This window comes from Oryza sativa, chromosome 6, assembly GCF_034140825.1.
Source record: "Oryza sativa Japonica Group chromosome 6, ASM3414082v1".
NCBI classification, from domain to species: domain Eukaryota; kingdom Viridiplantae; phylum Streptophyta; class Magnoliopsida; order Poales; family Poaceae; genus Oryza; species Oryza sativa.
Genome location: NC_089040.1, coordinates 4,855,494 through 4,926,566, shown reverse-complemented (window position 1 = coordinate 4,926,566; position 71,073 = coordinate 4,855,494). Strand labels below are relative to the sequence as shown.

The 71,073-nt window shown below is 41.6% G+C and overlaps 5 protein-coding genes across 7 annotated transcripts; 3 read left to right on the top strand and 2 right to left on the bottom strand.

Moving 5' to 3' along the window:
- Positions 1–27,937: 27,937 nt before the first annotated feature.
- Positions 27,938–30,339, bottom strand: LOC4340383 (ethylene-responsive transcription factor 1-like). Its single transcript, XM_015788266.3, has 3 exons — positions 29,955–30,339; positions 28,303–29,173; positions 27,938–28,217 (listed from the first exon to the last, which is right to left on the bottom strand). Exons 1-2 carry the CDS (start codon positions 30,217–30,219, stop codon positions 28,350–28,352), a joined length of 1,089 nt encoding a protein of 362 aa, XP_015643752.1. The 5' UTR covers positions 30,220–30,339; the 3' UTR covers positions 27,938–28,217; positions 28,303–28,349.
- Positions 30,340–46,252: 15,913 nt separating this feature from the next.
- LOC4340382 (transcription factor LRL3) lies at positions 46,253–51,926 on the top strand. Of its 3 annotated transcripts, XM_015788549.3 has the most exons (10): positions 46,253–46,401; positions 48,067–48,462; positions 48,694–48,860; positions 48,945–49,037; positions 49,139–49,231; positions 49,324–49,485; positions 49,607–49,672; positions 50,362–50,427; positions 50,520–50,588; positions 51,334–51,926. In XM_015788549.3, the coding sequence occupies exons 2-10, from the start codon at positions 48,213–48,215 to the stop codon at positions 51,571–51,573; spliced, it is 1,206 nt and encodes a 401-aa protein (XP_015644035.1). In that variant the 5' UTR covers positions 46,253–46,401; positions 48,067–48,212; the 3' UTR covers positions 51,574–51,926. The 3 variants fall into 3 exon arrangements, with proteins under 3 accessions (XP_015644035.1, XP_015644031.1, XP_066167640.1); XM_015788545.3 differs by having other exon boundaries at positions 48,067–48,860; XM_066311543.1 differs by lacking the exon at positions 46,253–46,401 and adding an exon at positions 46,462–46,639 and having other exon boundaries at positions 48,067–48,860.
- A 4,814-nt stretch (positions 51,927–56,740) lies between these two features.
- On the top strand, positions 56,741–57,806 carry LOC4340381 (uncharacterized). The gene is made up of 3 exons (XM_015786528.3): positions 56,741–56,962; positions 57,084–57,208; positions 57,364–57,806. The coding sequence occupies exons 1-3, from the start codon at positions 56,810–56,812 to the stop codon at positions 57,467–57,469; spliced, it is 384 nt and encodes a 127-aa protein (XP_015642014.1). The 5' UTR covers positions 56,741–56,809; the 3' UTR covers positions 57,470–57,806.
- Positions 57,807–58,597: 791 nt separating this feature from the next.
- Positions 58,598–61,339, bottom strand: LOC4340380 (pectinesterase). The gene is made up of 2 exons (XM_015786978.3): positions 60,055–61,339; positions 58,598–59,417 (listed from the first exon to the last, which is right to left on the bottom strand). Exons 1-2 carry the CDS (start codon positions 61,115–61,117, stop codon positions 58,723–58,725), a joined length of 1,758 nt encoding a protein of 585 aa, XP_015642464.1. The 5' UTR covers positions 61,118–61,339; the 3' UTR covers positions 58,598–58,722.
- A 5,201-nt stretch (positions 61,340–66,540) lies between these two features.
- Positions 66,541–70,838, top strand: LOC4340379 (ubiquitin-conjugating enzyme E2 34). Its single transcript, XM_015788829.3, has 9 exons — positions 66,541–66,869; positions 66,974–67,028; positions 68,518–68,556; positions 68,672–68,735; positions 68,927–68,988; positions 69,120–69,159; positions 69,550–69,577; positions 69,995–70,086; positions 70,375–70,838. The coding sequence occupies exons 1-9, from the start codon at positions 66,813–66,815 to the stop codon at positions 70,658–70,660; spliced, it is 723 nt and encodes a 240-aa protein (XP_015644315.1). The 5' UTR covers positions 66,541–66,812; the 3' UTR covers positions 70,661–70,838.
- The last annotated feature ends 235 nt before the right edge of the window (positions 70,839–71,073 follow it).

The window sequence follows — 71,073 nt, the reverse complement described above, 5'->3', positions numbered from 1 at the left end:
CTCTGTAAGAATCTTTTTTAGGCCCAACCCATTCGAAACATGTGTTCGGGAGATTTTGGGTCTGTTTAGAGGAGGTTCTAGCAACGCTTCTCACAAAATCTCCAGCTCCCCCTAAACAGATTATATTGTTACCCAGATTTTGAGAATATATAGTTGTAGAATCCAAAAAATAATCTAGAAGCTAGAAGCTGGAAAACCCAACTTCTTCAAATTCTCAGAACCTGGCTTTCAACTAGTAGATTTTTAGAATCTTAAGTTCACTCAAACAGGTCATTTACATCGGCTTGGTTATCTAACCAAGATAACTAACACTAGTGGAGAAACTATCTTTACTCCCGGTTTATAACCCCCTGTAGTCCCGGTTTTCTAACCGGGACTAAAGATCGATCTTTAGTCACTAAAGAGAGGGAGATCGATCTTTAGTCCCGGTTAATGCTACCAACTGGCACTAAAGAGAGGATAGGGGCAGTCCCGGTTGGTCCATTTCCTTTTTATTTTCTCCCAAATTAAGTGGGATATATATACCCAGATCAACCAACAAATCCCCAAATTGAGTGTCATGCATATACCTAAATCAAACCCCAAATCCTCAAATTCAAAGTAACACCACAAATCATTCACATCACAAATACAAATCCTAAGTTACTTACACTCAAATCAAATACATCACAAATCTTAAAAAAAAATACACACAAATCAAATGCATCACAGATCGATTATACATTTCAGATCCATGCAATGAATCACAAATTCTAAAAAAGAAACTATACATCTCTCAATCACAAATTATAAAAAAAAAAGAAAGGAGAGCCGGCGTGGTGCCGCTCCGTGCGCGGCCCCGCAGTCCGCGCCGCGCGCTGCCCCACCGCCGCCGCGCGCTGTGCCTCGCCGCCCGGCCACCGCGTGAGGGCGCGCGAGGCCACCTCCGTCGCCGCCCGGCCGCCGCGTGAGGGCGCCTCCGCGCTTCCCGGCCGCGCGAGGCCGCCTCCGTGGCCGCCCGGCCGCCGCCGCCTGAGAAGTAGGGAGGAGACAGGAGGGGGCAGATCCAAAGGAGATTGAGAAGTGAAGAGGAGAGGGGAGGAGGCGGATCCAGAGGAGATAGAGGAAGAGATGGGAGGAGGAAGAGGAAGAGGAAGAGATGGGGTGAGTGAGGAGAGGATGAGATAAAGGTCAGAACTTATTAACTGATCCTCCCTTGTGCTTCGGTCCTCTCGATCTCGCATGGCGCATGTCGATCTTTTTTCCCGGTTGGTAACACCAACCAGGACTTAAAAATAGATCTTTAGTCCCGGTTGGTGTCACCAACAGTGCCTAAAGATAAAGGAGGGGTCTGACACCACCTGCCGTCTTTTAAACCGGGACTAAAAATGATCTTTAGTCCCGGTTGATGTTACCAACCAGGACTAAAGATCAAAAAATAGCTCTAACCTTTTGAACTGGGACTAAAGATCATCTTTAGTCCCGGTTTTTAGTGGAACCGGGAGTATTGTGGATTTCGGCCGACCGACCAAAGATGGTTTCTCCACCAGTGTAACAAGCCTGAACTAGTTTACTACACTGAGTAATGGAAGCCGGCATGTTATTTGCTGGTATAATGATTTCTAGAATGAGGTTGGTCCAAAGTTAGGAACCATGAATAAGCGTGTGTTTGTTCAACAAAAGTTGCAAATTTCACGTTTAAGCTAGAAGCTCAACAGTCGAGGTGGTGCCCACTAATATCATGTATATACAAGTGAGCTTTTAACAGGATTTTAGTAAGATCAGAGATATGCCGCTGGTTTCCATCTCTTAGACATGTGTTAGCGTGGAGGTGTGAGTGTGGTGTTTCGAGTGTAGTGGTGTCTGTACGTATGCGTCTACCGTGTAATTAAAAAAATGATGAAGTAAAAAAAACTGAGTATGAAAAGGACTTTCATATCGATGGTATTAAGGAGGGGTGGGTGAGTCTTGTGCCTGGACCGGCTAGCGTACTTACTTTTGATGCTAGCTGGTAAGATTAGTAGCAACTTACCATAACCCTGTTTAGATTTTAACTTTTTTTATTTAAACTTCCAACTTTTCCGTCACATCGAACTTTCCTACAAATATATAAACTTTCAACTTTTTCGTCACATTGTTCCAATTTCTTCAAATTTCGAATTTTGGTGTGGAACTAAACACAACCCATGTTACAAACTTGCCATTGCCAGCCATGTGCTTGCAGTTACAATTTTAGTCTTGCAAGCATCCATTTTCATGTTTGTTTTAAGAGTAGGAAGATAAAAAACAGACTCTAAGTTATTATATGGATAATTTTACCATCCTTAAAAAGGAACCGGTAGGTATCACATTTTATAGTGTAAAATTTGGTACTCTCAGATAGTAGGTATCACGAGGTACCAAAATTTTTAGTGTAAAATTTTGGTACATACATGTATTTTCTCAAGTACCGTAAAATTTCCCTTATTATATAAGAGCTCATGTGAAGCCAGGGAAGTGGACTAAAGAGAGGAAAATGTACGCACCAGTCCAACATTCATCCACACAAATGTGTGTGCGTAACTTAGCTTCTTGGGAGATAAACCCGGTAGACAATCCAGTTATTCAATAGGAATAGGATGCAGCAGGAAATGATACAGTAACAGGAGAAATCCAGGTAGATGATAGGGGAGCACTCCTTCAAGTACCAACCGAGAACCAGGAGACATTGTCGCTATCAACCTATAGTGGCTTAAGTGGCCCAAGAGGATAGTTGGATGAATTTTTGAAGTCCAGATTAAGGTAACTGAGGGGGGATAAGTTGAATGCAATGGCGAGTGTGGGCGAAAAGGTATGCTGGTATGCCCAAGCGGGATCAATCTTGGGTCATCTCGAACTTGATATCGTGATCGAGCCTGGCTTGCTGTATGTGGCAGCTCATATAGCTTTTGTGTAATTGTATCGCAAGGTTACGCCAACACTGTGGTTAATTTAGTGGTGATTTCTCACTAACTTGCACACGGATGTAGAAATTGGTGATTTTACAGAGGCGTTAGCTCAAGAATTATAGTATGCATTCGACACTCTGAATATGATCTGAATTTTGTTACATCCCTGAAACAAGAAATGGCTAAAACGGTTCAAAAGTTTGATGATAGCATCGGATTTTCAAATCTTGGAAACAAGCAATAATTATGAAGTTGAAGAATACTGAAACTGCAAGAAGATAAACGTGTATCCCAAATTGGCAAGGTGCTGTAATTTAGCGTTATGAAAATATATGCACAAAAACTCGGATCACATATTTAACATTTAGTTCGATCAAAAGAATGGACAAAGATTGCAAATTCAAGCTAGTTCAGCGCTCATATGCATGTTTCCTCCTCGTCGCTGCCTCCGAATCGAATGGGTTCCCTCTGTCGCTTCGCTTGCAAGTTGCAAACTTGCAATGCTCTGCCGCTGCCGGCGGTTCTTAATTCCTACTAATTCTGAACGTATGGCGATGCAGAAGTGTTAATTAGTTCGAGGATCAGTTGTACGTAGATATGGAGCTTACTTGAAGAAGATCTGGAATTTCTAGATGTTAATTCTGAAGATTTGATGGATATATAGCCTCGGATCTTATAAACAAGCAGGAATTCTTAAAAGTTATAATGCCATTCTGATTTCTGAAAAGATAAAAAGATGCTCTCAGAATAGCGGAAAGATCGAACTTATTTTTGCCACTAACTTGAAGCAGTTTCATAGATCAACCAGTTCGAGTATCTAGAAAAAGAACACAGACGCTTCGAGTATCTAGACTATTATATAAGCAACAACCAACAGACTCGAACTGATCAGGTGAATGAAAAAAAAATGGAGTGAGAGGAAGATATACACATGTATGCAACTTTTTATTCTGAACCTACATTGGAGGCAAACTTGATTATAGTCTATTCGCACGATTCACATTGTGTAGGAACAGGAGGCACTAGGAAATGTGACAGCAACTGGATGAAGACAATCTGAAATGTGACTGCAACTGGATGAATACCGTTTGAGGATAGTGCTGCTCACCTTCAACGGATTGGCAATCTGGTATGATTCCTGAGCTGGCCGTTGAGACCTAGGAGGGATCACCCTTAGTGATGAATCCTGTATTTCTGTATTTAGAGCACACTACTATAGAGGTGATTTTTATGGACGCTGGCCCATTTTGGTTACAGGCGGGTCAAAAAAGTGGCTCCGCCTGGAACTAGACAAATGCCGGTACCGGGCTGTGGGCCGCACGGGATAATCGATTATCCCGTGCGGTCCACTTAAGACAACGGCACGGGATAATTTCTATTATCCCATGCGGTTGTGTTATGCGGACCGCACGAGATAATCGATTATCTCGTACAGGTTTTTTAAGTGGACTGTACAGGAAAATACCTCATTCATTTCCCTCCTACCCATTTCAAATTTTTCACACTCTCTTTCCCCTTTTTTCCTCCCGTCCACTTTAAATTTTTCACACCCTCTCTCTCTTCCTTTTTCCTTTTTATTCTCACTGCCACACGCCTCTTTCCTCTCTCTTTGTAAACATCTGCCTCTTTCCTCTTTCCTCCCCTCCCCTTCCCTTCTCGGCGACGCCTTCGAGAGGATGGACGGCGAGACGCTCTCCTGGGCGGTGCCGGAGTGCGGCGACGAGTTCGCGCTCTGCTTCCTTGACGAGGCCGCCTGCGCCGCCGTCTCCGGCGCCATCTCCACGGTGACGGCCTCGCGGACAGGCTCGCCGAGCTGCGCGTGGCGAGGCAGGAGGGTGCCCCCGCCGGAGGTGACATCGCCGGCCGGCTTGCTGCGCTCAGCAGGCTCGCCGGAGCTATGCTTGCTGCGCTCAGCATAGGCCGGAGGCGACGATGAGCAGCGGCTGCGCGACGACGGGAGCGGCGGCGCGACGACGGCAACGACGACGGGAGCGGCGGCGTGACGACGACGAATGCTGGCGGAGGCGGAGCGGCGGCTGCGGCGACGCGGCTGCTGGCGACGGCGACGACGAGCGGCGGCTGCGCGTCGACGGCGACGACGACGGGAGCAGCGGCGCGACGACGGCGACTGCGCAACCACGGCGACGATGACCATGGATAGTGTCAGTGAGAGCTTCAATGGCATGAACAAGGCCAGTGCCATCGCCCACTGTCCAATGATCAGTGAACCACGTGATTTCTATCTATAATTTCAGTTTTTTTAGAATTTTCCGTTGTAATTTGCGAAAACGAAGGGACCATTAATTATGCCGATTTGCTGCTGCATCCGCTGACCCATCCATCATCGTTCTTGTGTTAAGCCTGTTGCTGTTCCACACATGGCACTGCCAGGGTTGGTCTCGATTACCACAGCGACGACGACGGGATTGTTTCGATTTCATTTTTTTTTTGCTTTTTTCCCGTGCGGGTGGTGTAACTGAACCGCACAGGATAACCTATTATCATGTGCGGTCGACTTAATACGATCGCACGGGATAATCGATTTTTTCGTGCGGTTACGTTAAGTCGACCGCATGGAATAATCGATTATCCCGTGCGGTCAGCCCGCCCGCACGTGAAAATACCGATTTTCCCATATGAGGAGCTGCAGGCGGGCCGAGTGACCGCACGGGATAATAAATACGACCGACCGGAAAAATAGGGTATTGTAGTAGTGGCAGCTTGGAACGTTGTTGGCTGTTGTCATTTAGCTTAATATGAATATCCGTAAAATTTTCATGTAACTTTATTCTTTTACAATTATGTAAAATTTAGTCTTTTTCCTTACTTCAGACTCTAAAGAGATATTAATAGCAAATTTTACGCTAATAAATGTTATAGCTCTTAATATATCCTCATTCCTCAACGACCCTAAAATCGCCCTTAAAATTTTCAGGATGGTCTAAGTCCTAAGCATAGGCATTGGGAAATATAGTGAAATGAGAGTTTTGCCACATCTACTTGAGGCTAGGCACATGTCTCAAATGCCGCTTTTGTCGATCAAACAAACTGTTCAAATGTGATTCCATGAACACACGTGTTTGTTTATAAATGTGTTAGTTTGATCAAATAAGTTGGCATTGACTTCAAATTGCACCAAAGTAGTTCAATGATCATCTTGTTTGTGTTATGAATGCTCTAGAAATTCAAGCTGTATATCGGGCAGTCAAAGAGAACAAAGGGTGGAGCTGGGTTTTTTTTTCTGCTCCATAGCTCCACTCCAACCTAAAAGACCCACCACCCTTTAATTTTTTTAACATATTTAAAAAAAAGCCAAACTCACCTCAAACTCATTTTTTTAACATATTTACACATATTTTTTTAACATATTTATACATATTTTTTTAACTACCCCAAACTCACCTCCTCACATCTCTCTCCCTCCCTTCCGTAACCCTCAGCTCGCCCATAGGCAGGTGCACATGTGGTGGGGCCGATGGCGGCACTCTGACGGGGACGAGCGGCGCTTGCAGGGATGAACAACCTGCCTAGGGCTTCACGAGAGATTGGGGATTGCATTTTTTTCCATTTTTTTTTAATTTCAGACCTAGAGCTTAAATCTAGCCAAACACTTTTCAGTTGGTCTCTAACTTCCACAGGAGCCAGCTCCCAACGAAGTGGTAGTTTGGAGCCCTATCAAATGGGGCCAGAATATAGCAGTTCACCATAATAGCGTACCACCATCAAAATACACTGGACTTCTGCAACATGTTACAATAGTTGTCCCTGTTGCAGATTTGCAGCATATTGATGGTTATCATGAAAGACAGATGCTTCAAGATCATTATATAGCAACAGACTCATCTGAGATGAACGAAGGAAGTGAAGAGAGCAAGAGATACACATCTGAAACTTCTTTGGTGGCATGCCTGATGGACAGTCCATTAGCACGGACGCATGGTGTAGAAAGAATAGGAATAGGAAGCACTAGAAAATCTGTCAGCAGAATTAGGACATCAACTGGAGGAGAGGGTTGTGCACCTTCAACGAAACTTAGAAGTCAATCTGGACCTACAGTATGAGGTGGCCCGTGAGGCAAGCTAAAGGGCGTTCAAAGTGCATCTATGTGTCATTCAGCCTAGGCCTTCCACATCAAGCACTTGGGAAGCCTTCACAGGGAAGATTGAAATACTCAGAATTGGTCATGAACCACGGAGAAGACTGCAACTTGACCGTGAAGGTCTCAGGGGCTATTACGAAGAATATGAGTACCGGGGACCCACACAGCCTAAATATCCAACTAGAGATAGGAAGTGGATCGAATCCATCTGTAATGTAATAGAGTAGGACTTTTTCGCAATGTTGCCTTATGTTCTATGGCAGGACCTAGAGTCCCGATTGAGTACTACCATGTAATAGATTAGGAAACTAATACCATGTCTGGCTAGGTTTTCCTCTTTGTAACCTTGCTCCCCTCCAACCTATATAAGGTGGGCAGGGAGCCCTCCAAGGATATAGCACTGTCAGATAATCAGATCAATATACATCCGGCGGATACAATCCCCAAACAGAAGTAGGGTATTACCTCTTATCGAGAGGGTCTGAACCTATTTAAATCTTTGTCCATCCACTTTTAGGTCTCATGCGCTAACCCTTTTTCTAATCGACAGATAGGCTGGTACTTAGGATGCAATCTTGCCAATGAATGCTGGCTTAATCAAGGAGGAGGACATGGGCAAGTGCTGTTGCCATTTTTAAAGAGCTATTGGGGCAGTGTGGTTCTTTTGGAAACTTGTTTTTCTTTCTGCATTTTTATTGTTTTTCTATATTTTTATGTTTATACCCATAAAACATTTTTTCATAGATGTGTACTGAATTAATGCCTTTCATTATTCATAACATTGTCAATGCAATTGCACAGTTGAAAGAAAAACTCACCACAAGCCTTATCAATTTTAGCCACCGGCTAGTTGTCAATACCTTTTCATGAAACGAGAGAAAATCAAAGCTTGCAGATACTTTGATCCATGCTGTGCTAAGTGCTTGCATGCGATAAGACAGAGCTGTCACTAAGTGACCAGAACATCTTAATCAGCCACATGGATGATGTTTACCGGAAGAAGAATCAGTCTTCATCGGACCAGGATTGAAACTGTACCAAGCTTTGCTGGCAGGTTTTGCTCTGTTGTATTTCCTGATGCTTCCTAGCCCTACCATGTCTACATGGTTTCACAAGAAAAAAATGATGGGAGGATTTCATCAGTATCGTGCAAGTATGAGGTCTCCTCTTTTCACCCTTCAGTTAGGCTGTTTTTCCTTCTGTGAATTGTGATTCTGCTCAACCATTTCCTCTCACACTTAAGTATATATACTAGTAATCGTGCACGTGCAATGCACGTTTTTCATAAAATATATCATAGGAGTACATTGAATGTTTGGAAACTATATCTACCAAAAACAATTTATTCAACCAAAATTTATAAAATATATCTCCTATGTAACTGTAAAAAAATATAGTAACCAACATTATCGGTACTTGTAAACATGGGCATGACTGCCTATTTTGTGCATATTTTGATAGGAGCGAACAAAATAGAACCGAAGCCAGAGGCTATACAAACTAACAAAAAACGGCTCTCTCTCTTCGAGAGAACTGTACCAGCCTTTTTGCTCTGCAGCTGCTTCACTGATTGATCTCGTAAAAAAAGAATTTGTCGACAATGTGCTGAATTGACCATCCCTCTTTCTTGAAGTTTCTATTGTTTCGCTCCATCCAAATTCCCGGCAGTGGCCAGCAGACCACAGCAAGAAGAGGGTCCTGAGCCCTTTGCGTTGCATCTTTTCTGATGAAATCTTGTGGCACCACCATTCCAATACTGAACAGGCCGAAGGAGGGCTTGCTGAAGAAACTTCAGTCAAGCACAGGCTTATTCCTGCCCGGATGGCTTTAACTAATCTACTCTTCATGAACAAGTGATGAGATGTCTCGAGGTTCGATGCATAGGGGACAAAACTAATTGTTTGGCCAACCTCTAAGTTATAAACAACAACAATCCATAGGCGATTCTAAGCTAGGAGACAAGCAAAAGATTAATTTGCACCTCAAAGTCGAAGGGGCCTGACTTCCAAACAGGTTGCATCAAATCTAATCTGATCAATACCTTAAAATCAAATTGCCATGTATGCTGGCTTTGCCATGTAGATGCCTAATTCTGACCTTCGCCATGAGTTCCTTTGGTGAGTGACAGTGTCACCCCTTCCAGCAAGCAGCGTCAAATCCCAAAATATTCCGTTAAGAACCCCATTGATAGGTCATGCCAAACATCATCTATCCAATGATTGTCAACCGGCACGACCTGTACTGCCATGTTGTTTCAGAAATGCATGAATAATGATTGCTCTGTTGTTTTTAAACTGCACGAAAAGTGTAGCATTATATGCAGTTAGAACAATGTTGAGTGTTTCTAAAAACATGGTTTAGTCCTCATCTAAGAACCTAGCAAAGGGTTCGGAATTGGCAAAATCCTGACATGTAAACAAAATACAGAGGACACAAAATTACCAGTGATTTCACCAATTATTAAATTCCTTATGTTAAACACCCAATCTTTTTTATAAGTTAATATGCATGTTGAAATCACTAAAATGTAGATCCAAACCACAAATTTACTATAGTGTTGACAGGCAACACCACATCACCATAATAAAGCTTCAATTAGCAATCAACAGATCAAGAAAGCCTGAGAAAAGAGTCAATATGTATCAAAGATATAGTAGGAGCAGTACAGTACCTTGTCTTGGCACATATGGAGAGTTAGATCCCCATGCCAATGGTGTGTGTAAACTACGGGAAATGGAATAGATGGCATAGCATACTATGCATCAGATGACATTCACCATAATGATGGCAATGGTAAGTTTCCTTTTATAAGGCACTGCTCAGTCCAACTTAGGCAGATGTACCCAGATCAATGAACCCAACTTAAGCAGATGTACCTGGGTCTCTTCAGCAATGTTATTACCACTTAAAAGAAAGGGTGTCAGAAATCGAAGTCATTCTTTAGATAACCCAGGATGCTAATTAATGTAGTCTAATACAGGGTTCAATATTTCTTTTTCGGCGTTTATATCGGAGGGTGTCGATATACCGAAAATTCGGAAATTTTGAACAAGATTTGGACAAATTTGAACAAAATATTGCCAAATTCACAAAAAGAATGAAAAAAAATTAAAATTTTGGCCGAAATAATATCATATCGAGGAGGGGGGGGTGTTGCGATAGGACCAAAACTTCCAAAATTTTGGAAATTTTGTTCCGGAATTTTGAACCCTGGTCTAATATTGATTATCTTAACAATGTTACTTCAGCATTGCAGAAATACTTCACATATATATATGTATATCAATAATAAAGTAATCATTACAAGACCGAATCATAGGTGCCACTGTTCAAATATAGAGATGGCGTACATAGAGTTTATACACTACAAAGTGATTGCAAGTTGATCAAAATCCAGAAAACCTGATTGAAAATTTATATTAGTATGTAGATGAGTACTCTTGGCAGATTTTATTTATTTTATCAAACTTCTATTGATCTGATCGAACAATGAAATATGAAATCCCAAGAACACTTATACTTGAATGCCAGGTATAACCTATGTAATGGGTGGTCCCTAGCCACATCAGGTCTGGCTAGCGCTTGCGTCGTCCGCAATGGCTGGTGCAGAGGGGTTCGGCTAACCGGGGCGGCGGGGCGGCATAGTGGGAGATCCCGACAATGGCAGGGAGAGCCTGGCGTGGGTTCGGAGGGGATCGATGTACGACCGGTGGCTGAGCTACAGAGGGCGTGAGAGCAGGCAGAGGGGATGCGGCGGATGCATCAACTGTGGGCGGCGGTGGCGGTGGCGGCGGCACCCATGCCCTCCATTGCATCGGGGCATCACCAAGGGAGTCCCCTCGCGATGCGGCGGCAGCGGCGACCATGGAAGTGGAATAGCAACGGTGGCAACACGATGACCTGCAGCAAAGCCGACGACGGATGGGGATGCAGCGATTGGGTGGCGTCACGGTGGGGTCAACGCGTCCGCGGGCGCTACGCATAGCCAGTCCTGGGCGTTTTGAGCCGTTGGATGATAGCGATGGACGGTAGGGATTGATCCGGATGATTTGGCCTGTAGGATTGGAGGGGTACAACTCCTCCTTTTTATATGTGTGTATCTATATATATGAAAATGGTTCTATACTCCTAGGGAGTATGTACTCCCTCTCCCATCCACCGTTGATTAATCCATCCCAATCTCATGTGTGCTACCGGGTTTAGCAGGCAAACCCGTTTTAGTTTTTCGTGTTAAAAAAATTGCGATTAAAAACTGATCACGGTATATTCGGGCTAGTCAAACCGTTTAATCTGGGATTTAACACCGGGTATATGCATTCATCCAGGTGATGAGCCGGCGGTGGCAGTGGCGATCCCCGGACGACGATGTCGATCCAACATCGATGGCGGCTAGCACAACCCGTCTTTCTAAGCGATGCGCAGGCAGATCCAACCCCATCCATCGAAATAGCAGAGACGGCGCCGCCGCCAGCCCGGCTCTTCCTCCAGGTTTCACGGCATGCGTGCCCCTTCGTAATCACCGGCGTACTCCTGTGCAGTGGCTCATCCATAAAAACAGCGGCGCCGAACTCCTGATCTCAAATCCCTGATCATGGCTTCTGTGGTTAGTGTGTTTGATGTGTAGATCTGTATCCTAATGTCCGACGAATGAAATGATGCTAAAGTTCAGTAATCCATCTTCATCTTCCATTCTGTTTTCGCAGTCATGCCGATGCGAGCTAGAACCATGTACACGTACCATGGAGAGCTAGCAGTGCAGGGCTGCAGGCCGACGGAAGAACCCCATGGAGAACAGCGTGACGGCACGATGTACACCAGCACCAGGTGATTGATGTCGTCATGGTGTTCGTATTTTCCTTGCATTTTCGTTCATATCGAGGATCCCTTTCATTTTTCTGTTTTTGGAGGAGATTTCATTTTTCTGGATGCGTAGAATTTTTCCCCCGTGATTTTGGTGGTTTGGATTGCATTCTTTTCAATGTCAACCTAATTTATTCTTCTGTTCATTGAATGATTAAGGTCCTGATTTCTTTCTTGCAGACGGCAGCCACCCGGCGGCAGAACACATTAACGACCTTAACTCAACCCAGCGACACCAGCCCATATATGCATTGGGAAAAAGTTTTTGTTTAGAGATTGTGATTTGGCAGAATCGGGTATATATTACTAAAAAATCAGATCTGTGTTACAGTGGAGTATGGACTGTACTTTGTCTTTGTAATCAGCTTCACTTGTTCTTTTTAATTTGGAAATACATTTCGCTTTTTTGAATCTTTGAGAACAAATACTGATACTGACACTTTTGGATCATCATACATCCACGGAGCCCAGTATAGTTTGTGCTGGTGTGTACTGGAGTAAAAAAATAAATATACCGCTACTAACTTTAAAAATATAGTATGTACGGCTACTAACATTAAAAACAGTATGTACTTAAAAAAAAAGGTATATACTGCTACTGACTTAAAACACAGTATGTACTAATAAATAAAAAAAGTATATATAAATATAGTTGTGTTTGCAAAGTGAGCGTAGCTCAATTGGTTAAGTTCCTGATGGCGGAACCAGTCCACCCGGAATCAAGTCCTACACTTGACACGGGTATTATTTAATTTACAACTAACTATTCTTAAATAGGAAGAAAGATGTGGTTTGTTTGATGTGGTGTCAATGCTATTCAGGATCCATACCAGTCAACTTACAGCATTCAAATGAGCCCTCCAGCATATTCCCAAAGCACAATACAAGAAATGATGAAAACAAACGCAGCATATTCCCAATGCCGCACAATACAAGAAATGATGAAAAAATAGGAAATGGAATTACATTTGGACTTGGTTCGGTCGATAGATAGTGGCATACCTGAGTCCAGCCAGAAGTAGACGTTTGTTGTCAATATAGGAGATGGATTTGGAGATTTTTACTGTATATTAATTTGACCCTAAATGGCATATATATTGAGTATACATTCGTATCCATCGGAGGACATACTACTACACTTAACAGTCGCAACAAGTTCATTTTGCTACAATTCCCAATTCTTATTTTGCTATTAATCCAAAGAGATATTAATAGTAAATTTTACGCTAATAAATGTTGTAGCTCATAATATATCCTCAACGACCCTAAAATCACCCTTAAAATTTTCAGGATGGTCGAAGTCCTAAGCACAGGCATCGGGAAATGTACTGAAATGAGATTTTTGCCACATCTCACTACTAGAGACTGCGAAGCTACCGTGGTCTCAGATGCCGCTTCTGTCAATCAAACAAACGGTTCAAATGTGATTCCATGAGCACATATATGTTTGTTTTTAAGTGTATTAGTTTGATCAAATAAGTTGGCATTGATTTCAAATTGCAGCAGCAAAGTAGCTCAACAATCATCTTGTTTGTGTTATGAATGCTCTAGAAATTCAGGCCATATATCGGGCAGTCAAGGAGAACAGAATATAGCAGTTCACCAGAACAGCGCGCCACCATCAGAATACACTACTTGTGACTTCTGCAGCATGATACGCAATTATATTGTCCCTGTTGCAAACTTGCAGCCTCTTGATGGTTATCCTGACAAACTGATGCTTCAAGATCATTATATAGCAACAGACTCACCCGAGGTGAACGAAGGAAGTGAAGAGAGCAACACATCTGAAACTTCTTTAGAGGCATGCTGATGGACAGTCCATTAGCACGAACACACGGTGTAGGAAGAGTAGGAATAGGAAGCACTAGGAAATCTGTCAGCAGAATCAGGACATCAAATTGAGGAGAGGGCTTTGCACCTTCAACGAAACTTAGAACTCGTTCTGGACCTAGCCAAGTAGAACCTCACACTCAAGCCTAAGGGATCTGACATGGAGTGACTGTTCCGTCCAGCTCTCTTCGGGCACAGAGGACCGTCTTGTCCGGCATTCGACAGGCGACCAGCTCTACTCAGCTAGCTCAGCTTACCGGGCTTTCTTCCTAGGCTAGCACTCCTTTACTTGCGCCGATCTGCTATGGCAGGCTAAAGGCCCTGTCAAGTGCAATCTATTTCTCTGGCTTGTGTTCCAGCAGCGTTGTTAGACAACTGATCTACTGAAAAAGCGCGGCATCGACAGCCACTCGGTTTGTCCTTTTTGCGCCCAGGAGCTTGAAACGATGAACCATATCCTCCTCTACTGTGTGTTCGCACGCTAGGTCTAGCATCATATCATGTCCCCCTCTTATTGGCTAGGTCTCGCTCCTTCTCGTGGCTACTCTCTCCAAGACTAGTGGCTGTCTGGTAGGACCTGCCTGCGTGAGCATCTTCGTAGGGGTTTTGACTCTCTAGTTCTCTTGGTTTCCTGACAGCTGTGGAAAGAGCAGAACTCCAGGATTTTCAGCTCCTCTCTCTTACCAGTTTCGGTGGTTTTAGAGTTCATCGTTCAGGAGGGCCATCTCTGGTCTTTGGCTGGTGCCGCTTCTTTTGGAGGCCTATTGAGAGCATAGCGGGTTTCCTCCACCGCCCTTCTCCCGCTATATAGGAGTCGCAGCTTTAAGTTTCTTTCATAGTTTTTTAACCTTTCTCAGTTTTTTCCTTGTCCCCTGGCAATAATGGTCTTCTAGTCATTGCGTTATGTATCAAAAACTCTTTTCTTCTAATATATTAACGGGCCATTTTTTTACGCATTCGCGAAAAGAGACAGGGAGTGACCCAGCTTAGACCATGGGAGGTGGCTTAAGGGAGAAAAGAGAAGAGCTCATAGATCGACAATGCCGATGAAAACCTGTCATTATTTTTTTCGTTTTGATGAAACTATGTAGATAGAGATAGTGGGGATAGGAAGCATCAGAAAGTGCTACAGAGCAAAACCTTCCAACAAAGCTGGGTAACATATTTGTCATGGTCAGTTCAAGACTGATTCTTACTCCGGGAAAGTTCAGACGTGTGGCAGGCCAAGCTGTTCTGGTCACTTAGTGACAGCACTTGATCTCATGTTACATTCAAGCATTTAGCACAACTTGTGCTCGCATCCTTCAATTTTTTTTGTCTTGTTTTGTCAAAAGGTATTTAACGGCCAGACGATGGGCTAATTTTCAGTGAGCCGTGGTGTGGCAAGGTTGTCTTTCGATCGTTTGCATTGTGTATGTCACCACTCACCAACAATTAAAGAGCATTGCTTCAGTGGTCAGAAGTTTTCTTCGATTATAAAAAAAATTCTTGTATAAGTTATTTCTTTTTCTACCGTGTTACTACGAAAGGAAGAACTTCCAAAAAAGTTTTTTATTTTTTTAAAAAAAAACTCTTAAAGGTAAAGAAAACAAAACAAGGGAAAAACAACTTCCATGCTCTCATGAAGTTAAAAAACACAAATATATATTTATTGCTTTTGGTCACTAAATTGAATCAACTTGGTTATCTCTGTACCGTCAAGTGCTAACCAAGCTAATATACGCATGTTAATTAACAAGCCTGAACTAGTAAACTGCACTAAGTAATGGAAGCCTGCCTGTTATTTGTTTGTAATAGTTTCTGGGGTGGGGTTGGTCCAAAGACCAAAGTTATGGACCATGAATGCTCGTGTGTTTGATGCAAATTACAAATTGCACATTCAAGCTAGTAGTTTCACTGGTGGAGAAACGATTTTTACTCCCGGTTGGAAACCTTCCTATAGTCTTGGTTTTCCAACCGGGAGTAACAACCCGGGACTAAAGATCGCTATCTTTAGTCCCGGTTCAAATACCCGGGACTAAAGATGTGGTCCCGGTTGGATGGTTTTTTTCTTTTTTTTTTCTTTTCTCTTTTTTTTCACTGTTCTTTTGCTATTTGCCCAAATCATCTCAGATCAAATATTCATAGCAAATCATTCACAGCATTATCTCATATCAAACATTCACAGCACACAGCAATATAGTTCATCCAAATCATTCACAGCAATAGTTCATCCCAAATCATTCACACAATAGTTCATCCCCAAATCATTCACAACAACAACACAAATCAAATCACGCATTCAACACAGATTGTATCAATCAACACAGATCGAATCGCACATTAAGGAAAAAAAGAAAAAAAAAATCCACGGCAGCACCGGCTCCACCGCCTGCCGCCGCACCGGCCTCCGCGCCGACCACCTCCCCCTTCAGATCCGGCGGCGGCCGGCCGCCTCCCCTCCGGATCCGCCGCCGCTCGGCTGCCGCGGCGCGAGGCCACCTCCGCCCCGCTGCGCGAGGGCCCCGCCGACGCGCCCTACTGCCACCGCCGTCCGGCCGCTGACGGAAGAGAGGGGAGGAATAGAATGTGGAGAGGAGGAGGAGGAAGAGGAAGAGATGTGAGGAGGAAGAGATAAGGAATAGAATTTATTAACTCCTCGATCTCGCGCACGCCTCGTCCTCTCCGCCACGCATGCGTGCATGCCGATCTTTTATTCCGGTTTAGGCTACCAATCGGGACTAGAAACCAACCAGGACTAAAGATAATAGGGATCTTTTTTTCCGGTTAGTGTTACCAACCGGGACTCAAAATAGATCTTTAATCCCGGTTGAGAATACCAACCGGGACTAAATATAAAAAAGTAGCTCTAACCTTTTGAACCGGGACTAAAGATAATCTTTAGTTCCGGTTTTTATTGCAACCGGGACTATTGTGGGATTTTGGCTGACTGACCAAAGATGGTTTCTCCACCAGTGTTTAACGATCATTTGGTTGGCGTCATGACTCATGAAAGCTAAGAAATTCGCCCCACATGCCAGTCAACCAAGGAGGATAAAGTAGCAGCTGGCCCTGTTGCAAACTTGCCATTGCCAGCCATGTGGTTGCAGTTGCAGTTGAAGGCTTGCAACCATCCATTCCATGGTTGTTTTATGAGGAGGATAAAAGTTACTCCCTCCGTTTCACAATGTTAGACTTTCTAGCACTATTTATATTCATGTAGATATTAATGAATCTATATACTTATATGTGTCTAGATTCATTAACATCTATACGAATGTGGGCGATGCTAAAAGACTTTCTAGCATCGCCCACATTCATATAGATGTTAATGAATCTAGATATATGTGTGTGTGTCTAGATTCATTAACATCTATATGAATATGGACAATGCTAGAAAGTTCTACATTATGAAACGGAGAGAGTTAATGAGGTGAGTTACAATGTGATGAAGAGAGGAAGATGTACACATTAGCGAGCTACAAAATGTGTAACTTAGCTTCTTTGGAGATAAATCTGGTGGATAATCCAGTTATTCAGTAGAAAGTAGGAACAGGAGGCTCTAGGAAATGCTATAGAAATTTTGGAACACATATGCAACAGGAATCGAGTCAATCAAGCTGATTTGATGAGAGCCGAGAAGTACATGAGGAGTTGCAGTCTTGCATAAACTGTCCTCCCCGCCACTACTAAGATATACACATCAGTGTGTGCAACTTTTTCGGTCTGAACCTAGCTCCCCTTAGGCAAACTTGATAGTATGTTAGCATGATCCAATGGTGTAGGAAAAGGAGGCACCAGGAAAGTGTAACAACAGCACAATGGATACCATTAGAGGATAGGGTTGCTCGCCTTCAAGTCTATTCCTGAGCAAATGTTTAAGGAGGCCGGGCTTAGCTTAGTCTTGGTCCTCTTGGCCTCGAGAGATGGAAGAGTGCAAATGTGCAATCACCTAGTCAAGCTCGAAAGATCCGGCCTATGGCCACTGTGGCATTGGAGGGGAAGAGTTGGGGGTTGATGCCCATGAGACTGAGTTAGCTTAGCATGAATATCCATATAAATTTTCATGTAATTTTATCTCTTTTGAAACAAATGTATAAAATTTGGTCATTTCAGATACTTTGACTTAAAGAAATATTAATACCAAATTTTACACTAATAAATATCGTAACTCTTAGAATCCTCTCAACGACCTTAAAATCACCCTTAAAAATATCAAGTAGGTCTAAGATCTAAGAATAGGCATTGGGAAATGTAGTGAAATGAGCTTTTTGTGAAATCCTTTTTTTTTGTTTGCACCATCCACTTTAGGCTGGACCCATGACCTAAGATGCTACCCTCCATCAATCAAAGAAATGGCCCGTTCAGCAGTTTGAAAAGCGTGCTAATGGAAATCGAGGTGGAATCTACATCTTAATCGGAATAAAATGGGTCAGGTACTTTTTGTGCTAAACGGTATATTTTGTGAAAAAAAATTCTATATAGAAGTTACTTTATAATATTAGATAAATCTATTTTTTAAAATTTATAATACTTAACTCAATTAATTACACGATAGTGGCTTTCTTGTTTTCCGCGCTCTAACTTAATTTTCATCTTCATTACAAACAAACACCACCTTGTGATTGAACACACATTGTATTTGTTTTAAATGTATTAATTTGATCTCTTTTTTGCGGGGAAAGTATTTATTTGATCTAATAAGTTAGAAAAGATTGCACATTGCACTCATGACCCAAGTAGTTCAACGAGCACGCACTTGGTGTTAGGAAAGCTCTAGAAATTCAGGCCCACATGTCAGGCAATCAAGGAGAACAAAATAGCAGTTGGCAGAGCCACCTTGAGAATACACTAGTTCTGACTTCTTACAGAAGTTGTCCTTGTTGCAATGCCAACCATTTGGCCCCCATGCTTGCAATGCAACCAGCCTCTTTATGGTTATCACAACAAACGGATGCTCCTGGATCATTACATATATCACAACAGACTCAACCAAGGTGAACAAAATAAGTGAAGAGAGCAAGAGATACTCATCTGAAAATTCTTTCATGGCAAACCTGATGGACAGACAGTCCATTAGTGTGAATTATATGGCGCAGGAAGTAGGAATAGGAGGTACTAGGAAATACGGCAGCAGAGGGACAACTTATGCTGGAGGAGATAGCAGCACACCTTCAACAGGCAATCTATTTCGTCCGGGACCTACCAGATGAGATGGCTCACATGAGAAGCTAATTAGAACGTTGCGCTATCCTGAGACTAAGGTAATGTGGGAGGAGAAGAGCTGATGTCCATGATCAAGCTAGAGTTGAGAGCAGGGTACTACAACAGCGTCGTAGTGTGGCTGATTTCTCGGAGAGTTGGAGTTGGTCAAAGTTAGCTACGAATGTTCATTTATATCTTAAATATTTAAAAATATCGAGAAGAGAGAACTGCTCTGAGACATATATGATTAGTACCCTTCACCAAGAAACATCAGATTAATTTAAGAGTGAGAAGAGATGGTGGTGCAGAATCACAGAAACAGCCTAACGTAAGTGAGAAAGAACAGAGAAGAGCTGATAATTTCATAATGCTGATGGAGAACTCCCGTCAGACCTTTTTTTTTAATCTTTTTGACGAAAACTATTTAAACAAAATAAGAATAGGAAGCATCTGGAAATGATATAGAGCGGAACCTTCCCGAAAAGCTGGGTAACATGTTGGCGATGATTAATTCAAGATTGGCTCTTATTCCGGAGTAAGAGTTGCAGATCTACATGTTCTGTTCACTTGGTGACATCCGCAAATCTCTTGTTACTTTCAAGCATTTAGCAAAACCTGTGTGCCTATCCTTCATTTTTTTTTCTCTCTTTTTTTTTTGTCAAAATGTATCGACAGCCAACGATGGGCTAATGCTGATTCAGGCATGGCGGGCTGGTGGCAAGGATTACAAGTTCTCTTCCATTCTCTTCAAAAATATGGAGTATTTGTTTAGGTATTTCTGCCATATTATTATGAAAGGAAAAAAAAAACAGGTATATGGGAAGCACAGCTGCACGGCAAGCGAAGTTATGCACAATCGTTGTTAGCTGTTTGCAATAAATAAATAAACAGCTTGAGGGAATCTGTAAAAAAAAACTGAATAGCCAACTTTCAAACTTTCAAACATAAAAAGAAAATCAAGAAAGGTAAAGAAAACAAACAAATAAACAAAGATAAATTGGCAACAAACCAAAATGGCCCTTAACTTTTGAAAATTTAAAAATATTGAGACCTAATCGAAGACATACTAACTTCGGCTAACTCAGCTCGAGGCTTTGACCCTGACTCTATCCTTGGTAAATGGGCATTGGGAAGTGTAGCGAAATGAAATTGTTTCAACCTCTACTTCTGGCTGGACTCAGGGTCTCAAATGCCAGTATCTATCGTCCAAACCAAGTTCAAATGTAATTCCATTCCCTGTTTTTTTTTTCATCATTTCTTGTATTGTGTGACATTGGGAATATGCTGGAGGGCTCATTTGAATGTTGCAAGTTGACTGGTATGGACCCTGAATGGCACTGACACCACATCAAACAAAACACAGGTCTCTTCCTATTTAAGAGTTAGAGGATATGGTGGAGCACAGTCACAATTCACAGAAGGAAAAACAGCCTAACTGAAGGGAGAAAAGATGAGACCTCATAGTTACATGATACTAATGAAACCTTTCTGTCAGTTTTTCTTTCTTTTTTTTTTGGGTGAAACCATGTAGACATGGTAGGGCTAGGAAGCATCAGGAAATGCAACAGAGCAAAACCTGCCAGCAAAGCTGGCTAGAGTTTTGGTCATGGTCCGTTGAAGAGTAATTTTTCCTCCGGTAAACATCATGCGTGTGGCTGATTATGATGCTCTGGTCACTTAGTGACAGCTCTGTCTTATCGCATGCAAGCACTTAGCACAGCATGTTCCCAAATATCTGCTTCCCTCCATTTTCTCATGTTTCATGAAAAGGTATTGATAACTAGCTGGTGGGATAATGCTTGGTGAGTTTGTCTTTCAACTGTGTAATTGCATTGACAATGTTATGAATAGTACTGAAGGGCATAAATTCAGTACTAATCTTTGAAAAAAAATGTTTTATGGGTATAAACATAAAAATATAGAAAAACAATAAAAATGCAGAAAGAAAAACAAGGTTCCAAAAGAACCACACTGCCCCAACAGCTCTTTAAAAATGCCAACAGCACTTGCCCATGTCCTCCTTGATTAAGCCAGCATTCATCGGCAAGACTGCATCCTAACTATCAGCATCCTATCGAACCAAACACTTTATACTCATCTTATTTTTACATCTACATCTCCAACACCATATGTGCAACATAGGTGAGGGATTTGGGATGCATCTTGAGTTGGTGGCACCATAGAAACCCAGATACCACTGCCTTGCGCCATTGTAGGCCTGGAAGGCATCAGGAATGCAAGGAGCTCTGTGCCTGCATCCATGGTGACCATCGCCATCTTGATCGCTCCGTCATGCGTGGGATGAGACTCTCGCTCCATGAATTCATCTTCAGTCTGTCCAGTAGTGTCCGCAAATTCCATTTTTCTCATCTTACATCTTAGAACTAATACACAAACCTATTTGAAACGAAATTATAGATACCTAAGATTCATGGTTGGTTGTATATATGCGCATTGTGTAGAGGCTGGAGGTGTAATTGTGCTCATCGTTCTATTTAGTTCACTGAATATTTCTTTCACAAACTAATACATATCATTTAATGGGCCAGAAATCCAATTGATGATGGTGACCATGACACATTTGTGGAATCATGATCAGGTTCATCTCCATTGGTGGATGCATGGATAGAACTGGCTATGCAAGTGCATCTCAAGAAATGGTCCAAAACTACCACTAGATAGGCGGGATGATGCCATGAAAATCATTTGTTTTGTTCTTTCTGGATAAAGATGAAAACTCAGTTGTTAGGAGTTGATGCAGGAACTAATAAAATGTTCCAGTCATCATCCGTTACTGCCACTCAGTGTGCTCATGAATACCTCTGGTTTTGCTCCAGCTGATGAAAGGGAATGCATTCAAGTGGCATTTATGTTCATTTCTCATTTGAATTGTGATCCTAACATAATGCATGTATTCGATGCTATGGTATTGTAGGTTCGAGATAATATAGGAGCACTTAATAAGATGAGCAGAAAAAATGATTCGACAGCATAGTTGGCCAGAAAGTATAAATTAAAGAAGTGGCAACACCTCGTGCCTGCTTCAAGATTTCAGATAAAACCGACCGACTTTTGAGAAAAAGCAAGTACAAGAGATACTTGCCAATGACTTGCATCATTGATCAAGTTGAATTGAGGTTTGATCTCTGATGGCCCTGAAATCTTATAACCGATATATTTTTGTTCTATCGCATGTCGTTGGACTAGGAGGCACCGGAGAAATGTAGAAGCCTGAGGTGAATTTACACGTCTCCAGCTTCTACTCTGCTACTGCCTTAACTCTTGCTACTTAGTATTTCCATTCCTTTTCGATACTATTACCGCGTAGTGTTAGTGTATCTAATGTACAAGCTTGAATTCTGTGTTTAAGTTGTTTTAAATTGATGAGTAGAAATATGAAACTTGTTCTGATAATAAAATTTACAAATGATACGGGGATATTGTTGAGTAAACCAGACTATCAAAGTATACTGCTTTCTTTCATATGTTATTTACTCTTTTATGGGCGTGTGGGTTTTGATTGTGTACGTCCTAGTTATGTAGAGGTTAGGAGTCTTAGTATGGTTTAAATGTAATCCTCTGATATCAATAAAACCTTCATTTATCTAAAAATATAGCACACTGCTAAAAAGTTGCCACTTACAGATATTGCAGAATGTTAGAAAATAAATCAAGTACAATATCATGATAGTTATCTGTTGTCATAGATAGAATATCAAGAAGGCACAGATCATATACAAATGGTAATTCACAAAGGCATCTAAGACATGTAGAATCGCGCAGCAAGAACTAAACCAACAAGAAAGGGGTGAACGGTTGAAGTACCAAAAAAATAAAACAAACTAAAAGTTACCCTTGAATTGATGGAACTCGGTATGATGGGAGTTGTTGTGTCGGTCTGACCACATGAAGACCTCCGGTCTAACCGGTGTAGGTGCTCCGGTCTGACCGGTCATTGCGCCAATGTCGCTTGTTGCCGCTGCCGGTCTAACCGCCGTGGTGCCGACGGTCTGACCGCCGGTATCCTGTCAGTGTAACCGCCGCACCCGAACAAAACACAAATCGAAGATCTCTCAAAGTAAATTGAATTTTATTGCTTCTATTTGTGTTTACAAAGCGCAAGAACAACACTCTCATAAATCTCGACTAAACTCGAAATCCTAACTTTTATCTAAACTTAACTCTCTCTCTCTCTCTCTCTCTCTCTCTCTCTCTCTCTCTCTCTCCAAAATGGATACAGACATAAACACTAGTAATAAGTAAGCACATGGTAACAAAATTTATGTCAAGAAGAAAAAAAGCTTGATGCACAGATAGAGGGTCCTGCACAAGCGCTTCTCACTATGCTAGATGCTATCCTTCAACTAAGTTAATTTGGCTGCACAGTTCCATTGAGCTATATACCTTCTAAGTTCTAATCATGAGTTTCATATTGGTGTGATGAGCTAATGACAGATAGCTCTGTCCTGCAGGAACCTCCGCATCAAGCCGATCAAAATAAAATCACCAAACAAAGTACACTCCATTATCAATTCGGGGATCAATGAGCAAAGTCCGTATGGTTGTTGCACTGCATCAGACCAAGCACATTTGCGTTAATCTTCCTTCTTATAAATGTAGAGAAGGTGATACCATCCTTGACACTATAATTTGGGATGCCATGGAAATACACTCAACATGTCAACCATTATACTGATGTACACTAGGGATGGGAGGCATCAAAGAAGGAATTGGCACCAAACCTCCTTGTCAACGTTCTGACCCCTATGGTTTGAGCTAAAGATCTACTCAAACTTGTGCTGATTCTTCTTGTATTTCTGGAAAAAAAACATAGAAAGAAACCTAATAAGAACTGGACGTTTGTATGAGGGAAGAACATTCAAAATTCTTGACCAACATATGATGCTCTGCAATCTACTTCAAAATCAAGGAGTGACCAAAGGTTCTACTACCCGAAGGCCAGGATCAAGTAAAAAGAATTCACGTGAGAATTCCTGTGTAAAACGCTAGATTTTAGGCTGGGGTCTAGGCATGTCCGAAGGTAAGCAAGTGCAAGTTGTAACTAAGATGGGCAAAAACACCAAGAAGTCAAACACATGCTAACATAATTATGAGTCATGACAGAGAACTCTGTCCTGCAGGAAACTCTACATCAACCCTGTATAAAAAAAATCACCAAACAACGTACACGTATTGTTATTGCACTGTTTCAGAACAAGCACATTTGCACTACTCCTCTCTCCTTATAAATGGGGAGAAGGGATACCAGCATCAAGTTTCAGAGAAGTTGATTGGCTTGATGCTGTTCTTTGTGATGTCATTGAAATATATCCAACCATTCTACATCACGGATGGGAGATATCGAAGAACCGAGGAGTGGAAACCATCAAATTTGAAAACAGACCAAATTTTCTCCTACCAAAGAATCATCAAAACATAGGAGCAACCAAAATTTCTCCTATGCAAGAACCAGTACCAATTAATAAGAAACTACCCGACAATTCCTATGTAGAAGACAAGATTTTAGCTAGGGTCTACCAGTATGTCCGGGCTACGGAGTTAAGTGCAACTGAAGGGATGATTCATACTAACCATCTTCCTCTGTAGCATAAGTTGTTGTCCTGCAATAGCAATTAGTACGACACCACTTGGTCCGGAAACTGTTTTTCCATATAGCAACATTTTGCAAATTGTGCAAGAACACTATTACAAGTTCAGCAATCAGCTTTACTTTATAGCATAGCACACTCTCAATGAGCTATTCACCTTCCTATATCATGAGTTTCAAATTTGTATGATGAGCAAATGACAGAGGGCTCTGTCCTGAAGCAATCTCTGCATCAAGTCAATCAAAAAAAAACCACTAAACAAAGTACACTCCAGTGTCAATTGAGTGATTAATGGTCATAATTAAGGCTTGTACGATTATTGCACTGGATCAGACCAAGCACATTTGTGTTGCTCTTCTCTTCTTATAAATGGAGAGAAGGAGAAGGCATACCACCCTTGATGTTTCAAACAAGCTGAAGAAGAGATAACTGACTTGACACTCTTCTTTGCAATGCCATGGAATATACTCAACCGTTATACTGTTGTACACTAGGGATGGGAGGCATCGGAGAAGCAAGTGGCACCAAACCTCATTGCCAATGTTCTAACCCCTATGGTTTGATCTAAGGATACCCTCAACCATGTACCTTACTTGATCAATGATCATAATTAAGGCTTGTACAATTGTTGCACTAGATTAGACCAAGTACATCTGTGTTCTCTTCTCTTCTTATAAATGGAGAGAAGGAGAAGGCATACCACCCTTGATGTTTCAGACAAGCTGAAGAAGAGATGACTGACTTGACACTCTTCTTTGCAATGACATGGAATATACCATTATAATGTTGTACACTAGGGATGGGAGGCATCGGAGAAGCAAGTGGCACCAAACCTCATTGCCAATGTTCTAACCCCTATGGTTTGATCTAAGGATACCCTCAACCGTGTACCTTACTTGAAGGTATTTCTAGAAAAGCATGGAAAGAAACCCCATAAAAACTTGTGAGTAATGGCATGATGAACATTCAAAATTAGATAACACAATATGCTACACGATCTACTTCAAAATCGAGGACGGGCCAAAAGTTCTACTACCCAAAGGCCAGGACTAAGTATAATTCGAAAAAAGTATAATCCGCCCGAGAATTCTATGTAAAACACTAGATTTTAGGTTGGAGTTCTAGGCATGTTCAGAGGTAAACATGTGTTAACAAAATTTCTGTTGAAATCCTCGCAAGGGAAAATTATGTTGAAATGAAACTAAGCCTACTGCACATGTAGAGGGGCTTGCACAAAGCACTTCGAACTATGCTAGCTGCAAAGTGAAGACAATCTTTCATCGTGAGTTCCAAGCTGAGGTGAAGAGCTCATGAATCATGACAGAGGACTCTATCCTGCAGGAAACTCTACATCAACGCTGTCAAAAAATCACCAAACAATGTACACTCTAGTACAATTGAGGATCAATGAACATGTCATGTGGACTTAATATGGCAAGTAAAACATAACTATGACTCGTATGGTTATTGTGCTATTTCAGACCAAGCACATTTGTGCTGCTCCTCTCTTCTTATAAATGGGGAGAAGGGATACCAGCATGAAGTTTAGAGAAGTTGATTCACTTGATACAGTTCTTTGTGATGCAATTGAAATATATCCAACCATTCTACATTAGGGATGAGAGACATCGAAGAATGAATTGGCACCAAATATCTTTCTTAATGTTATGCCTTTTTTTTCTTTGAAAGAAAGGCAAAAGATTTGCCTAGTATATTGATAGATAAGGAATAAAAGTATACAAAGGTTATGCACAGGGATTGTCAAAAGACGACAGTCCCAGGAAAAAGGCATTAGGTGATATCTCCTAGAATACCAAACTCTTGGAGTCTATATGCTCCTGCCTTCACCCAAGCTACAGCTTCCTCTTTGATCTTGGCTAGGATTGTGATGTTCTGGCCCCTTGGTTCTAGCTCAAGTTCATATATAGCATCTTCGTATCATTGTGACTTTTAGAGTTAAGACTAGCATAGTCAGGATGTTCGAAAGTACTTATTCCAACATTTAAATGAAGCTTAAATGATGTTCAGTTCTTTTGTGGGTCTAGAAAGAAACATGGAAAGGACTGTGATAAAAAACTTTGTATTGTTCACGAAGTGTAATAAACTGGAAAGCTATGTAACTTGTTACAGATAGATACTCCACTGCCAGAGAGAACTTGAGACTTGAGCTGATAAGCTAGACACAACACAACACATACTTCCTTGGAGGCAATATATAACACATTACTAAAGCTTCCATTATTAGTGTTGCATTCATGTATGCAACCTTTCATTCTGAGCCTTCTTTGGAGGCAAACCTGATGGACAGCCTATTAGCGGGAATCCCATGGTGTAGGAACAGGAGGCACCAGGAAATGCGACACCAGACTGCAGAAATGTGATGGAGGAGAGGGCCGTAAACCTTCAACAAACTGACAGGTCTATTCCGAGTACATACAGCAGTGCGACGAAGAAGGAAGATTATTTCTCTCTTTGGTTTCCCCTCACTTTCTTCCTGAACTAAAAGACCACTTTCTGCACGAAATCAACAATGAAGCTGCCCAAAAATCCAATTATAAGACGGTGTTTCTTAAGATAGTCCTTTGCAATTTGTTATGTACTGCTTAACTTTTGAGATATTTTGGGAGGGTAATGATACCCATATGGTCAATATTGATGGTGCCTATTACCAGCAACAACCAACGTAAAATACTCCACTAGAGTTTTAGCATATTGCAGCAAGGATCCTAGACTAGCAGCAAACCAAACATACATAAATATCATAGTGCATTAGTGCACAATGGTTGGATACACAGCACAGATGTTTTTATTATCAAGATTTGATAACCATAGTTTGGAGAATTGGAGGCTCAAATAAACTCATTCCAACATGGATTCTAACTCTTGCGTAAAAAAAAATCATAGAAAGGAGCCCGATAAAAAAAATTTTGTACAATTCATGAAGTGTAATCGGTCAAAATTCTCAATCGAACATGATGCTCTACTATCTACAACAAATTCAAAGAACGGCCAAATTTTCTCCAACCTAAGAACAATCAAAACTGAGTGGCAACCAAAATTTTTCCTAGGCAACAACCATTACCAAGTAATAAGAAACTACCCGAGAATTCCTATGTAGAAGACAAGATTTTGGCTGGGGCCTATCAGTCAATGTATATGTAGGTCCGGAGTTTAAGTGCAACTGAAGGAAAGATGATTCATACTCACCATCTTCCACTTGAGCACAAGTTGTTAGCCTACAATAGCAATTCGTACAGATACCACTTGGTCCGGAAACTGTTTTTCCATAAGGCAACATTATTGCAACTTGTGCAAGAACATTAGTACAAGTTCAGCTTTACTTTATGGGATATTTTGGAAGCAGCGTTTCTAGTCAAATATGATCATCAATGGTTCTTATCCCCAGCCATAGCATGACCATTGACAGGGGTCCAAATCAACTAGAGTTTATAAAACCAACCACATTATATAGTAAACATTGGCTTCAGAGTTCAGATCCACAAGGTTCACAGCCACTATAGCAAGTACAGATAAGGTAGAAGCTAAGTAACTTGTTCCAGCCTCATATAGCAGTTACAGATAGATAGTTTCACTGCCAAATAGTACTTGAGACTTCAGCATCTAAGCTAGACACAGCACATACTAACATACTAACATAGCTATATAGCGCAACTAGAAGCGCCCGACAGACACATGCCGCTTCTTGGATGTCCAGAATGTTTATTCCTGAAACGAGAGGCGGAGAAAGATCAGAGAAATGGAGATCGAAATGTCACAAAGAGTTAGCCGTTTTCACATTGCTGATGCTTACCATTTGTCCTTATATATACAGGCACCAGTTGCTACACCCCAAACCCCTCAGTAGAACTCGGCCGACACGGGCATGTCATCGAAGCTCCAAAGGTCCATGCTACTGGCCACATCCTGAGATCCATCAGAGCTCAGAAGGGTGTCAATCGACTCATCCGAACCACCATCGATCAGAAATTTCATGTACGGCTCCAGGTCAGCAAGATCAATGCTAGCATTCCCCATCACAGGAGGTACCATTGCATCACTGGCATTGTTCTGGAGGAATGCGGAGTCATCAACACCTGTCATGGTCGGTGCAAGCATGGAAGTTATGTCAGGGGTCTTGATATCATTCTCCTGGCTAAAGTCCGAGCAACCAAAGGAGTTGCTCCCTTGATCAGAGGACAGGTTCACGAAAGTATCCTCAATCGCGTTCATTGCAGGAACAAATGAGACATTCTGAATCTGCACAAATGGCTCCTGTAAGGTGTACTCAACAGCAGGGTAGGCATAAGCATTTGTGTTGTACATGGTTTTGTTGCCTGCTGACATGACGGCCGGCTTCTCTTCGATGCTGAAAGCAGGCATGTTCATGGAGGAGGGCTCAGCATGACTCCTCTGAGAAGCCACTGGAGCCCCATCTGGGAAATTGACCTTGGCCTTCTTGCCTCGAATCCTTCGTGCTTCAGCATCATAAGCTCTGGCAGCTTCCTCAGGAGAGTTGAAGGTGCCAAGCCAGACGCGGACACCTTTGCGAGGATCTCTGATTTCCGCAGCCCATTTGCCCCATGGCCGCTGGCGGATACCCCTGAATTGGTTCTTTCTCTTCCTTTTAGCAGACCTTGCTGCAGGCCCATCAGCACCAGCAACAGTAGTGTTTTTCAATCCACCTGAAGCAAGGAACAAGATCGGTGTATAAATTTTAATATGGTAAAAACTTATTATCCTTCAACCTTTTGAATCAGTAGCATACACAAAGAAGCATTGAGAATCGAACACTTTAACATAAGAACTGCTGGCCAATAAGCATTAAGAAAAGAAAACAGAAGAGAATATATTAAAAACAGTGAAGAAAATACTGTACATGTTCAGTCCAATCACATGGTATAGAAAAAAAAACAGATATTTCTTCAGAACATGGATCTGCTTGAGTCCTAACTTTGTTCAGAAATGTCAAGATTCTATACGCCCAGTGTCGGATCCAAGATTCTTCATACGGGATTACTTGAGTACAGTAATTAACACGAAAAAACATAGATCTGATCCAATTTGGGCAAACTCTCAGAAACTTCTTCTCCAAATTGTGTTGTATGGAAGCTCCATCCATGAATCGTAGGAGCCATCACAGGACATGATGATTCATCATAACATAGGCCCTGATTTCTAAAACTGAGATATAATAATATTCCTTAAGATTAATCAATAAGGTAATAAAGCTAACCCGGCAGCAGCAACCTAGCATGATAAGCAAGCACTAACTGCAACAATAATTAGGTGGAATTTTCAGATTTGCAGACATTAAATTTCCTACAGAACAATAGAAAAAAAAAAGGCATCCTTCTCCTCACCTACTAATCTCCCCACTGACCGCAAGCAAAAAAAAAAATCTGGGCCAACCAAAATCAAGAAACAGCTCGCTTTTATCTCCCAAATCTCGCGTTCTTGTTTTACCTTTAGCGAAGCCGCTCCGGGGCGCGGCGAGCGGCTTGGCCTCGTCGGCGTCGGACTCCACCTCCCACTCGCCGGAATCCACCTCGAACTCCTCGAAGTCGGCCTCGAAATCATCCTCCTCCTCTTGGCGCAGTGGCAGCCTCCTCGCGCCCTTGTTCTTCTTCTTCTGCTGCTGCTGCTTCTTGGTCTTCTCCAGCCAGAGGTCGCCGGCGGTGACCCGCCGCGGCGGCGGGATGAGGTCGGAGAGGATGGCGCCGCCGCACATGGTGGGCTAGGCTATGGTGCTCGCAAAGCGGAGAAAAGCAGCGTGCTTTGCGCGAACGAGAGACAGTGCGTGAGATTTGTGATGCTTTTCTTTCTTTGTTTGCTTGTTTTTACAGAGAGTGAGGAGGATTTGGCCATTTGGGGCTTAAATATGATGGTGGTTAGGGGAGGTGGCCAGCTGGCTGAGTGTGATTGGTCCACGTGGGACAGGTGGAGACCTTCTGATGCGAGATTGACGGCTCAGATTAGTGGTAAGTTGCTAACCCGCAAACTTACCTATAGGCTAAAATAAACGGTTACTTATTTTGTTCTATAAGTGAGTTCATGGGTTAGCCACACACATCGTCATGGATATCTCGTTATCAGTGAGGACGTCGTTTATCAATATGGGCTGGATCCACCACAAGAAACTAACCAGTTGTGTTACGCTCACTTCACGATATATTCAGTTTTAAAACTTTAATAACCTATCTTTTGACAAATAAAATATAAAAACATATCATATCAAATTATGTAGCATTACGAATATAATCATAAATCTTTTATTTATTATAATCTAGTCATCTACAGTAAAAGTTAAAAATGATATAGCAGTAGTTAATAGTGCCAATTATTTTAAGAACGAAGGGAGCATATTTGTTTAGAAAAAAAAAAAGAGTTTTGAAAAGCCTTTGACGACCATGGAGAAAGAAGGGTGTACACTTCTTTTTTTTAATCTGAAAAGGAGAGACGGCTGTTATTACTGGCATGTGTTCAACGCACGCAATATCATTGATAAAGGCAACTAAAACACTAAACTTGGGGTTACAAAGTCACGGCAACAATCGTATTAAAATGTTCTCTAGATTGTCTTACTATTTTTGTCCCTTGGGTGTATATATGGTCTCAAAAGAAGATTCCACCAGTCATTTTAGGCTTTTTGTCGTCTAAGAGCAAGTTTAATAGTATAGCCAACTGCTGGCTTCAAATCATCTATAATCAACTTAATAGCTAATTTATACAATAGTTATCTATAAACATATGCTACACAATCAATATCTGGTCCCACCTGCGTCTTGGAATCCGTGCTGCAATGGGCTATAAATCTGTAGCCTGCTGCTATTATCTCTCCTCTTTTATCTTCTTAAAAAAATATTTATAACTGGCTTATAGTATGCTATTGTACCTGCTCTAAATGAGAGATGACAAAATGAGATTGTCCTGACGACACTTCTTTACTTGCTTGAGTTTTAGCTCCTAATTAGGTAAGAATTTCAGATGATTAAATGGGAAAGCTTTCCATTTAGTTATTGATGAGAAATCTTAGGGAGTAAAGCTTGTAAAAATATGAAATTTATCTTACCAAATTTTTCATATACTTGGGAGTATATGCTAGATTAGCAAAGCAAACTTTCTGATAAGGAATAGTCCATATGCTCACAAATTAAATTTGTTGTGTGCATCTTTACAAAGTCAGCAATTTTCCTCAACATGTCAAAAAGGGCAAGTATGTGCCAAACATCAAACTTTTTTGGGCATAGCTACCTTCAAATTCCTCCTGAATTAGGTGAGTGCCAAAGTTCAATGACTGAAACCATAATGTCAATGTGTTAAATTGTCTTGCCTCAACTCTCTCATCACAGTCAACACCTAAGACAGGCCTAGACCTGGATACTGTCTCAGCTTTTGACCGGTAATTAAATTGAGTTCATAATTGATTACTACATCACTGTAATTCTCATTCAGAAATCAGAATAAAGGTTATTCCGCAATATGGTAGCAGCCAAACCATGAAACATGTCTGTTGAAATGGCATATTTCAGGTTCGACAACTTTGAGAGTAACAAGCACTGAAAACCAATTCGATTGGTGCATATATACATACACACTATGCAGCTGCGAAAGGTATTGATTTTTGCCTGCAGAATAACCAAACAGTACATACAACCTGGAGTTTAGTAATGCGTGTGTTTTGTGTTAGTTGCAGCAGCTTGTGTGACGCATCTGCACTTTTTCCATGGGACAGCCAACCTTTTTGTGATCTTTTTGCTTCACTCCAGAGTGGAGATTGGTGAGGCGTGCCATCAACTCGTCGATCAATTTGTGACCATTTGGACATGACATTTCTGCCAAGAAACAATTCGCGGGCCATCACACACCACCACTTGGTGCTGGTCTGCTGGACCATTAGTTGCTGCTACTGTGCTAGTACAAATAATTGATCAACTTGATTTAATAAGGTATTGTCCTTTTGATAGCTCAACTTACATCCCATTCATATATTTGGTATATTCCTTCACATATTTAATATCCCAATAATTGAATTGTTACTAGTGTTTTTGTCGCAAGTTGATCTCCTGAGCGCTAGAAGAACATCGTAGTCTTAATGTAAGGTTGATCTCTTGAGCGCTAGAAGAACATTGTACCCTTGAATACAGGAGTATTATACTATGTATAGGATGATAAATTTAAGACGTGTTCAAAGAATACCTCCTCCGTCTAAAAAATCCAACCTAGTTGTGTCGAAGATCGTAGCTGGGATTTGTCTTTCTTTTTTTTAAGATAGAGTAGTAGTTAGAAGAGGTGGACTTAGAATACGAAAATGAGTGAAGGGTTAAGATGGAACAGTATATATTTACAATGGCAGTGAAACGATTTCCCGGTGATGTTATCCGAAAAGTAATTAATACTTAGTCCCGTTTCAAACAAGAAATCAATGAAATTTCACTGCTGCTTGTCAAATTTCTGAAAGAATCTCGAGTTGTCTGGTGAACCAATTATAGGCACGATGCAGCTGGTGGGCCGGCGGGAGCAACAGCGACTAAGGGCCTGTTTGGTATAGCTCTAACTCCTAAATTTAGCTCCAAGAGTTGGGTCTGGAGTGGAGTTGTGGAGCTGCCTAAACCCAGCTCCACAACTCTAATTCATTTTGTGAGAGAGCTCCACCCAGCTCCACTCCCAGTTTTGGTGGAGCTGAAACTGTTTGGCTGAGCTCCAGCTCCAGGAGGGGTAGAGCTGGAGCTGGAGCTGTGCCAAACAGGCCCTAAACGTCAGCTGGTTAGTGGTTACCCGTCGCTTGCCTCCTCGCCTTTTCAAAGTGAGTCACCGATAGATCGGTGGATGACTGGATCGGCATCTATCCAGACATAGTAACCTACTCCCTCCGTAGTAAGAAAAACCAATCTAAGGACTCTTGAACCGTAAGAATGAAAAAAAAAAGAATAGGAAAAACGTAGAAATTTAATAGGAATGTAAGTGTAAAATAGAAAAAATATACGAATGACCGTCTGATTGAACCGTAGGAAAAACGTACGAATCGGATGAGAGAGATAGACTCAAAGAAAAGTTTCCAAGAAGTTGGAGCTCTTGCTAATTTTTTTCCAGAATCTCTCCTCCAAAATCTCTATAGGATTGTTCATTCCATAAGAATTTCAAAGGATATGATATGATTCAATCATTTGTTTCAAAGGGCTTTATATGAAAATTTTCCTATATAATTGAAATCCTCCAAAATTCATATGATTTTTCTCCAAACCAGAGGGGCCCTAAGTGAAGATGTAATACCACCTAGATTAATAAATTTGGACATATATGTTATCCTAGGTGGTGTCACATTCCACCTAGGTTAGCTTTTTAGGACGGAGGGTGTGTTTTCTCCGTTCTAAAATATAAATATTTTTAAAGATTTTATTTAAATTTAAAATGTATTTAGAAATGATCGGAAATGTTGTGAATTGATTGAAAAAAGAGAGTATATTAGAAAAGCTAATAAATAAAGAATGATTGATACCAGGGTGAGATGAAAAAATAGCTTTATTTTATGATAAAGCTTATTTATTTTGGGATAAAAGAAGCATTACGATTTCTTTTGCTGCTGTGTACTAGGACCGATGACTTGACTCAAAAATCTGCTAAAAAAAATAGTACCCCTAGAGCAAAAGTTTCTTTCTGGATAGGACAGACAGGAGGATCACTCTGCAGGCAGTGAGCCAGGCACACTTTGAAGTTTGGATCAGATCAAAGATACTCTATCCATACTAAAATATAAGAATTTAAAAATCAGATAAGATATTTTTTAATACTACAAATCTGTGTATGACGGATAGAATATTTTCCAGTACTATGAATCTAAATAGACAGTCTGTCTAGATTTATAGTAGTAGAAATTATCATATCTAATCCTAGTTATTATATTTTAGGACATAGAAAGTATATAACTCAGTGTAGCAGCTAGGTGCAATGCAATGCACCGGGCCGGGATAGGAGGGGACCGAGGCCAACGATCGACGAGGAGGAGCAGGAGGAAAGGAAAGGCAGACGCTCACGGGTGCGGTGCCGGACGCCACGGAACCCCACACGGCGGCCGGCGACGCATCGGCATCGCGTGCCCACCACACGTACCCGTCTCCCCTGATATAGATTTTCGAGTAATTGCATGATAAATCTTTAAGCTTATTCGTATATAAGGTCTCATCTTTTCACTTATACTTATACTCTCTTCGGATTGATAGCCTGATAATACTTGTCATTTTATACCAGAATGAGATCAAATTTTAGAATCTTTGATTATCAGTCATTTTTAAAATATTTATCTTTCAAATATATTGACTGCATGTATAGATTAATCTTAAAAAGTACTTTAAAAGATCATATATTTATTAACACTTTTATACATATTATAATAGAAAATAATGGTCAAAGTTGTTTTTTTAGACGTGCCCTTGTCCAAAACGACAAGTATTATCAACCCGGAGGGAGTACTTATCAGCTAAAATTTAAATTTTTAATCTTAAATTTGAAGTTAATTTTAGGGTTTTTTCATTGAAGTTTATTTTCAGCCTTTATTTTTAGATCGCTAGGAACACGTATATAAAAATTTTATTCACAAATTATTATTCACTTGCAAATATGCCTTTTCGCTTATTCCCCCAATAAGCAAAACGATGGTTCCGTTAATCTTTTAACTTTTTTCTTCATTTTCATTTTCCCTTCTCTTGTATATTTTGTTTTCATTTTTTTCTTCTTTTTACCTTTTTTTTTTGCCACACGAACAAGAATGAATAAGAGAAGGGAAAGAGGAGAAAAAAAGGAAAAAAGGAAGTGAGTTGGCGTGTCACGAAAGCACGCGTGATCTTGATGAGCCGTGACAATTTAACACTAAAATAACACACTTAAACCAGTTAGAGAATCTAAAAACACATTTTAAAAATTTAGAAACCTAGACGATATATACCAACCGAGTTTAGAAACCGATCATACGCTTTACTTTAACTAGAAAAAATACTCGTGCGTTACGTAATTTACGTGGGGATTCGTTTGGATATATATTTTTTAAAAAATCATGAGCTATAATTAGAAGTCCGATAGTCTTAAGTTAGCATGCGAGTATTTTTAAAGATATTTCTTATACGATTTCTTTTCTATTTCTAAAAAACGAACGAACTTAATAAACGATTCAAATGCGTATATGTATTTTCAAAAGTGGACGAACTTGAAAACCAACTCATATACTCAACAGATGACTTGCAAAAACATCTTTAATTTTTATAATAGTAGATATTGAGATTTTCCGTAGCAACTATAGTATAATATCACCACACCAGTCGTAGAAACCCCATGTAAAATAATACTCCCTCTATCTATTTTTTATAGGCATATTTCTAAATCTGAAAATTTTATTTTTGATAGGCGTATTTCAATCCAACAACATATTCTCTTAATGACTTTTTCGGATTTAATGTGTGACACTCTATTCTTCCACACAGGAATGACTACATGGGCATCAAGAAATGTAAATATTAATGAATCGCTTGTTTACGAGGAATTCCTCCAGTTCTATAATAATTGACGTTTTGGACAAGGTTAGGGTCAATTTTTTATAACTTTGACCATTAATAACTTTAAAAATATTTAGTTTAAAGAAACTAGAACAACATATATAGATTTGTCTTTCAAATCACTATAATAAAAAAAAGTAAACATGCATTTATTTATTATATATATTGTAATAGAAAAATAAGGTCAGAGATATATTTTGTAGTCCGTGTCATTGTCCAAAACGTCAATTAAAATAGAACCTGAGGGAGTAGCATGTTTAAATGGATAATAAGTAGAATTAATTATCCTTGGTCTATGTGCCAAGATGAAATATAATTATCATAATAAGTAGATGGAGGGGTATTACTAATTTAAAAAAGAAAAAAGAATTGCTGCACGCCGTAGTAGTTCGCGTTCGCGGAAGCCGCGCGCCTCGCTGAGGACGCGACATCGCGATTCCCGCGCCGCGCCGCGCCACGCCGCCCCGGTCCGCAAATATTCCCCCTGCCTGCCGCGCCCGCGCATGCATATGCATGTGCCGGCGCACACGCCACACGCCACGCGCCGGCACGCCGCGCGCGCCACCTGCCGTCCCGTCCCGGCGTCGCGCGCCTCCCCCCTGCGCGCGTCTCGGCTCCTCTAGCTAGCTACTTCGTCCCGGTGGTTGCACGCCGCGCCGCGCGTGTCCGCCGCGCCCGCGCGCGCGCACGAGCGAGCACGAGATCGATCGACACGCCTGCGCGCGCGGCTGCGCCCACGCCCACGAGAAAGCAACGCGGCTTTTGGTTGCAGCTAGCGAGCGATCGATCCGTGGCCAGACGCGTCGGCATCGTGACAGGGGGGAGACGTTATCTCTTCTCGTGTACTTCCTCCATTTCACAATATAAATTATTTTAGTATTTTCTATATTTATATTAATAATATGTTTTGATTTATTAACATTAATATAAATAGAAAAAATATTAAAATAACTCATATTGTGAAACAGAGGAAGTCCCAGTGGCAGCTCAGCTCAGCAGAGCCGGCTAGCTAGCTAGCTCGATCATTCGTTGTATCATCGCTACTACTGTCGATCGATTGATTGATGGATTAGGCAATGTAATTAGCTGCAATGGGCACATGACGCTGAGAGATTTGTCTCTAACCTAGATTGGATTGGATTGACAGCGAGAGGAAAGAAAGAATTAGTGTTGTGTTAATTTTTCGCGTAATTTGTTGTTTCATGGAAATTAAGGAAGAAAAATTGGGTGAAGATAATCACGTTCTCAGCCGCAAAAAGGTGGTGCTATACGTGCTCCAAGCTCCAACCGCAGGTAGTGGATCGAATAGCTGACATTTTAGTACTGAAATATCGTGAAAAGATCTCAGATCTCTCCACTGACTCCTTGTACAATTTGATTAGTTTCGTCGTCATAAACAAGTTGCATTTTCTGTACGTACTCTCTTGTTGCCGAGACTCCAATCTAATGAAGCTGGCGTTCCGTGCAGTGCAAACAACGTTGTTTAGGTACTTAGGCTATCGGACTAAACACTAAATTGATTGCGTGTAGCTCACTTGATTAATACAATACTGGAGTATTTCTATTTTGTCTTATAGTAGTATATTCTGTTATCTCTCTTCTTTTTTCTTGCTTCACCATTTCAGCATCCAAGCAAAGCTGAAAAAAAATATTCATTTTAGGTCCCACAATTCATCGTCGACTCTGAAATTTTTCCCTATACCGTAAAACCGGATACAATCCATCCCCAATCTACAAAACCACTGACAAATGAGATCTCTCGACAGTATTATCCCTAGTTTTAGCTAACGTGGTACCTACATGGCTCTTTTGATTAGGTCTTCGTCCCACGTAGCATTGACGTGGAGCTTACGTGGCAATTTGATTAAAAAAATAAAAGGAGAAAAATTGAAAACTAAAAAATATACGGGCCCATATATCACTCAAACAAGAAGATGAAAAATAGTATGACCCACATGCCGGTGGGTCCACTTCCTTCACCTCACCCTCTCTACCTCTATGGCTCTATCTCCTCTCTCTGTCGGCATGCACAGAGAGGGACGAGGCGGGGAGGGCGGCAAGCGGGGTGGGGAGGGAGGATGGCCGAACTCACTGACGGGCTTCACCCTGGACTCGTCTCGCTCGACCTCTCCATCAACGCCATCTCCAGCACAATTTTAGCGTCGCTTGATCGCCTCCCTGCGTTGTAGGACCTCATGCTCAGCGACAACAACAACACGGGCATCATCCCACCGACGCTAGCTAATGCGACGGCACTCGTGCAACATCACGAGCACCATCCCACTAGAGTGGAGGTGCTCGACTTGCGTCCACCTCGTTGAGCTATCGTTGCTTGCACATCCGCGACCATCGCGCTGACTCCCGGTTGGACTCCGCCGTTGCCGTCGCTCCTCCTCCGCCGCGGGTGCCACATCCTGCAGGCCTTAGCACCCTCCCCCACCACCGGAGCCCGAGCTGGGCGAACCATTGTCGCTGCCAGAGGAGCCAAGACGACTTGCGACTGCTTCTTCTAGGATGCACTCCAGCTTGAACACTATCATCGCGACATCGTCGTTGCTGCCACGTCAATGTTACGTGGGATGAAGACATAGTCAAAGGAGCTACGGAGGTGCCACGTCAGTCAAAACTAGGCACAACACTACCGAGAAATCTCGTTTGCGCTGATTTTATAAGTTGGGGGATGCGTTGTATACAGTTTTGTGTTTTATGTACGAATATTGGACTCGGCGACAAATTAAGGGACCTAAAGTGAACTTATTGCAGAAAACAAAAAAAATCATGGGACCAAATAGGCCTATTGGAGGTCTTGCAGCTTTAGCCTAATAGCGTGTTTGTGCAAGCCCAATATGGACCGTTGTGTAGGGGGTTTGGTTCGGGGAACCTATCAGCATTTACTCGGACTATAATAGCAAACACGGCCTATGGGTTTCTTGATGGATGAAGGATTGTGATGAAGGGGAGGCATTATTCTCGCCACAAGAAAAATGTGTGTTTGCATGGCGTGGTCTTGCGTCTTCTCGATGGGGGATCGGAGTTTAATTCTCCGAACTCCCTGGACGGCTTAGCTGACTGCTGACCTGTGGTCGCGGTATATGTCTTCTATTTTTTTTTGTCTGCAGTAATTTAATTTTTGGGGAAAAAAATCGATAGTGAGGGAGGAGGAAGCGTAATTGCTTTGGTTCGTCATCTCCCATGGAGAGCAACGACGATCATGCACTGAGGAGATGGCGTGGATGACAGCACGAGCTGACGCGTCTATGCCAATTAGCTTTCGAGCCAGTAGGATTTCTTACGTATTTATCAAATTTGGCAACAAACTAAACGTACATTTTTTTTAACTTTACTTAAAAAATGGTATGGTTGATAATGGCATCAAAGTGGACATACCATTCATATTTGTCGCATCTGTATATTAGGTTTGTTTTTTATGCGACGGGGGAATTCGTAGGTTATCGCTTTCTTGGTATGTGCTGCATTGGCTGGAAGCCTAGAACCGCTGCATAGGTGATAGGAATAAGTTCACCGGAGGTCCCTCAAATTAACACCGAGATTTTTTTGAGGTCCCTTAACCACAAAACCAGAAATCTCCACCCCTAAACTATACAAAACCGTTCACTCAAGGTCCCTAGACAGTATATATGGGTGGTTTCACTGACGTGCAATCCTAGTCAGCAAAAAAAAATTAAACAAAGCACGTGGGGCCCACATGTCATCTGCATATCTTATTTTCTTCTCTTTTCTTCTCCTTTCTCTCTTCTCTCTTCTCTTCTCCCTGCTGCTGCTGCTCCCGACCCTGCCCCGGCCGTGGTACACGAGATCCGCCGCCGCCACCGGAGTCCTCGTCGTCGCTGCCGGCTGGAGAGCGTGCTGTTGGGGGAGGTCACGCCGGGCTCCTCGTCCTCCTCGCTGCAGCTGCGCCCCCCCCCCCTCGCCGTCGTCGTCTCCGCCACTAGCGCTGGCCGGTTCATGTCAATCCCCCGCAGGAACGGCATCTCGACGTCGTGGCACGCCATCATCACCGTCCTTCCCCGACCTTCGTAAGATCCATGCACGAAACTGAGACGCCAAGATTGCAGCATGCATGCACGCACGACGTCGACGTAGTCCGTCCATCTATACGCACCGGAGGAGGAAGAGGAGGAGAAGAGGCCAGCGCCGCCGTTCCATCCACACAGCTGTTGCGGCTGCGGGGCAGCACCACGGCGCGATGGCGGCTCGTCGGCTGCACCCAAAAGAAAGCTCGGGCGAACCCGAGCCAGGGAAGCGCGCGCGGGTGAGGTCCCACACCAGGTCGACGCGATGGTCGCCGGCGGCGCGGAACCGCCTCGTCCCGCGCTGCCGACAGAGGAGTCAGGGACGGACGCGGAAGACTAGTGTCTCCTCGTCGGGTGTGGGTGCTGGTCCACGAGAGCGCGGTTCCTGGAGTCCGACGCCGAGCACGACATTGTCGTCGCGCTGGACGGTGAGGCGGAGGCATCAATGCTGCTGCTGCTTTTCGCGCAATCAGATGATTCGATTACATTCACTGGCTCACTGCTACTCGAGATCAAGACTTGATACTACACATCGATTAATTAATTTGTACTCAAGACACTGATACTGATCAATCAATCAGTGGTTACTGCTCGTCTGATATAGAAAGGCAAAAGGCGTAGGCAAGAACGAGGAGAGGATAAAAAGGAAAAGAGACGGGGAAGAGAGAGAGATCGCGGTGATGGCCGGAGAAGCGGAGGATGGCGACGGCGAGAGGTTGCGGCTGTTCGTCAGCCAGGTGCCCTGCAGCATGGCGGAGGAGGAGATCCTCGCCGTGGACCGTGCCGCTCTCGTGCCAACGACGCCACCGTCATCCGCGACTAAGCTGCCGTGTTCACGTTTCGAAGGTGCCTCCGGAAGTCCAGATGACAACTTGGATCGCCCTGCCACCGCCGCGGAGCCTCGAGGCGGCCACGGCGTCGTGCACGGCGACGGACAGCGCCGTCCCGTCGGGAGGAAGGCGGCTGGGCCCCGCAGGACCGGACGCCGCCACCGCTGTTAATTTGAGGGACCTCCGGTGAACTTATTCCTAGGTGATAAGCTGCATGGCAGGGCTGGCCCATATGAAGGGAAATTACCAATTTTTAACTGTGCATACTGGAGGCCCAAAAAGGCCCATTCAAAATGGCATGTCAAACAATCAAAACGAAGCCCAAGCAAAGCTTTCATCTAAGCAGATAGCAGCACACTGATGAAGTGATGAGCAATCGATGCCCACATGCCAGAGGCAGATTAGATTTAGTCGGAAATTATATCACTTCTAACGAAACGGTTCTCGGTTTGCTCGGGATTTTTCTTTACATATTTATCATACTATCTAATGACAACCCTAATAATAGAAATTAGAAGTGAAATCCTATGTATACTAGCTAGAATCGAAAATGGTCAAAAAAAATATTATCACTCCTATGGAAATGATACTTGGCCGATCAAGAATTTCCATCGTTGTTTTCATCCCTTAGGTATACGGAACTAACAAAGTTATTACTACTCGCCGTCTCACAAAGATTTTATTTGTAACTATTAGATGATAAAGTACTATAAAAGTTATTACTACTCGCCGTCTCACAAAGTTATCCACTACTTATCTTATTAATGATAAAGTAGTATTGAAAAATGCTAGGAATGGAATATTTGAGAAATAAAATTTCTTTGATTTGTGGATTGAGACTTGAGAGTAGGGAAAAAAGGATAAACAAACTCTTTTTGACAATTTTTAAGAGATAGAAATAAAGTCTTTTTGAAACCAAGGGTTCAGTGGTTAGGCAGAGGGCTAGGACATGCATGAATATGATCATTTAAATACTTTACTCCCTCCGTTTTAGATTATAAGATATTTTGACTTTTCAAATTTGACTGAGTTTATAGATAAATATAGTATAATATTTATAATATCAAATTATTTTAATAAAACTTTAATTGTATATATTTTTATAATATATTTGTCTTTGGTTGAAAATGCTATTATTTTTTTCTACAAACTTAATTAAATTAAAGATGTTTGACTTTTATCAAAGGTTTGAATGATGATTGATGAGGATGAGACAAGCATACTTTACTGATAAACGTTTTTTTCATGGGAAAGTTGCGTAGACTTTGCTTGTAAGTTAGTACTGTAACCGGCTCCGGACCCCCCGGAAGATTAGTTGACCTACTCAAAAACTCATGCTTCAATTCACACAATATTTAGTCAGAATCTTACAAATTTTGACCGCTAGCTGATATTTAATTGGAAAAATTATAAAAACCACCCCATAAATCACTTGAAGATTGACATTCCACCCTATAAGTCATTTTGTTGCAAATACCCACCCTCTACTTAGTTTTGTTGCAAAAACCACCCTAATGCACACATACTTAATCAAATCAGTTTATTATCGCTGATTTATGGTTATCACAGGCTAAGCTAGCCAAGTCAATACTGTCCAAGTGTTTACATTAGACTTATTTTCCATATTTGATTGAACCTTTTTTTCATATAGCGAAACTCAGTGCGACAATATTTAAGCTCTCGTCTACAATTTTATTTGTGGAGTCTCACCAAAAAAATATCTAAGAATACTCCGAAAGTATTTAATTTTGGTAAAAACCACATTAATCGCTCACACTTTATGAAAACATATTGATTCGGTTAAGCATGTGTTTACTGGGGTGGTTTTTTCATCAAAACTTAATAGGTGGGTGGGCATTTGCAACAAAATAACTTATGGGGTGTAATGTCAAACTTCAAGTGATTTATGGGGTGGTTTTTGCAATTTTCCCTATTTAATTTGTACATAGGCCATGAATTCGTGCAACGAAACCTCTTCTCTATGGAATGGTTGACGACTAACCCAATTCTTAATCAAATAAATTTTGTCGTCGTCGATCGATCAATTAATTGACAGAAATCACATCCACAGGAAAAATAAGGAAAACAAAAACAGTGGTCGGATTTGATCGATCGATCCGTTAATTTCCTGATTAATTAGTCAATGGGGTTCGGTTCATTAGCCGGATTAGCTCGAGCTAATCCCAAAAGCCACGATTAATTAGCGCGGCGAAATTACTGCCTTTCCCTCGCCGGGGACGGGCGGGCGACGTGGCCAGTTGGGTAAAAATTTGGCGCGAAATTCACGCGCGCGCCGGTGCATGGCATGGCGCGCATGCAAAATAAGGGCCGTTTAGTTACTAAAAAGTTTTTTCAACATCACATCGAATCTTTGACACATAAATAAATTATTAAATATAGATAAAAAGAAAAACTAATTGTACAGTTATGGGAGAAATCGCGAGACGAATCTTTTAAACCTAATTAGTCCGTGATTAGCAATAAGTGCTACGGTAACCCACATGTGTTAATGACGGCTTAATTAGTCTCAAAAGATTCGTCTCACGGTTTTCCGGCGAGTTCTGAAATTAGTTTTTATTCGTGTCCGAAAACCCTTTCCGACATCCGATCAAACGTCAAAGGTGACATCCAAAAATTTTCTTTTCCTCAACTACACAGGGCCTTAACCGCTTTGTACGAATTCAAAGCCGCGTGGAATTTGGCACGGCACGTCGCAGTTAGATCGATCCAGCTCACATCCTCGCTAGCTAAACCTCTTCAAGCTTATAATCTTTGATTAATTAGTTGATTTCATCTTACACTAAATTAATTACTGCTTTCTGTAAATGTCTTGTTTAACTTTTCAGCAGCTCGGATGGGCGAAGTTGACAGTAGATAGAGAGCTAGGTAGAAATGTTACAGTACTAGCTAGCTTGGCAAGTATAGCTGCTCCATCTTGACAAATTTGTGGTGTTGGTTTGGTTAATTAATTAATGAGTTGATCACCGGCTGGTATGGTTATGATGATGATTAGGTCAATTACGCGGTTGCTGATAAGCTGATTGCTAATTGCGTGCACCCCAAAACAATCAAGCTAAGCCCGGGATTACGCATGAATCATCATAACCTGGGTACTATATATTAATGGGTTTGTTTGGGAGAGTTTAAAATTCTGATAAGCTACTGGTTGATAACCAGCTTCTGAGACTGAAAAAATTGAGTTTTCTAGCTTCTGGTTTCGAATTCATTTTTTAAATTCTACAAGTATATTTTCTAATAATCTAGATAAAAAATATACTGTATTATAGGAAAAACTGCATCCTCCAGATAGGCCCATTATATGCATGCGTCACTGGAGACATGCAGAGCCAGAAAATTCGGTTGAAAAGGGCCATGGCGTGATGCAACGAAATTAATTAACGAGGCTTTAAATGGTCGAAGAAATAGTGGATTAAGAGCATGTACAAAGCTAGAGTCATATATGACCTCTATGTTATCTAAAAACTAGTATCCTACGTAGAGACAATAAGATCTCTAATTATTAATATATCAAAATACTTTTTCTTACTCTTTTTTCCTTTCTTTCATCACCATGCAATAAAATTTACTCTAATAAATACTAAGAGTCAACTCTGAGCTGTTGTCATGTATAACAACCATGCTTGTTTCTCTTTCTTCCATGTCATCAAATTTACTTGAATGGCAGTAGAGAGACCTCTATTTCACTAATACTAATTAATCCGTGTACAATTTCTTAAATAATCAGGTCACCCTGATTATTGGCATCCTATGGTCCTTCTCCAAATAAGATACGGAACTGAAGCTTGGCAGGTCGTACTGCTCCACTTAATTTGCTCTGATTAGTTGGTCAGTGATTTGCGTCTGAAATTAGCATTATGCCCATTGAATGTATTGTACAGAATTAGTTGGGAGAAAAAAATTACTAATTCCATTGATAAGTGAGTATCAAGCATTAATTAAAAGTGAGGATTAAAAATATTGTTGTTTTGCCCGGGGGGGCAGATTAATTAACATCGTCGAATCGATCGTAGGTCACAGCAAATCTCCAACTTTAGGTTCTGCCAAATGTGGGCCCCAGGGAACCGAAGAACACTAAAGCGGGGCCCACTTGCACAGCGACGTCATCACAACCTAACCTGGTCTCAGAACTCGCGCGTGACATAATCTGGACAAAACTTTTTATTTTAATCCATCTCACTTTGGCCCTCGCTGTTTTGGTGAATTTTGTTACATGAATTTGTATCCCCACAACGAATGACAATGCGGTTCTCCTCGTAAAAACCCTGCGATGATGCAGGAATGTAAAGCCTCGCGTGTAGATAGTGCTACACAAACTATAGAAGTCTAGCATTTTTCATAGAACAAAGTGTATTGAAATTTTGAATTTTATAGAAAGTTTATTGAAGAAAATTTAAAGGATATTTTCAAAACAATAAGAGTGGTGTTCACATTACTAAATATGTAAGCAAATTAGAACGGAGTAAGAATTGAATTCCACTTCCATATTTAGCATCAACTAATATTATCATCGAATTGATTGCACGCTCGGTGCCGTGTCTCAAATTCTTTGTTGTGCTAGTATTTTCTCGCTATCCAAATAAATGCGCCGACGATTTAATATCCATAAGATACAGATGACTCATCTTCTGATGTTCCATCTTTGTTTCATGTGCACATCAGTAGCCATTGCTAAATATGGTACAGGTGCACCGAATATAATTTTAACGTATGTCTAACAACACTAAAAAGCTATAATAATTTATAATAATTGTAAGTTGTCAGTCCACGTAATTGGAGCAAGAAAAGCGGCAACTAAAGTGACCCGTATGATCCGCATTACATCTCGCTAACTTTTTTGAAAGGGTGTTGTACGTTCCCCAAAAAAATCAACATTACACTTATTTTATAAAAAGAGAGGTAGCCTAAAACAAGAGGAAAAAGCTATGATACATATTACTCTTTTACGGTTCTACTATAGTCTGGAATCTAAGATGTCCTATTCTGAAAAAGACGCATGTAAACACGAAAAAGAAAAGAAAATCATAAGTCCTATTCAACAAAGATGTAAAGCAAAGTACATAAAAAAAGGAAATGAGATTATTTGTTTTTTTCCCACATTTCCACCCAACCCATCCATCCATCCATCCCTCTCAAAGTTCTCCAACCCAAGAACCACAAAAAGGCCTACAAATACCATGCACCAATGCAAAATATAGACAGAAGGGGTGTACTAGTAAACAAAACAAAAAGAATAGGTTGAGACTTTCCTGCTATCGTCAGCATTTTCAGCCCCCCTCCCCTGGGCTGGCTCTGCATCATCATTCATCATCAGCAGCAGTCAGTCCATCCAACGCGTCTTCAGTCCTCACCCGCAGCAAGAAAGCCACACTTTTCCTCCTCCTCCTCCTCCTCCTCCTCCGCCTCTTCCTCTTCCTCCCCCTTCGTTCTCCACACCCACTCTCGGGCTGCGGCTTCTCCGGCTTCCGCGCCTCTTCCTCTGTCGGTGAGTGCTGCGAAATTTTGTGGTTCTTCAGTTAAGGCCGTGTTTGGCTGCATGGTGGGTGGGTGTGTCTATCTGTTCTTGGGGAGGTTTGGGGATTTTGGGAGGTTAGCGGCGGGGTTTCTTCTTCAGCTATGATTTTTTCAGGTCGCGGGTGTGGTGGTTAGCGGCGTTTCTTGGTGGGGTTTTGGTTTTGTGAGGGGAGAAGGGAAGAAGGGCAATGTCAAAGATGGGCGATCGTGTGAGTTTGATGGTTTGGTTGGTGTGCATGTAATGTTTTCTGGTTCTTGATTGTTTCTCCTTTATGAAATCGCGGAAGATAAGAATTTTCTCGATTGTATAGTTGGGTAAAAATTGGCTCTTTCTTGTTATCGAATTTCTAACTTGTTTTTGTTTCATGGAAATCCTATTGGTGGAAAAGGATAAGGATAAGGCACTTGCCTGGTTTTCAAAGAAGGTTTTTGTGATGATATTACGATTGTATAGGTCAAGCATGTGTGAATTCATGGGAATGATATTACGATTGTAGAGCTCGTATGATCAAGAAGCTCTTTTTTTTTTGCATGTAATGATTTATCCACTGGCACCATTTTTAGTTTTTGCAATCAGCAGTCTCAAACTGTGAAAATTGTGTGCTTTCAGCCTTTCCCTTTGGTTTTATTGCTCATTGATAGCCTGTTACTTCTTTTTTTTACGATAATAGATTTAGGAATTTTGACAAATCTTTGCAGTGCTGATAGATACATAGTACTATACATTTTCTTTTTTTTAGATAAGTATACATTTTCTTGTTACTGCCTAGACAAGAACAGTCCAAACTGACTACAAGCATGGTATGCAGCAGAATGTGAACTAGCATTTGAACAGTTGGAGGATGCATGTCGGTTTTATTACATTCATAGCCTAGCTTTAAAGAGAGGATGGTATTGAATATTGAATGTGTGTAATTATAATCGACAATAGTTACATGATAAAGTTAAGAGGTCAGGTTTCTTCTACTGAAAGGTGGAAGAATATTTGCTTGTTACAAATTGATTGTATGGAACTATGAATTGGTTGCTTCCATTTCCCAAAGAAAATGAGTTGCCGCTGTAGAACAAAACAGAAAATAAGTCCTAATGATCTGCAATCAATCGAATTAGAATCATTCCATTTGTACAAATGGTGGCTTAGGACAGCAGCTGTGGTTTCAATGTTCATGTACGTTCTGTTTTGTGTATAACAAACAATGGCGCAGATTGGAAGCTTGTCTTGTATCTAAGTTTTCATAATGCACTACCATCCATGCTATATTTGCTGTCCTTATGTTCTTTTAGTTAGTTCATCACAAATATTAGATATAATTTCAACTATGCTTGGTTTAGCTGTTTGTGACATCTCTGCAGTTTGTTAAGGAAAATAAATGCGGACCATGGAAAAATTCAAAATCCCTTATTTAAATAATTTGTGTATTAAACTGACATGAATATGACACGAGTGTGTTTTAGCTGAGGATCTTTTGTCAACTGTATGCATCAAGCAAGAATTGTCCTACTAATATTTTAATACTTGTTTATTGATGTGGTTAACGCGTGCTATAAGATAACCAACTTTATAAGTAGTAGCTATTATAGTATTGTATATATACCATCTTCTCATTTGACAATATCTTTTAAATATTGTGCACAGGGTTAACAAAGTTACTTTCAGCGTCAGAGGGTATTTCGTACAAAAAGGAACTGCTGTTGGTACAGGATTATCAGCTGTGAACACTTTCTGTTTCTAGAGGCCATTCTCTGTAACACTTTGGAGCATCAATTTTGTAGCGTGCTATCATGGACTACTCTGCTGGTTCCTACATGTGGCCTGGCAATTCAGGTTCTGAGAACTATAATTTTGTTGACGGTTCGTCGGAATCATATGCAGAAGAAGGAAGCCTACCACCTTCAGGCTATTTCATGGGAGCTGGATCAGATCGCAGTTTAAAGATCACGGAGAATGAAAGGAACCCCACTATGCTTGCAAATGGATGCTTGCCATACAACACCCAGGCTCATCCATTATCTGGCCAGATTCTACCTAAGGGTGAGCTCCCTAACAATCTTCTGGATCTTCAACAGCTACAGAACAGCAGCAATCTGCGAAGCAATTCAATTCCCCCAGGGGTTCTTCAGTGCAATTCAACATCTGGAACATTTGATGCGAAATTGGATACACCTGGTCTTGCAGAACTGCCTCATGCTTTGTCCAGTTCAATTGATAGCAATGGTAGTGACATTTCTGCTTTTCTTGCTGATGTGCATGCCGTTTCTTCAGCCCCGACGTTGTGTTCAGCATTCCAAAACGTTTCCTCCTTCATGGAACCAGTAAATCTAGATGCTTTCGGTTTCCAAGGGGCACAAAATGTTGCTATGTTGAACAAAACAAGTCTTCCAAATGGGAATCCCTCGCTGTTTGATAATGCTGCCATAGCATCACTACATGTAATGATCACCAATTCACCACATATACATAATTGCCATATTATCTGCTTCATTGAATTATTTTTTGCTCTTTTGGCAATCCAGGATAGCAAAGAGTTTCTCAATGGTGGTTCCATCCCTTCGTTTGGTACTGTCCTGCAGGCACTAGGAGCGGGTGGTTTGAAGGCTGCTCAACAGGTTTCAATTTCAAGCTTTACCACTAAACAGCAATTCCCACATCCGCAGCTCACTATCCACTCAATTCTAACTGTACTGATGAATCAATTTTCATATTGCAGGAGCAAAATATCCGGAATATACCTCTCCCTACATTCACATCTGGTAGTCATTTGGCAGTTACTGATGCACAAGGGCCACCACTTCCTTCAAAGGTTCTATTTGCATTTCTCATTGACAGTGTTTCACTTTCTTTCTCTTCAATTTTATACCTCAACAGTTGAATTTTGTGTATGAAAATGTTCAGATACCACCATTGATCCATGACCATAATAGTGAGTACCCTATTAACCATTCTTCTGATGTGGAACCCCAAGCAAATTCAGCTCCTGGAAATAGTGCCAATGCGAAGCCACGTACAAGGGCTCGCCGTGGACAGGCAACTGATCCTCACAGTATTGCTGAACGGGTGAGTTCTTTTATAAGATCAGTTCACTTTGAAACAAATCAAACTGTTGCATAATAATCGATTATTTTTTTTAATTTGTGTGCACCCATGGTCTTAAATATAATTTCTCATTGTGCTGCAGCTTCGCCGAGAGAAAATTTCAGAAAGGATGAAAAATCTCCAAGTCCTTGTCCCAAACTCCAATAAGGTGCTTTTTTTGTTCTGAGTCACCACAAAAATGCAATCCGCTTCTCCCCCTGTTGTTATTGCTGTCATATTCATAACTGTTGATTGATAACAACTAAGAGTATACTAGGGGAGGATACATACTTAAGTATGTTGGGAAATTGACCAAATGGGACAAACAGAAGCAAGCATTTTTTTGGATTATCAAATAGATCAGATCCAAGTATTGATCTTTTGGTGCAGCCAACACATGGGCGTTAGATGTACCGTTGTCTTTGTTTCAGGTGGATGGGATTTATAATGTTGCTGATACATATATTCTGCCTTCAATGCAATTATTTTTTTATTGGCATCTATCTATACTCCTTTTCAAAGAAAACAATGGTGGTGGCAGTGAATCTGCCACCCCACCTCTATTATATAGAGTATTGTTTATGCTTTTACTAAATACCCCTTCATGTGTTTTACAAAATAGTTTTCTACATATGATTCTATTTTATTTCATCTCTAAAATACAAATTTATTATGCAAAGACATCTACAGGGAATAAATTGTCCCAAAAACATCACAATAATTTTTCCAAGCAATATTAGCACATGTATAATTTATTTTAATCCGTAGCAAAGCAAGTGTATTTAGCTAGTATAGAATAAAATGTATACAAATTTTGGTTTAGAACTCCTGACAATTAACCCTTCTTTGTATGAGCAGGCAGATAAGGCATCAATGCTTGATGAAATAATTGATTATGTGAAATTTCTTCAGCTTCAGGTCAAGGTACATCTGCAGTCAGGTTTATTTGGTGTGTGGGATGAGGTGGGGGCGTTAGCTCCTTTTCTGATGGCTGACAGTCTTCTTGAATTCTGTAGGTATTGAGCATGAGCAGGCTAGGAGCTCCTGGAGCAGTTCTTCCCCTTCTTAGGGAATCTCAAACCGAGGTGTGCAGCTTTCCTATTTCTTTATGTTTCCAAACAGAATCCTTGTTAGAAAGACTAGTTGAATGTAGGCTGTGCTATGTTAAAAGATTGTAGAGCTATGGAAACAAGTCAATTTATTTTAACCTCAGTTTTTTCCCCTTAAATTACATTTAGATACATAACAAATAACATCAGTCCAAATATTCATGACCATTCCATGATTTCATATGAACATTGGCTTGCCTTTATTAATTTATTTGCTCTGTGAGATTAGTTTTGAATTGCCCATTATTGCGACCATTGGCATCAAGATAGGACAAACGAAGATATACCTTTGCACTTGTGTACGAGGGGAACAAAACCTTCTGTGATCAAAACTGCTTATGCATTGTGCCATTATGCTTCAATAATCAATACTGCTTAACTTTTTTTTGTGTGTTCTGATTAAATTAATAAGATAACTAACCAAAACTTGTGCTTTCTTGGGTTGGCATCTTAATTGGCTACATTATAAATAATATATTATTTATATGTAGTGCAACATATGCATATCCAGTTTCAAGTTTTCGACATCCTAGATCAGTTCTACCATAATATTGTAGCCTACTGGAAGAATCTTTCTGTGCATTGTAGTCCCAATTTATATCCGAGATTTGCTCCTCTGGTTTTCATTGAGTTTACTTAAATATGTAATAACTGATGGGGCCACAATTCACCTGGATCTCACTATGTCTGAAATAACCATCTACTCATTGAACTTCTGCAGTGCCATAGTAATCCATCTCTATCAGCTTCAACCATTTCACAAGGGCCACCAGACATGCCAGACTCAGAAGACAGCTCTGCCTTTGAGCAAGAGGTAGTGAAGCTGATGGAAACGAGCATCATCAGCGCGATGCAGTATCTTCAGAACAAGGGTCTCTGCCTGATGCCCATTGCTCTCGCTTCGGCCATATCCAACCAGAAAGGCATGGCTGCTGCTGCTGCAATCCCTCCTGAAAAATGAAAAAAAAAATGAAATCGGAAAAATATGGGGGGAACAACTGCAGAAGACATAATAACTCAACGGCTGCAGAAATGTGCTGGACACTGCAGGTTTTGTGAATGAAGTGAAATCCAATCCAGGGGGTCATAAAACATAGGAAGTTATCTGACTAATTCAGGCTTATGACACAATCTACTCTATAGTCTATAGCTATTGTGTGCCTGTTGCACATCAGTTGATGTGTATTCTTTTGTTTTTTTTGTATTGCATCCGGATGCTAATTAGGTAGTAGTGTTTCCTTTGATGTACATGAGTATTATCTATGCGGTTTTATCTAATGTGCATATAAAGTAAAATCTGGTATGTTGCTGCTAGCTTATGGTCATATTTGGGGAAGTTTCTATAGAAAATTTTTGCAAACCACGCGCACGGTAAACGAGAAAGTGAGAGAAAGTGAGACTGGGAACTTAGAACCGAAGAACGCAGCCTAAGTCTTTGTCACCTCTCAACCCAGTTCAGGTACTGCACAGGAACCAAATCCCCTTCAAATTATTACTCCCTCCCTTTCACAATACAAGCGATTTTAAGTTTTTACTTGCAACGTTTGACCACTTGTCTTATTCAAAAAATTTTGAAATTATTATTTATTTTATTTGTGACTTACTTTATTATCTACAGTACTTTAAACATAATTTTTTATTTTTTATATTTGTAAAAAAAATTGAATAAGACGAGTAGTCAAACGTTGCAAGTAAAAACTCAAAATCCCTTGTAGTGTGGGACGGAGGGAGTAGCATTTCACAATCACATGTACTCCTTCCGTCCTATTTTAAGTGTAGCGACATTTAAGCATCTGTCTTATTTGAAAATTTTATGAAAAAAATAATAAAAAGTCATACATAAAATATTATTCATGTTCTATTATCTAATAGTAATAAAAATACTAATTATAAAAATATTTTAAATAAAACGGACGGTTAAATGTTGGACAGAGAAACTCACAACTGCATTTAAAATAGGACGGAGAGAATAACTTAGATCATTTGCAAAGGTAAAACAACACTTAAAAGTAAAACCTGAATAATTATACTTTACACGCTTCAACAGTAAAATGTCCATGTTTATAAGTAAATTATGCTGCGACATATAAAAGCAAATATGGACAATTGAAACACAACAACAGAAGAAGGCAGGGGAACACTTTAATCATTCATGCGGTTGCGAATTTCTTCAGGTAGTTAAATGCGCCAACAGAAAAAGGAAAAGAAACGCCTGATGTGACATGACTAATTGACTACTTGCCTCCCTCATTTCAAATCAAGTTTGTTTGGATTGGGATAGTAGACATTATCATTTTGCTTAAAGTAGTTTTGTATAGTAGGATCAGGATATTATGATATTTTTTTAAGTTTAATTAATATTTATATTAATTACATATAGCCATTATATATAAAAAATACAGTAATAATATATGTCATGCAAATAGAGATATTTATTAAGAGAAATCATATTGGTTTTGATATATTAAACTGATTTTTATATAAACTAGAGCATATTTATTTACATTATTTTCAAACCATCTTATTTTAAATAATATTTTATAGTATCATAGGGATCGTGGAATCAGGATACTACTTAAGATTTCGTAGGATCGTACAGTAATGAATTGTAGGATCGTGATACTATGAAAATTAGGATACTAGGTGAGATCGGTATCATTTTACCTTGATAGGATCGTAGTATCATAAGATATTAAAATACGAATCGGGATACTAACAACCTTGTTTTGAAATCGCCTACAATAGCATCATTAGAGAGTAGTAAAAAGCTATTAAAACAGATGGACCGCTGAGTACTCCATCCGATTTATATTGATCGTAATATAAGTTTTTCACTAAGATAAGAAAAGCACTTAACTTCTTTGTATTTCATTCAACTAGAAAAAAAACCCGTGCGTTGCAACGGATGAAATCCATTTTAATCTTATTTTTTATATGGTTTAATTAAGATGAAATTCATCGTGAGAATTCGCTTAGATACATATATTTTTAGAAAAATCATGAGCTGCAGTTAGGAGTCCGTTCGTCTAAAGTTAGCATGCGAGTTTTCTTATACAACTCCTTATGTATTTCCAAAAGTGAATGAACTTAAAACCAACTCAAATACGGATATGTATTTCCAAAAGCGAACGAACTAAAAACCGACTTATACATAGATGATGTAACAAAGTATCGGTAAAAACATCTTTATTTTTTATAATAGGAGAGATATGAATATGTGGTATACAGATTTTAACTCCTCCACATGCATAAACGAGCGCTTAACTACCTAAATATATGTATGCATGTATAAATGCAATATGTCGCATGTCTAACAAAGGGATCAAGATTATACGACGATCAATTTAAAAATTCTTATTTTTTATGTGATAATAAATATGGAATAGAGGGAGTATATCATTTTGATGTATAATTTAAGAGTACATACTCTCTCAATCTCTCTCTCTCCCCCTTTTTAAATACGAGGCGGAGGTGGCGGAGCAAGGGGCAGGTGGAGGCTGTGGCGGTGGGAGAGGGAGAGGGAGAGGTAGCGAGTGGGAAGAGAGGGAAAAAGGTGGAGGATGCGGGCGGCGCTGCTGACCGGCTTCTCCATCACCACTATCCCCTCCACCAGCCGTCAGACCACCGGATTCGCTGGCCACGAACTCGCCGCTATCAAATCCGATGGCCTTGAGGCCTGGCCATCGGATCTGGCTTCTCCAACAGCGGCGAGCAGCTAGACGGCGGCGGTGGTAGTGGAGGTGGAGGCGGCGGCGCAGGGGGAGTCGACGGTGCGAGTAGAGGCGGAGGCGGCGGCGGGAGGCGACGGGGATGACGATGGGGATGACATGAGACAGAGACGGAGGCGACGGCGACAGGGGAGGGGGGAGGGGGAGGCGGCGGCGGCGCGAGAGGGGCAGAGGCAGCACGCGGTGGCGTGAGAGAGAGGGAGAGGGTGAAAAATGAGAGGGAGGAAGCAGCGGTTAGTGGGTGCCAATTTGCGAAAGCCCCTCGGTTTCCTATTTTTACAGTGCAGCCCTAATTCGTGATTTTTCTCTCCTTCGCAGGATTATCTAGCTTTTATAAGGGCTTAAATGTAAAATATCAACATAGAGGAACTGTTAGTGAGGGATTTAGATCAAATTACGTACAAACTAAAGGGTTTTTTTATAAAATTTCCAACACGCACTATAGCTATCCGACGTGGACACCACGAGAAACGACCTGAGGCGCCGGCCTTGAAGAGGTAAATGAGTGTTTTTCGTTATGAGTCTAAACTAATTATGAGTATTTTCGTTATAAATCTGGATAAGTGTTTTGTCTATATTTATAATTATAAATGCTTATATTTAAAAGTGAATGTAGCACATACATAATTAAGACTGTCAATTTTGTTCCGATATCAATTGAAATGGCCGGAACGAACTGTTCCCCCATCCAAAATTGCACACGCCAAGCGGCCTAACGTTTTGGTCACCAACACGAGTAATTTCGATGAATTCCAGCAGTTTAAACCCACTCCAGCCATTTCATCCGGTGGCCGCTTGTTTGATTGAGTCGAAATATCCAGCCAAATTTAAACTTGCTTTCGAGTTATTACTGGAGAAATAAGGTCCTTAAACTTGAATATTTTTGTGAATGTTATATATATTGATCAATTCATATTATTTATTCCACCAATATCAATCAGTACAAGCGAAAGGGCATGTAACCTAGTAGTTACAAGAGCCTCAGTAGCACATGAGGTCCTGGGTTCGACTCTCCCATGAGAGCGAATTTTTCAGGATTTATCGGCGTTGTGGCTGAGTGCGCGTGCGTTGTGAGTGTCTACGTTGTACTGTGTATTCTAAAAAAAATATCGGTTTACTTAGGGGTTATTCAGATTGATGTCATTTCAAACCATACCATTTTTGGTATGTTGTCAAATATATACATCCATTTAGTTTTTTATCAAACTCTGTTAAATACATAAGAAATCCTGCTAAAACTTAGTAATATTGCTAAATTATCAAAATATCAAAATTTGGTAAGGTTTATTTTGGTTACGGACCCTTAATTAGAATTGCAAAAGCAAGGTTTAATTTGGGTACAGATTACCAATACTATTACTGCACAAACCATCGACCCTCTTAATTTGGGTACGTTGCCAATACTATTACTGCACAAATCATCGACCCTCTTAGATAGTATGATGGCTAACTACTTGTTTATTAAGTTGTGCACGTCACAGGATAAGGTTAGCCATTGGACTGTATGGTTGATTAAGAAACATTATCAACAGCTGTAATGATAACAATTTGCGACTTATCACTTATATGAGGTAATGGCCAGGGGTCCCCCAACCCATTGGGGAGAGATTCAGCCATAAAACCATTAGATGCGCATTGCTTCCGTTTACCGATCAAAACAAGAAAAACTACAGGCGATAATTTTTTATTTTACTTTTACAAGGATCGGTTTGGAAGGCATTTTGTTGGCTACAACTATTATTATAATCCAAAGACAATGCAGCTAATATCCAGGTGCATTAGTCAGAATTGCATTATTATTATTTTGGATGAAGGTAGTATAACCGCCCCTGCCCCCTCAAAAAAAAAATCTAAAGTGAAGTTTTAAAATTCAAATTTCGCAACGGCTCAAGCAAGCACTTATGCATACACAGAAGCATGACTTTATAAACATTAAAAGAAATTATGACAAGCAGAACTTTAAATACTCCTTTAGAATTGAATGATTGAAGTGCTTCCTGTGTTCTTTTCAATTGTCCATATTTTCTTTTAAAAGAGTATAAAACAGTAACAGGGCAATTCAATTGTCCATATGGATCGGCTCTAACCTACGATAAAATAATTCTTAGCTGTTCCGAAAATAATACAATCTAGTCAAGGCAATATAGTATTACCCATATACTCTTAGCCAGTCACGCAGAGCGACGAAAACAAAAAAGAAACCCGTAAATTAATTCTAAAATGAAATGTCAAAATTCAAATTTGGCATACACAGAAATATGACTTTATAAGCTTAATAGAAAGCATGGCCTACAATAAGCAGCATTTTAAATATAAAACAGTGACAGGTCATTGGGACGAACCGGATGTAACCTGCAATAATAAAACCTTTTGTTCCTCCATGATTATAACACCCTACCCTACTCCTTCCCCCACTATATTTAGTCTCTGCAGAAAGCTGAACACCAAACCTTCTCAGCACAAACCAAAATGGCAGCCAGGAGCTCCCTCCATCCTTCCTCCATGGCCAGCATCCCAAGATTAATTGGCACCAGGAAGGCAGCCCTAAGGTTCAGAGCTCCTGCCCATGGCGGCACCAGCTCATCACAGCTTTCCATCGCTGCAGCAACTGCTAACAAGAAGGTAATTATGATCAAGAAAGTATACATACATATAGTATATGTTTTCCTCCAAGCAAGGAGAGTATATGAGTGATCTTGTCTTGATTAACTTTGCTTCTGAATTTTCTTGTCGGAATTTTCAGGTGTTTGAGGACCAGTTGAGAGGGATTGTGTGCTACAGAGATGACAAGGGAGAGATGGTCTGTGAAGGGTATGATGAAGGTCCAAGGCTCGGAATGCGGCTGCCGGAGAAGGCCTGCTTCCCATGGTAATTGCCAACATCTGAATTTACTGAATTTTTCCTGACATGCTGAAAGGAGAAAGAAGATTAGCATATGTTGCCTGATGAGGATTTTGTTGTCTGATGGGATTTGGTTTTGGTTGTCTAATGATCATGCTTGCTTCTGTTCCTCTGAAGAACAGGCCTATGGAGGTTCAGATCACTGATTTCATTGAGCTGGCGACGTTCCGGGTCTTCGAAGATGCCGATGTTCTTCAGATCAAGAATGATCAGAAGAGGCAGATCTGAGAAGAACTGATCAATGATCATGTAGTGCAAGGCAGTAGTTGTATAGAAATGCTCATGTGTAAGAATAATTTTCAAGGTATGGAATTCAAGTACACTGAAGAGGCAGTTCTGATGTAGTTCTGTACCCTCTCTCTCTCTCTCTCTCTCTCTCTCTCTCTCTATATATATATATATATATATATATATATATATATATATATATATATATAGTTTGGCTAATTTTTCAGATTTAGAATTCTGTGCTTTTAAAAACAGTAAATTGGTTCATGGAGAACTTGTAAATTTGTCCTTGTGAAGCAATCAAGATTCAGAACAGATATTCTGACCTGTTTGGCTATTTCTCATTCTGCTGGGAATAACACTTTTGTGCACGATCATTTCAATCATTGCTAGCATCATCAGCTGGTGAGTTTGATTAAGAAAAACTCCAATAGAGATGAAGAGATTGGCTCCCACTGGCAGTTAATTAGTGAGACTCATGTGCCCATGTGAGTCTGAACTCTGAAGTTGGTGCCTCAGAGTTATCTGAATGTAACTCTGAAGTTGGTATTATCTAAAAAAAAAAACTCTGAAGTTGGTGGCTCAGAGTTATCTGAATGTTGACATCCTTCGAGACATTCAGAGTGTACTACCCATTAACATTCTTTTACAGCGTGTCGTGTCATCATCAATAGTCAGCTTCAAGAACAACCATTATTAAGCTTCAGAATCTGTAGCAAGAATTAGCATAAGATAGATATTTATAACGCCACATTTTCATTAAAAAACAACCAATTAGTTTTTACACTTTAAATTACACTGTAATTTTTCAAATAGACAATATATAATAGAAATAATATTACAAGTAGTGTATTGTCAACTTGGAAGAGGAGATAAGAGAGGTAGAACCATACTTATACATACTCCGTAGTTTTCCTCAAAATATAGGGTAGAGAGCGCAATTACGTAGGAAAAAAATTAACTCAAATATAAATGAAATATATGTCGCTATGTTTTTGGCAACCCCTTTAATATAATTTACAACCATTATTACTGAAATTTGTTAGGATTTTTGTGTCGTAAACAAAACAGGGTAATTCTGCATTTTTGCAGTTTACAGTTCCACGGATTTACTCTGAAACACGGTAATTAATTAACGGCTGCATTGTTGAGATTTACGCGTGGTAATAATTCATTAATACAGGTGTAGTAATAGTGCAATACTACAATGCATTGATTGGACATGGATTTCGTCGGTGACAATGCTCGTACGGTTAGACGTCGTCGTCGTAGGGGAAGGAGGTGGCGGCGAGCCACTGGTCGCCGGAGATGAGGTTGTCGACGGAGAACTGGGCCGCCTCGTCGTAGCCCATATCATGGAACCCGGCCCATCCGACGCGGCCGTCCATGGCGGCGCCCGGCCCGCCATTCCCATACTCACCGAAGTACACCGTCTCGGCGCGGCCGGGCTCGGCGCCGGGCCACTCGACCCAGCCGGCCCGGTCGACGAGCGGGCCGAGGTAGGAGTCCATGACGACGGCGCGGGCGTAGGGCCGCCACGGCCGGCCCAGGAAGGTGCGCGTGCTGACGCCGCTGGCGAGGAGCTCCGGCGAGGCGACCACCGTGCAGTTGTGCACGGAGAAGCCCGTGTCCTCGTTGGGGTCGCCGCGCGCCTGCGCCGTGAGGACGTTGGACTGGCCGGCGACGGGGGCGCCGGCGACGAGCTCGCACGCCTGGAGGACGGCGGCGGCGTCGCCGAAGACGAGGTCGACGGTGCCGGAGACGGCGCACTCGCGGTAGAACTGGCGGAACGAGTGCGCGTAGAGAGAGTCCTGGTGGCCCTCGACGCCGCACCGGTACGCCGCCGCCATGTCCGCGCTCACCCGCAGCGCCACCGCCTGCCCCTTCGCCGCCCCCGCCGTGTTCCGGAACGTCACGTCCCGAGCCATGAACCCTTCGCCTGACACCCCTGCATTGCATGTGCATGACGTCACCTTTGTCAGCGACTCGTCGTCGAATCCGTCTTGGACGCTAGCTAGCTACGCGTGCTGACATTCTGACAAGTGACAGCAAATATCTAAGCTCAAAGATGCTTAGATCCATGGAGATCATGTCAGTTGTAGATAGATTTTTTTTTGTGTCCTTTGTGTATGGCATTTAAAAGGTCATTATTTTTTTAAAAAAAAAGTAGGATAGATTAATTTATGAGATATGTCATTTTACAGACATACAAGTATATAATTAAAAATAACAAATTTAAGCATAAATTATACTCCTACGTTCTATTCAAAATCTAATTTATTTCTTCTACTCGTATAAGTTGAATTTCAACCTACTTATTTATCATGTAACTAAATTATTTTAATTTTTTGATGATTTTTTTTAAGTAACATACAAACGGCTGCATCAGTGTGAGAACATGCACGTGATCGGTAGGCCAAATATTTGTGTCACGCCCACTGCGGAGTGGGACCCACGTGAGGCATCGTCGCGTGCATGCATGCAGAGAGCGAGCCAGGATGGATCGCACGTTCCCAATCCGATAGGCGATAGCTTTGTGTCACGGGATGCTTTGCTGTTTACGAGGTGTGGGGGATTTCATTTACCGAAGGTGGCGGAGCGGAAGGTGGTCCAGCCGTCGGCGGCGCTGCGGCTGCCGGTGATGACGGTGGCGCCGCGGCCGTCGCCGACGAGGGCGATGTTCGTCTTGTACGGTGGCACCTCCACGTTCTCCTCGTACGTCCCGGCCCTCACTCGGATCACCGTCCTCGCCGCGCTGTTGTTCGGCGCCGCCGCCACCGCCTCCCCCACCGTCCGGTAGTTCCCGCTCCCGTCCTTCGCCACCGTGATCACCACCGTGTTCTCGCCGGAGTTGTTGCTGTTGTCGTCGTCGTCGTTCCCGCCGTTGTAGTCGTCGTTGTCGTCGTCGTCGAGGAGGCGGCGGTTGTGGTGGATGATGTTGGCGACGGCGGCGGCGAAGCTCGCCGCCGATCCGCCCCCGCCGCGGCGGCCGGCGACGAGGGAGAGGGAGTTGGTGACGTGGGCGTAGGCGTCGTCGAGGGACGCGAGGAGGCCGGACGACGGCGCGGCGCCGTCGAGCCCGTCGAGGCAGGTGGCCTTGTTGGCGAGCGCCGCCGCGAGGTGGGCGCGCACGGCGGGGAGGCCCTCGCCGGGGGACGCGAGCAGCGAGGCGGACCGCGACAGGGAGGCGAGCGTGGCGGCGTGGAGCTCGAGGCAGTCCTGCGCCGCGCCGCGCCGGAGCGGGGACGCGCCCGACGACGGCGGCGAGAGCGCGGAGGAGAGCGCCGGGGAGAGCGACGACACGGCGGCGAGCGCGCCCCGGAGCGACGCGAGCGCGACGGACAGGATGTTCGGCGGGAGCAGCTGCACCGAGATGGCCGACGCCGCTGCCACCACCTCCGCGGAGACGGCGTCGAGGTGCGCGGCCGTCGACGCGAGGCAGGAGTCCTGGTGCGGCGTCGTGCGGCAGACGGCATGGACGTCTGTCACCCCCGGCGTGGCCGCCGCCGCCGCGGCGCCCTTGGCGGCGACGGCGTGGTGGCGGTGTCGCTTGCCGTGACGGTGGCATTGCGTGGTGGTCGCCGTGGCGAGGAGGAGGAGGAGGAGGACGGCGACGAACACAACCAGACGTGGCGAGATCGCCGCCATGGCTAAGCTAGCTCGAGTACTCGACTGAGAGTGAGCTTGATGAGCTTTCTTCACAACACGGATAGATCGATATATATGGTCAGGTTTATTAAGGTTTTAGGCGAGTGTTACTGCATGTGGCAAGTAGTGATTAGTGTACTAAATAGGCTAGCTAGTGACAACTAGTGTTGCAATACATGCCATTTTGTACTAGGCTACTAGATGGATAGAGGTGTCGGTTTGTTGCTACTTGCGCGAGTACACTCAAAGCTAGCTCCAAACTGTTGCTGAAATTCTTGTAGGGGGAAAAGGGATTATCATCAGTAGCTAAGACAGCTAATGACAATGCGACATGCACATGTGCACCATGTCATTGACTCATTGGCTCGTTGTGCGAGACAAGTCGTCGAATTCCAGCGTACGCGCCGCGCGTTGCCGTCTCGCGGAGGGGAGGAGAGGACGAGTGGGCGGCGACGCGACGCACTAACCGTCCAAACGAACAAACACACAAGACGGAGATCTCGAGCGGCAATTTTTCCTGCGGTTCGCCGTTGCAACCACACGATTTATCGAGGAATAAGTACATTTTGACTCCCTTAAAAAATTGATAGGGAGAGGATGACTTGTGGGGCCCATATGTCAATGGGCCCTATAATTTTTTATGTGTGTGAATGACAAACGGTCCCACGTATGCGTTTTTAATTCAAATGCCACTTAAGCGTCACGTCAACCCTACAGACTAGGTCAACACCCTCCAAACCAAGGGAGTTAAATTGCACCGGTTTCAATAGTTCGAGGGTCGAGATATCCGGTTTTATGGTTTAGGGTTATGGAATGGATTCGAATCACTTTAAGGGAATCGAAATGGACTTATTCCATTTATTGAAGATCTTCACTGGGCCATGATGAGAGTGCGAAGTGCAATGCATATATATGGGCATGTCTTATTTTTTGGAAAAAGTACACCAGAGGTCCCTCAACTTGTCATCGAGTTACAAAATCGTCCCCCAACCACAATTACTCCACAATACTAGATATCCGGCGTCCCCCAACTACAAAACCAGTGCAAACTAGGTCCCTCGGCGGTTTTGAGTCCGGTTTTGTCTGATGTGGCAATTGACTCAGCATAGAACCCACGTGGGCCCCACGCGTCAGCCTCTTCTTCAACCCCCCCTCTCCACCTCTCTTCCTCTCCCTTCTTCACGGGCGCCGGCGGGCGGAGCATTTGCACGGGCGGCAGCTAGCGGGCGCAGGCGGCAGGGGGAGAAGCCACGCACGGGCGGCGGGCGGTGGGCGGTGGAGTGGCGCACGGGCGGACGACGGAGCGGCTCTCGAGCGGCGGGCGGAGGGCGGACAGCGGAGCGGCGCTCGGGCGGAGACAAGGCAGAAGGGAAGGGCGGCGGCAGCGGGAGCACGGGGGAGATCGAAGTTCGAAGAGGACGACCTCAAGCACGGCAGCGAGTAGAGTGGGGTGACGGCGAGGCGGAGCGGAGCGGCGGTGACAGGAGCAACTCACCGAGGGCGCCGTCAGCTTCGCAAGGGTAGCACGACGACAGACGCACGAAGGGAGATGGGAATCCAACGAAGGATGTCGGGGTCGTCGGCGGCGGCGGCGGTGACCCAAACGGGAAGCATGGGGACGGCGCCGCTGAGGGAGCCGTGGAAGTGGAGCGTGACATGAAGGCAGCTGCTGCCACCGCCTCCGCAGTCGGTGTCGTCGCCCATGCAGCGGTTGCCGCTTCACCGTCCTCCCGCGCGCCACTTCGCCACCTGAGCGCCGCTCTGCCGTCCGCCCACTGCCCACGCATGGCTTCTCCCCCCCCCCCCCCCCCCCCCGCGAGCGCCGTGAAGAGGAGAGAGGAAGAGAGGTGGAGAGGGGAGGGGAAGAAGAGGCTGACGTGTAGGGCCTACGTGGGTCCTACGCTGAGTCGGCTGCCACATCAGATAAAACCAGAGTCAAAACCGTCGAGGGATCTATTTTGCACTGGTTTCATAAGTTGAAGGATGCCGGATATCTCGTATTGTGGTTGGGGGATGATTTTGTAACTCGATGACAAGTTGAGGGACCTCCGGTGTACTTTTTCCTTTTTTTTTCTGTCCAGATTGATACATCGCCCAACGCGGCAGTTGGGCTGGGCTCGATTCAACCAAGTATGGTTATGAAGGTTATGTTTGGTGTATGGGCCATTTTGGTTTGGTGCCAATTATTGCCCTACCAATTCTTTAATAGTTTTGAATAGTGCATATTAGCATTTTGGATTGAAGCCAATTTTTGCCACATCAAAAGAGTGGAGTCAAATCTATTCTATCAAAAATTTGGTGGTACCAAAATTTGCCCAAGGTTTGGTACTACCAGTATTTTGGTAGTGTTTCAAACCAAACAAGCCCTAACTCTATCTCTACTATTATAAAAATTGAAGATGTTTCTGCGGTCCGTCATCCGTATTTGAGTCGGTTATAAAAATTGAAGATGTTTCCGCGGTTCGTCATCCGTGTTTGAGTGGGTTATAAAAATTGAAGACGTTTTTGCCGGTATTTTGGTACGTCATCCTTGTATGTGTCAGTTTTTAAGTTCGTTTGCTTTTGGAAATATATATTTGTATTTGAGTCAGTTTTTAAGATCGTTCACCTTTGATAATACATAAGGAATCATATAAGAAATCTGTTTAATATATATATATATATATATATATATATATATATATATATATATATATATATATATATATATATATATATATATATATATATATATATATATATATATATATATATATATATATATATATATATATATATATATATATATATATATATATATATATATATATATCCAAGCGAACTCACACAGTAAATTTCATCTTAACTAAACAATATCTCTACTACTTAAAAAATACGAGGTGCTTCCATCGTCCGTAAAAAAACCGTGGGAGAAAAAAACCGTGCGAAAAAAATCGGGCGAAAAAAAAACTATGTCCAATAAAAAAAGGACAAAACAAAAAAAAATCCGCGGACGAAAAAAACCAAAGTCCGATAAAAGGGCGAAAGAAGGGAAAAACCGGAAAAAAAGAAAAAAAAAGTCCGATCCAAAAAAAAGTAGGGGCGAAATAAAGGAAAAAAAAGAAACTAATCTGACTCGGTCTACACGGTAAAAAAGGGCGAAAAAAGGAAAAAAAATTAAACAAATCCGACTCTGTCGACACGGTAAAAAAAAAGGGCCAAAAAGAAAAAAGTATATGTCCGATACCAAAGAAAATCGAATCCTATTATATGTGACATGGCGTGGTAAAAAAAATCGAATCCGATTCCATCGACGCGGTAAAAAACAAGCGTAAAATTTTTTTCTGTGCGATTCCAAAAAAAAAGTTGCGAAAAAAGTTTTCCGTTTCTCTTTCTCTATCTCTATCTCTACTACTTAAAAATTAAAAAGTGTTTCTGTTGTCCATCCGTGAAAAAAAGCGTGAAAAAGAAATCAGCGAAAAAAATCGAATCTAATTATATGTGATGCGGTAAAAAAATTAAAGACGTTTCTGACATCCGTAGTAACGAAAAAAGGGCGAAAAAAATGAAAAAAAAGGAAAGTCCGATTCAATATCTATGTATACCTAATTAAAAAAATTTGTATGGCTTGTGGGTTATAGAAATTCCATCACACGTGCGATCGATCCCGCTTTAATCCCTCTCCGATGGCAAAAAAATAAAAAAAGAAAAGAAAAAAAAAATGAGAGACTGCATCAAATTTGGACCTAAATTCTAAAGAAAACACTACTACAAGAATACAAGATCAGATTCAAGAACACCAAGAAAACGCCGACGCCGGAAGGGGAGGGTGTCGCCATCGCTGCTGAACCGCCACCGCCGTCGTAGGGATGTCGGTATGTCAGGCTGCCGCCACATTGTTTTGAGAGAGAGGGGGGAGGGGAAATGATTTTAGGGTTAGGGTTTGGGCTGTTGAACTTTTATATAGGTCGGGATGACCGTCTATCAGATCGGACGGCTCTGGCTTCTCCCGCGTCAGGCCGAACGCCATTCCCAGGCCGCCCACACGGAATAAGTTCACTTTAGGTTGTTTAAGTTGTTCCTCCCCGATTCTATTCCCAGGCCACCCACACTATTGGGCCGCCTCATGGACCATGTGTACTCTCCGTATGGAACAAGTTCACTTTAGGTCACTTTAGCTGAACTTTTTTATTTCATTATAAATATATTTTCTTAAAGAGCTCATATCATGTAAAACTAAACCTTAATCATATAATATTTTTATATTTGTTATAATTTTAATTACCCATCACAACGCACAGGCATTTTTTCTATGTTAAAAAAAAGACCACGACATACGAGTGAGAGATATATACCACACACACCCGCAGGCTCATCTTTAACTGAACTAGCAACAGATTTTCAATTACAGGTCTAATTGTTTTATTTAGGTGATTAAATTTGTTTTCATTTATATAATTAGTTTGCTCTATTTAAGCTTTTTGAAAATTGCTAAAATTTGAGAATAACTTTCCTACTTCGTATTATATTATTTTTAGCTAATGGAATTAATGGAAAATTAATTATATATTTTTATCTTTTTGACCAAAGGTCACTGCAATTTTATTTCATTAATAATAATATTATTATTATGATTCCTTTATTTTTTTTCCCATCAGTATACATGATTAAAATTACCTTTACCCGTTGCAACACACGGGCATCATTGCTAGTAACAATAATAAGATTAAAATAGACTTCACATGTTGTAACACACGAGTATTTTTTTTTTAGTATTATCAAAATCAGACTACCAAACTTTAGTTCAAAACACACCTATTATAATTATATGTAAGTTTGACTTTTCTTAGTAATAAAATATTTTGAACACAAAATAAACATGTTATCAATATATATACAATGTTAGATATAGATAATTTTTTATATAAAATTAATCAAACTTAGAGAGATTTAACTAAGAAAAATCAAAGCGATATATAATATGAAACAGGTAAGTATGAAAACACAGTGGTAATGGGAATCGTCGATTTACTCCGTATGTGTTATCCGGTTAATAATCAGAAAAGAAAATTTAGCACAACAATCATTTGAATGCATATTCTTGTGTAGCAGGGAAAAACTAGAAAAGATTTTTTTTTTCAAAACAGAAAAACAAAAGGAAACAAACTCTTTCTCTTTTTTGCCAAAAAATAAAAAAACGGAAACAAACTCTGTGTCCAGCAAATCGAGTCCATGACGAACCAAAAACGTGATGAAAAAGAAAAGTCAGCAAACGCGTCCCCTACATCCGACCACACACCGGCAACCCGCACGAATCTCAAAGCACACCCCCCGCGCCCTAATAAAATCCCCACGACCAAATCCCAACCAAGTTTATTTCCGTCGACACCCCAAAAAAAAAAAATCCCCACCCGATTTCTCTCTTTTTTTTTTCCTCCTCTTCCGCGAGCTCTTCCCCCCTCTCTTCTCTCTTTTTCTCCCCTCTCCCCGGGGAAACGCGGCGGCCGCCGATCCCGATCCCCCCCACCGCCGCCGCCGCCCGATCCGACCAAATCCCCACTACGCGTCCCAATTCCGGGCCAATTCGACCCCCCGAGCGACCGCCATCTACTCACCTCCCGATCGATTCGGATCCCCAATCTAGCGGGCGCGGGGCGGGGCGGGGAGGCGGGATTGGGCTAGGGTTTTGTGGGGGATTGGTGTATTGGATTAGGTGATGGCGGAGAAGGGATGCCTCAAGCGCCTCCAGAAGGAGTACCACTCGCTCTGCAAGGTGAGGCTCTCCGTGTGGATTGGATTTGATTGGATTGTGTTGATGCGATTGGTTTCGATGCGATTCTGATGGTTTTGTTTCGGTTTTGGGTGGTCGGATTGCAGGAGCCGCCGCCGCAGATCGTGGCTCGCCCGCTGCCCAACGACATATTGGAGTGGCGTAAGTATCTTTTTCTTTTTCGCTTATTACAACACTAGACTAGATTGATTCGTCGTCTGTTAACTTGTTAATGTGTGGAGTGAACGGCTAATTGCTCTTGTTATTCTAATCGATCGATACGCTTACGGTTTATGTACCGTAAAGAGTGAATTAGATGTGTTTTTTGTGTTATTGTTATGTTTCCAGACTCATGTTGCTGCGTGCTTTTCGCAATTTAGCTTTCTTGTATAGGTTGGCCTAGTGCAGCAAGACTATATGAAGTTCAGACTCATGGGACTTAATCTGTGTTGTGTTAATTTTGAATGTGAACATCTGTTTATTTTGTTGGAGTTATGACTTTGTTCTTTTGACGAGAACATCAGTCACCTAGTTCAAATAGGGGATTGGATTGCTCGTATTATAGGTCTTGGTGAAATAATTTCAGGTGAATTAGTCGAATTTGGTTTTTGGATGTTAATTCCACCTTTTCTCAACTTTCGGGAGACAAAACACTGATTGGTCTCCCACATGTTGCTTTACAAAAAGAACTAAACTCTTGGAGATTATTCCACATGAATTCCTATCAGTTGTTGTGAACTAGCTCCAGATTGGTCTCCCACTGCCTATTTTTCTATAGTCAAATGCTCTTGTGATTGGGAGGTCAATAATCGCTCATCAGCACATATTTTGAGGGAACATGGGAGGGAAAGCAGGCTGTACCTCAGATTTTCAATAGTGGAAAGTATTCTTATTTTGCATAAATGATATAGATTTAGGAGGAGAGTGCACGCAGGCACCAGGGGTTCTCAAACAGAATGAGAAAGGATTATTAACACATAGAAAGTTCAGTTTAAAATGCTTTCAAATAGAGGTCATACATGGTCATGCCAGAACGTTTGTATGATTAAGACTAGTTGCTAGAGCGTTGGTGTGATTGACTAGTTGTTTTTGTATTTAAGGGCATGGGCATGGAGATATTGGTTTTGTTGATTGACTAGCTGCTAGAGCGTTTGTGTGATTGACTAGTTTTTGTATTTAAGGGCATGGGCATGTGGTCCAAGAAATATTTGATGCATTTGTTGGATTTATTCATTCGGCAATCATGCAATAACTCATACAGTTGTGCCACTGTCTCACCTCATTATGTGAGGCATTGCTCTATGGCCCATTCTGGTTAGTGGGCTCCATTACCCCCATCTCCTCCCATATGTTGTTGACGTACATGCTTTGGTCACCGGCTCACCGCTAGGTTTTGCACTGACTCAACTATAATGATGTGATACATTGCACTCGTGGTAATACGATGTTGTACTTCTATTTACTATCACAATTACCATTTGCCACGACAAACATGATAAATATTATTTACAGTTTTGTATAATTATGGCCCTCTGCTAATTTATGGTAAGCCTACTAGGCTAATACATAGCATACCCTCAGGTCGCCTATATTTCTATTTCCTATCAAGCTTGTATTAGGTATTAATTTTGCATTTTTCTTTATATTCCAGATTTTGTACTTGAAGGTAGTGCTGGCACACCATTTGAAGGTAAAGATTACACAAACTCAAAACAATCTTCTATACATTCTATTACATTTCAGCTAGCACTTCACTAATCAATTTATCTGTAACAATATTTTCACATTTGATTTCTTCTCCATAGGTGGATATTATTACGGGAAACTCAAATTTCCACCTGATTACCCTTTTAAGCCTCCAAGCATCAGGTAATGGAACTTTATTTTGTAATATTGAATTACTGAAATTGAAGGAATGCTTACAATGTGATAGAAGAGTTATACGTATTTGGGATTAGTGAACATTTTGAAACTTTGGTTTTCATATCTGACTTGTTTTATTGGGATTAGTGAACACTTTGAACTTTGGTTTTGCATATCTGACTTGTTTTATTGTTCAGCATGACAACTCCTAGCGGAAGGTTTGCCCCTCACAAAAGAATATGCCTATCAATGAGTGACTGTAAGTTAATATGATCATATTTTTTTTACTTTATTATATGCAAGGTTTATCCCGTGATCAGATTATGATTACTTTTATATTTAATGATTTGAAACAATTTCCATCACTTTTAATTTATTATGTTTTTGCAGTTCATCCGGAATCTTGGAATCCTATGTGGTCTGTGGCAAGGTATGTACAAATCTGTACTAAGCACAATATTTGAGCATAACGTATTTCCCACCATTATCTGGGGAGTTGTTGGGCTGAGTCGTCATTCAAACTTAAGAGATATCTAGACCAGTTTACATCTTTCCATTCTTGTAAAGAACATGAAGTCATGCTTGTGTGGTTCCTTGGGAGTCGATGTAGGTGAACAATAATGGCATATTTTCTAAGCATGAAACTTATTATGATAGCATAGATCCAATTAATCCTTCTATTTAATAGTGAGATGTGTGGACTCTAAATCATCAAAATGTAGTTCCACTGCTCTAGTGATATATGTAGTCTGTAGTTTTACTATATAAATCTTTTCTACCTATCTCTCTTCATAGTCTGACATATACTTTCGTTCTGCAGCATTCTCACGGGCCTCCTTTCATTCATGGTAAGCTCTTAGTTTTGCATCAGCTCAGAATTAGCAAGAAAGATTCTCATCCTGTTTTAATTGCTAACCCATGTACACAAGATGTTATTCATGCCTATTAATAATATTGGTAATCTTGATCCCCCACCCCCAAGCAACACTGTTGCTTTTTCGCTTGCGAGAATGCAGTTCTGTAAACCAGCTTAACTCAGACCGATTCCCTATTTTAGTGATAATCTCATCTATTTGTCATGTGAGTAATATAAGTGGTGCTTAACAGCAATGAAACAACTGTCCAGCTGTAGTTGGAACAAAACCATTTCCATTTTGTCTTCACAAGTATAAACTGTGAAAAAGAAGTGCAAATTTGTTATTTCTTGTTCCTCATATGGTTGAAGAGGTCTTGTTTCTCACTGTGAATTATACTTGTGCTTGCAGATGGATGATGCTCTGACAACTGGAAGCATCAGGAGTACAGAGGGGGAAAAGAGACGTTTAGCAAAGGCTTCCCTTGCCTACAACTGTGAGAGGTAATTGCTCAGTAAGATAATATTAATTTCATCATACATCTATGTAGGTTTGTAGAAAATGATAAAAGCAGCAAGCATATATTGTTAGGGAGTAACATACTTGCCATAAAAGAAACAGCTCAATTTAGTGGGAATGCTCTTCCCAAGCGAAATGAATTATGTTAGATAGGTGACATTTATTACTTGTGCTGATGATACTTATCTAAGTTTTTTTATTCACATGCTGCCATCAACCCATCCTTGTTTGAAGCCATGGGACACTAACAAACTTTGCTCTTGTTTCCACAGCAAAAATTGCCCTCACTTCAGGAAAATGTTTCCAGAGTACGTCGAGAAATACAACCAACAGAAACAGATGGAGCAAACCGTAGCGGAACCAGAAACTCAAGAGAACCCTGCCCCAGCTCCATCTCCTGCGGTCCAACAACAGGCTGCAGTAGTAGCCAATAAGGCGAAACCTGCGGCGGAGGCCGCAGGCGAGCAGAAGCAGAAGAAGCGAGTGCCCTTCTGGATGATGCTGGTTATGTTTTCTGTTTTTGGTGCGGTGATGGCCTTGCCCCTGATGCAACTCTGACAAATAAAATAAAAAGAGGCTATAAAAGTGTGATACCGGGGGGTAATTTTTGTATAGTTTTCCCAAGGTTTGCGTAACTCGATTCTTCTGTGGACTCTCTTCACTTTGGTGATGGTAAAATCTGTAGAACCATATCCTCTCTTTACAGAATCTACAGAACAGCTTTGTTTGAGTCGTAGATGTTCATTCCCTGTGTGTTCTCGCCTCCTTGGTCCTAGCCTGCGATCGCACCAACAGCATGCGTGCCTGGAATGTTTTCTCATTTTTCCTTTTTCCGAGTTGCGCAGTGTCTCGACGGCTTACGAGCCCTTGTAAATTTTAACCACTCTTTCCTACAATGCTCTTACATAGTTCGTAACCATTTCATTTAACTAAATGAAAGTTATATAAAATTAGCTCTTACAAAGTTCGCA

Coding starts and splice junctions, on each gene's coding strand:
- LOC4340383 (XM_015788266.3), bottom strand. CDS start 30,219: ATGTGCGGCGGCGCCATCCTCTCCGACCTCATCCCGCCGCCGCGGCGG. Junction 29,174..29,954: donor CCGGAGCGGCTTCGCTAAAG/GTAAAACAAGAA, acceptor TCCTTGCTTCAG/GTGGATTGAAAAACACTACT.
- LOC4340382 (XM_015788545.3), top strand. CDS start 48,213: ATGGACTACTCTGCTGGTTCCTACATGTGGCCTGGCAATTCAGGTTCT. Junction 49,232..49,323: donor GGCCACCACTTCCTTCAAAG/GTTCTATTTGCA, acceptor GAAAATGTTCAG/ATACCACCATTGATCCATGA. Junction 50,589..51,333: donor TTAGGGAATCTCAAACCGAG/GTGTGCAGCTTT, acceptor GAACTTCTGCAG/TGCCATAGTAATCCATCTCT.
- LOC4340381 (XM_015786528.3), top strand. CDS start 56,810: ATGGCAGCCAGGAGCTCCCTCCATCCTTCCTCCATGGCCAGCATCCCA. Junction 56,963..57,083: donor CAGCAACTGCTAACAAGAAG/GTAATTATGATC, acceptor CGGAATTTTCAG/GTGTTTGAGGACCAGTTGAG. Junction 57,209..57,363: donor GAGAAGGCCTGCTTCCCATG/GTAATTGCCAAC, acceptor TCTGAAGAACAG/GCCTATGGAGGTTCAGATCA.
- LOC4340380 (XM_015786978.3), bottom strand. CDS start 61,117: ATGGCGGCGATCTCGCCACGTCTGGTTGTGTTCGTCGCCGTCCTCCTC. Junction 59,418..60,054: donor CTTCCGCTCCGCCACCTTCG/GTAAATGAAATC, acceptor CATGCAATGCAG/GGGTGTCAGGCGAAGGGTTC.
- LOC4340379 (XM_015788829.3), top strand. CDS start 66,813: ATGGCGGAGAAGGGATGCCTCAAGCGCCTCCAGAAGGAGTACCACTCG. Junction 67,029..68,517: donor CAACGACATATTGGAGTGGC/GTAAGTATCTTT, acceptor TTTATATTCCAG/ATTTTGTACTTGAAGGTAGT. Junction 68,557..68,671: donor TGCTGGCACACCATTTGAAG/GTAAAGATTACA, acceptor TCTTCTCCATAG/GTGGATATTATTACGGGAAA.